This window comes from Helianthus annuus, chromosome 10 (genome assembly GCF_002127325.2).
Source record: "Helianthus annuus cultivar XRQ/B chromosome 10, HanXRQr2.0-SUNRISE, whole genome shotgun sequence".
Lineage (NCBI taxonomy): Eukaryota > Viridiplantae > Streptophyta > Magnoliopsida > Asterales > Asteraceae > Helianthus > Helianthus annuus.
Window position 1 is genome coordinate 180,143,541 of NC_035442.2, and position 65,830 is coordinate 180,209,370.

The 65,830-nt window shown below is 33.7% G+C and overlaps 3 protein-coding genes and 1 long non-coding RNA gene across 7 annotated transcripts; all 4 read left to right on the forward strand.

Moving 5' to 3' along the window:
* Positions 1-27,670: 27,670 nt before the first annotated feature.
* On the forward strand, positions 27,671-28,543 carry LOC110886951. Its single transcript, XM_022134839.2, has 2 exons — positions 27,671-28,206; positions 28,435-28,543. Exons 1-2 carry the CDS (start codon positions 27,706-27,708, stop codon positions 28,453-28,455), a joined length of 522 nt encoding a protein of 173 aa, XP_021990531.1. The 5' UTR covers positions 27,671-27,705; the 3' UTR covers positions 28,456-28,543.
* An 11,656-nt stretch (positions 28,544-40,199) lies between these two features.
* On the forward strand, positions 40,200-47,166 carry LOC110886952 (inactive protein kinase SELMODRAFT_444075). Its single transcript, XM_022134840.2, has 9 exons — positions 40,200-40,843; positions 42,353-42,465; positions 42,553-42,647; positions 43,533-44,443; positions 45,302-45,462; positions 45,558-45,634; positions 46,272-46,419; positions 46,787-46,936; positions 47,017-47,166. The coding sequence occupies exons 1-9, from the start codon at positions 40,690-40,692 to the stop codon at positions 47,053-47,055; spliced, it is 1,848 nt and encodes a 615-aa protein (XP_021990532.1). The 5' UTR covers positions 40,200-40,689; the 3' UTR covers positions 47,056-47,166.
* A 2,952-nt stretch (positions 47,167-50,118) lies between these two features.
* On the forward strand, positions 50,119-53,036 carry LOC110886954. 4 transcript variants are annotated; one of them, XR_004870075.1, is made up of 7 exons: positions 50,119-50,365; positions 50,632-51,038; positions 51,423-51,468; positions 51,646-51,749; positions 51,829-52,203; positions 52,303-52,419; positions 52,530-53,036. It is a non-coding gene; the product is annotated as an uncharacterized LOC110886954 (long non-coding RNA). The 4 variants fall into 4 exon arrangements; XR_002563068.2 differs by having other exon boundaries at positions 50,126-50,443; positions 52,151-52,203; XR_002563067.2 differs by having other exon boundaries at positions 50,130-50,365; positions 52,151-52,203.
* A 3,569-nt stretch (positions 53,037-56,605) lies between these two features.
* Positions 56,606-58,313, forward strand: LOC110886955 (transcription factor MYBS3). The gene is made up of 3 exons (XM_022134841.2): positions 56,606-57,188; positions 57,405-57,601; positions 57,785-58,313. Exons 1-3 carry the CDS (start codon positions 56,858-56,860, stop codon positions 58,100-58,102), a joined length of 846 nt encoding a protein of 281 aa, XP_021990533.1. The 5' UTR covers positions 56,606-56,857; the 3' UTR covers positions 58,103-58,313.
* The last annotated feature ends 7,517 nt before the right edge of the window (positions 58,314-65,830 follow it).

A 65,830-nucleotide genomic window follows, 5' to 3' on the forward strand; every position in this document is an offset into this window, starting at 1 on the left:
AGCACAAGTATATGTGTCAATAATAAATTTAGATTCCTTTATCAAGAATCTCTTACCTATATCGATATCAAACATTATTTTGTTTGATCATCTACCTCGTAACTCGAGCAACAATAATAAATGGAAACCCATTAAGTTGGGACACCATCAAAAATATAAGAATTACCAATGCGTTACCATAAATTATTAACGCCACAATTGTGAACTCAAATAAGAAGCATGTAAAATTTTGGTGCACAAGAAAAACACATGAAACTTAAAATTATACGTCCACAAAGGTCGAAGTTTATCACACACAACTTCCAAGGCAAGACCTTTGAAAAATATAAATTAGGCACGATGACACCAATATTAATTCCGTCGGTAAAAGTACTACTAATCAAAAAGCGGTATTTTGCCACATGATCTTACAAAACAATCAAAATCTCGCTGAGGTACGTTAGAACAAGATTTCAGAAATATCGGTGCATAGTCTAACCTGAGTCATAATTATTAGCACTACAAAAGAAGTCATATAGTTTTGCAAATTCCCTATTTCATTTCACTTCATTCGACATTCTCTGATAATGTCATTAAACAAATAAGTTATCACACGAAATTCCAGATAAAGCTCTTATATTTCTTTCGTTGCAATTCTGACTTCTGCCTATAAAGAATTGACTTTCGTGTTTTCCACTTCTTTTAATGGTAATCATATCATGAGGATTTCTTTCATAGCAGCAAATATTGATCCATTTCATTTCTTGGTAAATCCACACGTTACACATGCACTGTTTGTTGCGCATGTGGTTCATTTGAGTTATGAAAACCATAGGAGGGCAACATTCCAATTTGTTGTTTTATCAAAAGTTCAAATATCATTTCACTATACTTGATCTTTGCATTGTAAACCGCGTTTTTACAAAGCAATGACTCTCTAATATCGAAGCAATGAGTTTCTCGAAAAACTCGAGTTTCTTTTGAAAGGTATACATGGTTTTGTTGTGATCATGTCGAACTTTCTTATTCAAACTCGGTTTATTCAAAATCAGTTAACTTGCTCGCAATACATATTCCATTCAAAATCCCATATGATGAATTGCAACCATCATATTCAAAATAATCCCAACAAGCACTTCAATTTTCTTGAACTATAACATGCTTGTTGGTCTTCAACTTCATTGAATCATTTTCTTTAAATCACGATCACCTTGTGGTGACGTTTTCACAAAATCTGAAGCTTGCGCTAATCTCGGATTAATTATTATGTATTTACTTATTTTGAATCCGCTTTGTTGATTTATTCTATACAAACAATCTTAACACAATTATGTGCTAAGATAAGGATACCCCATTTCATGTCCTATTTCCGTATATCTCTTAAATAGTTCTTACAGCATCAATCGAGCCTTTCGTGATATTTATTATCATCATTGATCGAAAAACATTATATAAATTTAAAATATAAATTTTATTTATTTTATATGGAAACTTACATAAGTAATTACCTAATTTATAATATAGTATTACTATATTTAAAATTCTTATTAAAACCATTGAGGTGCAGAATTTATATTTTACATATAAAATTATGTTTGAGGTATACTCTCATTTTAGTTTTATTTAGTTATTTATTATTGGTAATTCATATTAATTTTATTATTAGTAATAATATTAATAGTGATAGTGTTAGTATTATTTTAAAATACTAGGGTTATTGTCAAAGACGGGTATTGGATAGCCTAGCCTTAGTTAGGCATGGACTGATCACCTATGCTTAAACAAGGCAGCACTAACCAATATCCAACCATGATAATAACTATTTACTATATATAAATTAAGTCATCATACTTAGTTAGTAAATTTCAATTACATGTAAAAATATTTTTATATTATATATAGAAATATATATACTTCGTACTGTAAAGAGAAAATATATTTTCATAAAAATAATTAAAGGGACGAACAAAATTATCTAAATAATTGTCTAAGCATTCATGAACAAAACATATTATAAATAAATGATCATCTTAATTAATATTTCACAACTATTAAATACTTATAGAAATATTCTTTTATAATATATACATATTAAAATATCAAATGTCATTTACGCAAGCCAATATTTAAGTATGCTCGATATTAAAATAAACATTTATTATTCTACTTTCATGATACCCTAATCTTATAGTAAACATACTTGATTTTAAAAATAATAATCATGAGTTCTACGATATTGGGTAAACCTATTTATAAAACATATATTATTATTATTACGGGTTTTGATATTTTAAACCTATCTATATTTATTTATTATTCTACTTTATGATAACATAAAAGGAAAAGGTATTTAGTAAACCAAAATATCACCTATCTTTAAATCAAACATTTTGATTAAAATCATCTGAATACAATTTTGTATTAAGACAAAAATACTCTAACTTTATTATCTTTTATTTTTACAAATCACCCATCGCAACACATTGATTTTCTCATATCATAATTCAATATTTGCCGAATCATTTTCATGTTTTCATTTCATTTTGAACCGGTCAATCTTAAGTCTTCCTTAGGTACCAATCAAGGTAAGTTTTCTTCTGACAAAGAATTTTACTAATTCCAAAAAGTTCTTCACATTCATTTTAAGAATCTATAGATCATATATCTTTTGACTTGAACCCAATCACCTTGAAAAACTATACCATTTCATCTCATTCGTTTGAACATTTCATCTTTTGAAATATCTAGATTCGCTTCCTTGAAACTCACAATTTCAAAAACGATGAATTTATTCGGTCATCATTATTGAATTCTTTCAATCATTACAAACACTTTGTAGCATCCGAATAGAGCTGTAACCTGTGTTAAACCTTATTCATGAGTCATTCGTTTGATTTGTCATATTCTTGGTACAATTATGTACTCAGATTACAATACACTAAATCCTGTTGTCCAGTACCATTTAAGTAAACGATATTGATTTTCGGATAATCATTAACAAATCATTTTCCATACTTCCATTCACAAATAAAGATCTATCCATTCAGAATCTCCCTCAATTGATCAAAGTAAGTTCATTTCGAATATTGAATCCAATTGTTTCTATAAATCATTTTTAATTTTAAATTTTCATACCCCTCAAAATATCTTTTGATTCCATTCCACGCTACGTTATTCCTCTTAATTAAAAGAAGAGACATAACCCCAAGAAAATATCATAGTTCAAATCTCGAGGACGAGATTTTTATTAAGGTGGGGAGGATGTAACAACTCTCACCAAAACTATTATTTCTTATTATATTTTGTCCAATAGGAAACCCTAATTGAGACCCCCAAGTGATACTACATAACCCCTAAAATTTCCAGAACAATCGGAATCAGGATCAGGGCCCCTAAAACTCAGGGGGGGTATTTCCTAGTTAGTATTATCCAAACTGTTTTCGATAGAAATTGAATTTTAACGAACCGTCGACTCACCCAAGCTACTGAGACGCGTGGCTACCTCATATTAAAAGTGACCTCTCGCGCCACGCGCCAGGACCAGGTTTCCCTGTCGTGACACGCGAGCGCGCCGTTTTTCCAGTATAAATAGAGGAGTTTGGCACTTGATTTCCTGCGTTGGTCCGACGGTAAAATTCAATTCGTACACCCAGATATCGTCGAAATACTACAAAAACCCACCTAATCTCGAAATTCTGCCACAATAACAGGGTAATAACTCGATCGCTATTATGATTCATTTTCCGAGCAATCAATATATCCAAAGAATGTCTAAGTGCCGCCCACATTGGGTTATGCTTTGTCGTTTGTCGATAATTCGATAAATGAGTTGAAGCATTATACTTTGTCGTTTGTCGATAATTCGATAAATGAGTTGAAGTATTATACTTTGTCGTTTGTCGTTAATACGATAAATGAGTTGAAGTATTGCACTTTGTCATTTATTGGGAGAATTTGATCTCGTGAGTTATCATAAAAGCTGTATTGATCATTAACCCGGTTTTTGTGAAATTCGTTAAGGTTCGAATCTCATGACTACCGTTAAGGTTTGATTTGGATTTTACACCAATACGTATTCTATTCTGTTAAACCACCAAAAACACTCCCAACTACACCCTTACAATCAAACAAACTATTAAATCATCAGAAGATCCAGAATAATAAAGTACATGCTTAATTATCGGGAAAAGTAGAAACAAGAAGTTTGTTAACTCAATCCTGCATGATGATTAGTGAGTTATTCTTCTTTTATAAACTCTTTTCTCACCGTTTGTGAGCTGTTAAATGTTTTACAATACTCCAAACCATTTTTCAAAGTTATAATTACAGTGATTAAGTTTATGTAATCACCAAATTACAGCCGGTATGTGGGGTATTGTGCACAGTATTGTTATTATTGTTTCCTTCACATTAGGTGGGCGAGCCTAATTGTGACATACGTCACTCATTGGGACAGCCAATTGTGATATGACCACAGTCACAGAGCTGGTCTGTGACAAATACCTATTCTTGAATGTTGGTTGATAATAAACATATGTAAAAACTCTTAATACTGTGAATTATAACAAATGTGTCGTTTTCAGTAAAATGAATAATTCACTCAGTATTTCCCGCTGACAAAATCTTTTTAAAACGCATTTCAGGTAATTACAATAGATTGGAGTAAGGATTGGATCCGACACTGAAAGGACTTCAAAAAGTGGCTTATTTTCAAATTAAGAAATATTATTTTTATTAAAAGCTACCTTGTAAAACATGGAATTTATTCCATCTTTTTAAATAAAATCCGGTGTTTCTAAACTCTGATATTTTTCCTAACTCACGGTCCTGATGAAATTTCCGCTGCAATGTTTTTAAAATAATCACCGGTACCACTGGACTGCTCGCGGCACCGATTCCGGTTAGATGGGGTTGGGGGTCGTGACATTAAGGTGTTTTCCCGCTAAGACAATGGTATTGTATTTGAATTTTAAAACTTAATGGATGATCTTGCATGTTTTAATTCATATAGCTTTGTTATGATTAAGCTATGGTATTAAGAAGTCACACCAAATTAACCACGCTTCCGCAAAGCCAGGGTGTGACACTTTTTATGGGAAATTAAGGTCTCTAATCATGTCTTCTTCGGTTACAACCTGCTAGAAACGAACATGGGAGTATATTAGAGGGACTTGGAGTCAAGAAAACATATCTTTTGAACTATCTTTCACTTAATCTCTATCTAGTTGTGTTGGTGAATCTTGTGAACAATAATTTCCTTCCATTTTTGCTACAATGTTTGTTCAAGCCATGAGTGGCTAAGTTCTTTATGGTCATCTTAGGGTGAAGGTTTGTATGAAACAATTGTGTTTTTATTCCATATTTCTAGAATGATGAACTTTATCTATGTCTTGTTCATCATGGTGTGTGATTGCTTAATTGTAAGTTGTTAATTCTTATGATACTCTAGTTTGAAACCATACGTTCTTGGTGCTGTTGGCAATCGAGATATCATGGGTAGAATTAGGGTTGGGTAAGGATTGATTGGTCATCGGGTAACAACCTCACGTTCTAGGAATCTGAATACTTAGTTCCCTTTTATCACAATAAGTAATTATGCATGAACTATGTCTATGTAGTTCTTTCTAGTGGATGATATCACAATTGTTGAAGCAAACTGGAACCCTAGGCTGGTCATTCGTTTCTAAATTGTTTACAACCAACACTTTCATTTTGCAATTAGAATAGTAATTTAGTTTTTTAAAACTCAATCAATCAAACCAACTCTTGAACTTTATTTTATTGCAATTAGCTTAATTTAGTTAAGTTAGATAAACAATTGAAATAACACATATTCCACAAACTCCCTGTGTTCGATACCCACTTGCCACTATCTATTTAGTAGTAATTGGATTAAATTTGATTGTGACCACGACATCACGCCAATCATTCCATCCGGGTGTCTAATCCTTGGCGAAACTTCAATAATGTACCTGCATTACATTTCATTCTCGAGGCACATTGTTAATAACGTCAATACTTAAATGTATTGAAACCACATATACAATACATACATAACTAGGTACATACATACATACCTTTACTTGCATACATACGCATCAACTTACATACATACATGATTACGTCTTCACATACGTACTTACATACATACATAACTACATACATACATACCTACTCACATACATATATACATAACTATGTATATACATACAAGTCACGTTCACTTATTTGTTAGTTGAGCCTTAACTACAAACATATCAACACAAATCAATGCAATTATAAACAAACATAACCGACTAACTTCCAACAAAAATGATGAACATTCAGCAACATAATGAACATCCCATTAACACGATGAACATTCAGCAACATAATGAACATTCCATTAACACGATCAACATTCAGCAACATAATGAACATTCCATTAACACGATGAACATTCAGCAACATAATGCACATTCCATTAACACGATGATCATTCAGCAACAAAATGCACATTCCCTTATCACGATGAACATTCAGCAACATAATGAACATTCCATTAACACGATGAACATTCAGCAACATAATGCACATTCCATTAACACGATGAACATTCAGCAACATAATGAACATTCCATTAACACAATAAACATTCAGCAACAAAATGCACATTCCCTTAACACGATGAACATTCAGCAACATAATGAACATTCCATTAACACAATGAACATTCAGCAACAAAATGCACATTCCCTTAACACGATGAACATTCAGCAACATAATGCACATTCCATTAACACAATGAACATTCAGCAACATAATGAACATTCCATTAACACAATGAACATTCAGCAACAAAATGCACATTCCATTAACATGATGAACATTCAGCAACATAATGCACATTCCATTAACTCGATGAACATTCAGCAACATAATGAACATTCCATTAACACAATGAACATTCAACAACAAAATGCACATTCCCTTAACACGATGAACATTCAGCAACATAATGCACATTCCATTAACACAATGAACATTCAGCAACATAATGCACATTCCATTAACACAATGAAACTATCATCTTAATTTACATTAAGGATAGACGAAGTTCATATGAACTTACCTTGGTACTTACCCTTACCCGTAAATTCTTACTTGGTTTCCCTATATACAACATACCAAACTTCATTTATAAATAAGAAGTGATTTCGGAAATCACTTACCTTATGCGTTCGTGTTCGTATCCGCTTCTTTGTCTCCTCTTGACCCGTTAGCATGATCTTCCAACTTCACCGCTTCATGTTGTCATGCCCATAATAATGTTAGTATTCATGCTCATTCATATTAACATACATTTTCCAACTCTTATCTACATTGACTTTCACTAACACGCATCCGACATGAATTGTCAACCACATTGTTCAATATCTTCGAAATTCAAATTTATAATCATACATAACACATAATTGGTCTAACACATATCCCATGATCTCTCAATTCTAACATTTGTGTCAAAATGCCTAACCATGCTATTAATACTTGGTTGACTTTCAGAAAGTCAACCTTCTAGCATATAATTTCCCATTTTTGAATACGTATTCATGTTGATATGGTAGACCATAATAATGACATCATATTCATTTCATACATAATGTTGTATGACATATACAATTACATGATCGCCTAGTTACATACACAATATACACATAATCAATTTACACATACTTATGCTTTCATGATTCTACATTTGATAACCACATTCTATGTTAGTCAACTTAACATAATCATAACATCATCCTTTACTACTAAAGTCATATGCTATACATTTAGTACACATTCACTTCTTAATCGCAATTAAGTGATTAATAGAACACATGGCAAGCAGCAATCGTTCAAGCACAATGTACAAGTCCCTAATGCATAGTCTTGACCAACACATACATTCAACCCGAATTCTTGTATGAGTTCCATCTAAAGCACATTCCTCAAGTTAGTATACTACTAATTACATCATTATCATGTTTCATTCATATATGTCAAGCCATTTCATACAATCTCACATCCTAACTTCACCTAGACATTTCATCAAACACTTGGCGTGCGTACTACTATCTATGCACAATGTACAACTAATTTACGCATGATCTTCCAAGTTCATACATAATTCATCAAATGAAACTATAATAAACTAAATTACATACCATACTCAACCTATCTAGCAATAGTCCATTACATACAACATACACATTGATGAATCAAGCAAGGATTTGACATGGGTGAAACACCTATGTCATCATCTTCACCATAGAAGTGGGTTTCACTTCTAATCATCAAATTACTCAAAATCCTTCACAACACAAGTTCTATTTGGTGATTCTAATACACAATCATGCTTAATTTCATATCAATTCACGGATTAATCATAACCCACTTCATACAACTTCACCAAATTACAAATTTCAACATACCTTATGTAAAGAACTCTTAGATGATTAAGAATTTCATCACATGCATAAGAATCTTGTCCTATTTCATCCTCAATTTGCTGAGTTTCTACATGTAGTTGAAGAGGTGGGTTTTGTTTTTTTCTTTCCTGCTTGAACTCGACACACACACATAAATGCCCACCATTTGCTAAAAGTTTGTGTTTTATTATTTTCATAGCCATATTTCACTTTCAGCCCCTCATGTTTTCATAACATGTCATTTACATATCTAACCATTAACCAAGTTACTTTCCTCTTAATTAGTTTTATTCATTCTAAATAATTAGACTTACTAGAAAAATTAACCGACTATTATTATTGTAATAGTCTAAAATTACCATCTACCCTTACGACATTATACATATAGTTTATATTAAAACATATGAAATTTGGGGCGTTACAGAATGACGCGGGAGGGGGGGGTGAAAAGTATATACTCAAAAATTTCTATACGAAAACTACATATATAATACTACTAACGATGTATTTACTCTAAGAAGTCAATCACTTGTTACTTCAGTGACACATAATTTTAACATTAACGACTATGACTGATTCGTATTTGCTTTTATAAAAGTTCATATAACAAGCTAAAACAATAAAAGATTATAAATAAGTTAATAGTCAAAATCTTGTAAAGTTGACGAAAAATCGAAATCTTAAATATAAATATAAAACAGTCAAACTTTTATAGAAGCTTAAAAAGTAGATAACATTTGTTAAATATAACAGACTTGTAACCCTTTAAAAATGTACTTACAAAATTTTAAAGAAATGTCTCTTTTCAATATATACAGTTGTTTTATACATTTATTTTCTCATGTACATAACTTAAATACTTGATTAAAATGAGGGTCACGGCTCACCTGATGGCCACCACTTTAAAAGATTCTATAAGGGGTGGTTATAATACTATCATCTATCATACATTCTAATCTAATCTTTGACACCTTATTTCATCATATTTTACTAATTACACTTGCAATGGCCATCACATTCCATTATTAAACTTTTTTATTTTTTAATTAAAATAAAATATGAAAGACAAATAAATAAAAATTGCATTAAACTTAAAAAATACAATAAATGTAATGCTTCATAACCTAAAAAAATGTCTCAAAAATAAATAAATAAAGGGTTATTGGATTTTAATAATCCTAAGTTTCACCATTTGGCCAATAATAATCCCAAGTTTAAAAATTCTTTTCAATAATCCCAACTTATAAAAGTTTGGCCATCATTGATCCTTTTCAAACATATAAGAATTTGGTCTTCTCAATAGATTCAATTACACCTAGAGACTTCTTAATTGATTTAAGTGCACCTAGGTTAGAAAAGGATCAATGGCGGCCAAACTTTTACAAGTTGGGATTATTATAGAGAATTTTTAAAGTTGGGATTAGAATCGGCCAACTGGTAAAACTTAGGATTATTAAGATACAATAACCCATAAATAAATGAACTTCCGAATTTAAGGAAATAAAAAACAACCTAAAAGTTACATGGTCAATTCCACTTCGCACAAATTTCCAGTTTTTATGTGAAAATCTACCGATACGATTCTTCGGCGTTTTCGTGTGTTGGCCTAAACGTTCATATCTTTATTCTTCTTGATATCAATCAAGTGTTTCATGTGTTCTTCTCTTTTTAACTTTGTATCCGCCAACAACTTGCGTCGTTATCTGTTCTTCTCCATGTCCAACATTTTTGCCGACTTGAATTTGCTTATGGAATCCATCCAAGCTTCTTTCCTTTTGCTATATGACTCGAAACTTTTCCTTTGTTACGGCCTTGTTGGGTGTTGTGTCGTCATTTAAATTAATGTCGGGAATGTTGCTTGATAACCCATCCGTTGAGGTTGTGTAATTTCCCGCCATAGACATTTTTAATCTTTTTTGAGAACGCCCTCCACGAATACCCGTTGGGCCCTTAAGATCAACCAATGGAACCGGTACCTGTTTATCATGATTCCTCACAATTTCCCAAGCCTTCAAACGAATAAATCCAGTTTTCTTCTAATAGAGTATTTGGTACTCGCTTGGGCTCCTTAGATTAAATTAGCGTCATTCGTTCCACTTGGTTGGTTGCGAAGCTAAAATACATTAAAAAATATACAATTAATAATAAGGTAAAAAAATAATGTTATAAATTTTACATTTTATAAATAAAATGCAACAAAATAATACACCTTTTGCATGTAGCATACATTGAATCGACTAAATTTTTATTATTTATATCCGTCTATTTGCCGTCATTTGATCCATGCCCTGAGTAGTTTGATCATGTAGTTTTCTAAAGCGATATCTCATCTCCAAAATACGTCCTTTTGTTGTTGATTCCAACCCTTTTGTCACTGGAAATATGTAAGTCTTCACCAAGGCAACTTCTTCCTCTTCCGTCTAAGGTACCTTTTTGTTGATGATTCCCGACTCTTTGCCCTGTCCTTCACGAGTAGCTTTCACTTGTAATTCTTCCTCTTCTTGTTTTTCATCTTCCTCATATTCTTCTTCGCAGTCTTTGTTCGAATCGGGATCACGGACCGGGTTACAAAATAGATTGTTTTGGTAGTGGGAGGTAGGCTCGCGACACACGAAACAGTCCACCATTTTATCATGTATGGGGTTTTGGTCGGGTGATAAAGTTTACATATTCGCTTGTGACTTGGGTTGGTATGTTGGGGTTGGAGAAGTGTTGTGGATAAAGTGGATACGGTTGGGTGGGAAACGATTGTGGGAAACAATTAGGTGGGAAATGGTCGTGTGGGTATTAGTTCGTATTGTAAATGAAACCTATCCGGTTTGCCTAGATTAGCACGATCCATGGCCTAGTTTTTTTTCTTTGTAATGGACGTTAATTTCTTTTTTGCTTGAGCCCGCCATCGAGTTTTTTGGTTGAAAATTGGGTGCTATAATGCTATAATGTGTATTTTTCAGATATGAAACATGTATAAAATGGGTAAAGGTTGGATGTATATATAAGGTGAGAATATATACATATATATATATATATTAAAAAAGTTACCCCTCCCAAACGGATATATATTCGTTCTGGAGGATCGTTGTTGAACCCGAAACGAGTCGATCAGAGGTGTTCTACTCAACATGAAAGGCGGAAACAGACATGATGAGTTGATTTCAGCTAGATATACACTTTAACTGTAGTTTATATTAATCTGAAACAGTTTTACAGCAAGACAACACTTCGACAGAGCTTCGCCGTCGGAAAATCTCTAAGTAAATTCGTTACAAATGACACGAAATCACTACTATTTATAGGCTACATAATTCCGCATGAAACATGCTTCACACGGAATCAGACACAAACGAAATTACATGCTCACACGGAATTACCTTGTAATTCCGTGCGGAATTACATTGACATCTTCAAGCGAAATTAGGCTGTTCATGCAGAATTAACTTTCTTATCATTTTCTTGAACTCTGTGCCATGAACAATGCAAGAATCGATACAAGACGAAGTCGACAGACATATGCACCAACAGACTCCCCCTCGGATGTTGACGAGTCTTAAGTGTCGAGTCTTCAACGTCTTCAGTCTTTATCAGTCTGTCTGCTCTCATTTCCTTCATCACCAACACACTCTCCTCGAACAAATCTTTTTCTCGGATGTCTTCAGACTCCCCCTTTCGATTTGCTGGGATCGAGCCTGGCTTTCATAGGATCAAAATCGAGACCTGGCTCCTGCATATCCTCTACCACACAATAAATTTCACAAATTTAACAATTTAAAATACAGACTCCCCTTTAAAATTAACCAGAATTTCTGATGAACCATTTTAAAAACTTCTGATCACCACTAGTAAGCAAAAATATACAAACTCCCCCTCAAAATGATCATCATGTTTAGCACTTGGAATTTTGAAAATCAGCTCTTCAACACCAGTTGTCGAAAATCTTTTTGAATTTTTCAAAAGTTTATGCTAAAACACACTGAAAATCTTTTTGGATTTTTGTATTTAAAGAAATGCAGTAAAGAAATGTTTACAGACAATCTTTTTGTGAGTTTGTGTAAGAGGATCATATCAGTTTATGAGACAAATCACCAACACCGTTAAGCTTTAGACATTTTAAGTTCTAAACTATTCACCTAGATTGTTAGTATGCTGGTCCACTTAAATTTTCACACAAAGTTCAACGGTTTCGAGATACGAGATTAATGATTTAAGCACTTAAACTTATTCGTGTGTCCCACCACTTGAATATACTCCCGTATCCAGATTGCTATATTCAGTCTTACAGGTGAATGTACATTAGTAATATCTGTAAATGGGTAAATGCGAAACCGTGAGAGCTCAGGTCGGAACTTCCGTTCAGCAGAGAGATGACGGTTCGACTTTCAGTGTGTCCCGTTTGGGGATCTTTTCTTCAACTGCCATTGATACATATCTTTCGATAATTCTCAATTTTTTAGCAGAGGGTTGGCTTTAAGATTAAAGCTTTTGCAAAGTATTATACGAGGACTAGGCTATTGCTCCCGCAAAATCAGAAGTCCTGGTATAATACCCCAGATATTACCACGCACAAAGACCTAGTATGTCAGAAACAGAAAATCTTTCAAACAAGATTTCGGGGGTTACCCATATATCCAAGAAATGTTCCCCACAAAATAAGTAAGTTTGAAATTTAGATTTATATCCCAAACACAATCTACTAAATGTGTAAAAACCTACTGACACATCATCAGTGAGATCATTTATAACTTTTAAAACATTTCATATCTTTAGCGTGTTGTGATAGTCCACTGATGTACTATCATTTCCTCTTTTCACAACAAAACTCGTTTTTGATTTTATCATGTTTTTGGATTTTTCAAATTTGATTTTTCAAATTTTCTAATGTTTTTGGATTTTCTGAAATTTCTTACTCCCCCTAAAATTCAAAAACATTTAAAGAAACTTGACAACAAACTGTACAATAAAGTGACAACTGTTGTGAATTGCTTCAATTCTCAATCCTCTTTGCATCAACAATCAGAACTCCCCCTCTCAACAAACTATTTTCTCATTATGATTTCAAAACACTTAAGTTTGTTTTAATCAAAATGATTTTTCCGGAAAATAAGTTTTGTTGATTTTATAAACCATATGTAGGAAAGGGGTTTATCATATTGTTCTTTTTTAACCACTTGTAAGAATAACCATCACCCACTTGTATGAAAGATAAATCAAGTACAATTTAATGTCCCTGATTAATCTTGAAGATTAAGTACCAATTGTAAGAAAAATTTCACGAATGTGAATTTCTCAAGAAAAATGCTAATACCTACTCCTCACTTACCAACCTGGGAGTTCCGGCAATTCCACAACCAGTAAAACACTTTAACAATTTTAAGATTCTTTCACAAATTTTTTTTATCAAGAATGATGCCGATTCCTGCTCCACGATTACAAACTTGGGAGCTCCGGCAAGTCAGGTTTTTCAAACAAAAAATATGGACACCCAAGCCTGACCTTCCTTGGCTGTAACCAACTCATCTGCAGTTGGGTTGTAAGTTGCTTTCTTTGTTTCATAGAATTCTTTTACCCCTTTTGCCTTTCCCTCGACCATCTTTCCAAAAATCTTTTTTCACATTTCCATTAAACACTTTCTCAACATCAAATTCTTTATTCTCAGAATAGAATTGATTTGAGATTTCAACCTTCCCAACTCTTGACTTAAAATTCTTAGCCTTCAATGGTGGAAAATGAACATCATCCACTGGAGGTACTGAGTTTTCTTCTTTAACCTCAACTTGTGGCTCATCTGACTTTGTGGAATCAGATTCATCGCCGAATTTCTCAGAAAACTTTTTAACAGTCCACATTTGGTTGTCTTTTGCTCTCTTTTTGTAAAAAAATTTCTTTGAACATTCACCAACTTCATAAGTTGAATTTTCAAAAATTTTGAATTTTTCAGTTGGTGGTTCATTTTTCTCAACAACTTTTTCTTTGAGCTTTTTAGAGACTTCCTGTTTTGTCTTTGTAGCTTGAGAGCAGTTCCATGCAATGTGACCAACTTCATTGCATTTGTAACAAGTTCTTGTCTCCTTTCTATGAAAAACTCCAGTCCCCATTCTCTCTTGCTTCTGGATAATGAATTCTCTGTTTGATTGTTTCCAGAATGAGCTTTTTGATTCCTCTTCCGAGTTTGTTCCTGCAACAAATTTTGTTTTTGGTTTATAAATTTCTTCATGTTTATAATTTTCAGGTGGAATAAAATCTAAACCTTTCTTTTTGAAATTGCCGTTATGGTTTGGTTTCTTTTGAGAACCAGAACCAGAACTGTAACCTTTTTTCTTGTTTAACCGTTGTTGAACTCTTGAAGTGTACTTTTTAGGTTTTACAGTAAGATTTACATCTTTTATTTCAGAAATATTGGTTTCTATTAGTTTGAAAACCTTTTTTATCTTTTCAACTTGAACACTTCTTATTGGAAACTCTTTATCAGAATACAATTTTTCAGAATCATTCAAAGTACATGCAACTTAAAATGTTTCCTCATTCAAATTAGATTTTGATAGCAAAAACTCTTTACTATAAACCCGTTTAACCGACGATTTTGGACTGTTGACTGATGATGATTCCGGACTTTCAGACTCAGACTTTGACTCCAACTCCTCATCTGTATCCAACACCTGATCGACCACCTTTTTTATTAACTCGGACTCATGATCAGTGTCAGATGATGTGAAAGTGACGTCAATGTTTTCTGGTAACTCATCAGTTGTTTCGGATTTTAACTTTATATTGACTGCCTTATTGACTTGCACCTCATTCGGTTTTCTAGGAGAATAACCTTCCCAAATTGGTGGCGGACACTTATTATAACTAATGCTCTGTTTCTTACCAGTATCCTTCTTCTTTGGCTTCTCTTCATTTTGAAATGCTTCAAAACCGGCAACAGTTGGATAAATTCGGTCAATGAGATAATCAGAACTAGAATAACTTTGCAACAGTCTTCTAATTCTTTCATTTTCAATTTTCTCAGTCTCCAACTCTTGTTTCAGCTTGGCACATTCCTCAATGTAATGATTTATGGCCTTTTGCTTCGACATCATCGCAGCATTCATCATGGTCAATGCATCTTCTCTTTCAGAATTTGTCTTTTAAAGACCAGTTACTGTTCTATTTAGCACATCATATGACTCTTTCATATAATTGAGATTGAACACTAATTGTTCTTTCATCTTCTCAAACTCAGCCAACTTTTCATCTTTTGCTGCACATTCCTTGCAAGATTCTAAACACTTTAAGCAAGGCTTGATGACTTCCACAATCTTTTCTACTTCAATGATCTTCTCAGCTTCAACCACTTTTTCAGATTCAATCACCTTTTCTGTTTCAACAATCTCCTCAGCAACAATTTTAACCTCTTCATTTTGAACAGTCTCTTCTTTCTGAGCAACACTTTCAGACTTCTTTTTCTTTTGTTCTTTTGCTGCTCGTCTCTCCTTTAGTTTCTCCAAGCGATATGCAAAATAAAATTGAAAACTTTCAGGAGATAAATGAGTTTTTGCAACAATGATATGCCTTTCTTCCTCATCATCACCACTGTCATCAGTTGGTGATTGATCAAAATCTATTGTCTTTTCAGAACTATCATCTGAAGATCCAGAATCAGATGGTGTTTGATCAAAAACAGTTGCTCTTTCTGAACTTTCATCTGATGAAACAGACTCTTCTTCTTCGCTCGACATATTAACACCAACCACTTTCATCCATTATGTAAACAAATCTGGTTCTTTTACGATTTTAGCAATGAAAGCTTTAAACTCCCCATTCTCATCCACAAACCTATCCCAGCTAAATCCTTCTGGTAACTTTTCATCATCTTGATTGATTAGGCATGCTTTGTTGTCGGTTGAAATGTATTTATCCCAGCTGAAATTTTCTTGATTCACCAAACATGCTCTCTTTGAAGAATCTTCTATTACTTTTCTACCATGAGCCACTTGTGGTTCTTGTTTTTGTTGACCGACTTGTTGATATATGGCTTTCCGATAGTAATCATCTTTTCCGAATGGATTCTTTGCTTCATTTGCTTCTCGATTTTTGCATTCCCTCTTGAAATGACTTTCTCCCTGCATCGAAAACAAGTAACTTTAGATTTATCAAAACCTAAAGTAGAAACATATGCATCCAGAAAATCATTTCTTCCTGTAATCATTTTAAATTTTTCAGCTTTTCTCAAGACACTAGCTAGACACCATTTGACGTCCATGAGCTCCATTTCTTCAGCATCTATCTGATCGTAATCCTCTTTTGTTAGCATAGGATTCCCGATCCTCCCTGCAACCAAACCTTCATAGGATTGTAGCACAGTCGCAAGTAATGACATGTGATCTTTTGCAATTTCTTCATAAAAACTTTGACCCTCTGGAAGATTCAAAGCAATGTTGCACTGTATCACACAACCATTTCCACTTTTTGAAGTATGAGAATGAAAACTTGAAGTTGAACTCTTTGGATTAACACTCGGATATGAAGAAAATCCACTGCTGTTGTTTGGACTTTGATCAACATTTCCTAATGAGTTTCCAGCACTAAAAGCAGTTTGAATTTTTGGACTCATTTCAGCCTCTTGAACACTGCCTTTGTAATACATTTTCACATCTTGTTGACCACTCGGATTATTCATCCTTGCAATCTTTTGTTGTTCAAGATCTTGACCCTCAATCTTTTCGATGAACCGAGAAATCGTCAAACCATCATATTCTCCGGTGTTCTTTAAAATCATCAAAAATGTACCCCATTCTTTCTGAGGCAAAGCGTCAGCTAGTTTGTCGACCCATTCCTCTCGTTCTTTGGTTATGCTTAACAAAGATATAGAACACACTAAATGGCAATATCTTTCAATCAATTTCTTTGTATCTTCCCCTGGCAAACTTGTGAAAAGATCAAATTCTTTCTTGAGCAGTGCCTTTTTACTCTTTATCATCTTCTCACTTCCCTCAAATTTGATTTTAAGAGCATCCCAAATTGATTTTGAAGTTTTATCATGTTGAAGCAATACAAAGATGTCTTCTTTAATAGCTTGTTGAAGTAGACTGATCATCATCTTTTCAGCTTTGTACATTTCTCGTTCTTTGTCATTGAATTCAGAGATTGTTTTTTCAACTTGCAGTTCACTACGTGGTAGAACATACTTTTTCAAAATACACTCCCAAGATCTCAAATGATTAGCTTGAACCCAGTTTTCAAACCGATCTTTCCAACCGTAATACTCCTCAATGCTCATTAGCTTTGGGGGTTTTTGCGTAGTTCCAGTCTCATTTTCCAAATTCATGTTTTGAGCAATGGTAGCCGGAGTAGTCGGGGATGTGGAAAATGCGTTGTAAAATTCTTCACTCATGATTTTGGTAACACGTTTATCAAGACAAAAACTTTTCAAGCGAAATCAGTGCCTCAAACGGAATTACTCCAAGCGAGATTAGCCAATCAAACGGAATTAACCTGCACACAACTTCAAACGAGATTAAGGTTTAAGCGAAATTAGACTATTCAAACGAAATTACCTAATCTCGTTTGAATTGAACAGAGTTTCAAACGGAATTACTAATTCCATGCGGAATTAGTTTCAGTTTCAAGCGAAATTAATTTCACACCTTAATTCCGTGCGGAATTAAGTAGCATTCACAAACGAAAGTAGTTTCTGATTGTAATTTCAAGCGGAATTAAGGTTCAATTTCAAGCGGAATTAAGATGATGTCAGCAAATTTGAAACGGAATTACTTGTTTTATCAGTTTTCAATTGAATTAAGGTCCAAGTTTCTCAAGGCTTTGTTAAAACATAATTCCAATTACGATGTGTGAAATTCAAATCATTTTGACCGTTAGAACTTGTTCAATTGAGAAAAGAAGGTGTAGAAGTAAGAAATCAATGTGACAACTCGAATTTTCACGATTTCTATCTTCGCACTTATTACACGTTAATTGGTCGGATTGATTATTTGTTTGGATTGTAATTTATAATCATTGAAGTGCAATATAAGTGTTATGATTATATTTATTTCTAGTGTGCATATATGTGTGTATGATAATAACATATGTGTGGATGTTAATAAAATAATTGTTTAGTGTTTTGGCATGTTTGAATCAAGATGCTAGAACCCTTCGAAAACCCTCACCAACGAAATCCCTCACTCATGAAAACACTTTGAGTGTTTTCGTTCAGCATGGACTCAGTGAAATCAGCATGGGCTTCGGCCCAGTATCAATCAAATGCGGGACTTGTTTTATTTAGTATACGAATTCGGTAACGAAAAACCCTAAGTCACGTTATCTCTCTCTTTCTCTCGCTACCCTTGGAACCCGACGGCAAGTTTAAGATCTCGAAACCTCTTGTATCGAATCGACTAGTTATTCATCTTGCTGGTTAGTAATCAACTGTGACTAGAATCTGTTCGGTTTCATCATGTTTATGTGCATCGTTATTTGATTAAATGTGTTAACTGTGGTTGCTTTATGAACGAAAGGAATCATGATTGATATATATGTTGTTACGTTACTGTGTGGCATGTTGGATGAGTTGGTAAACAGTGTGTGTCTGTTAATGTAAGATGTACGGATTGAATTGTGATCTTGGCTTAATAATGAATTGCTAGATTATGTATTACATATCAGGAATTTATTATATGGATCCATCGATAGGTAATCATGCGACTGTAAGTGATATTTAGGGTTCCTGGGAAAACTTGTAACTGTTAGGAATGATGACCTGATAACCGACGGAAACCAAACCCCCACGAAATCCCTGATTCTCAACGAAAACACAAAAGGGTTTTCGGCCCAATGTTGTTTCCGGTCAAGTAATGTTTTCGGCCCAATGTGGTTTTCGGCTGTAAGAGTATTCGGCCCAGCAAGTGTTTTCGCCCAAAAGAGTTTTCGACCCAAAACTGATTTCGGCCCAAGTGTTTTCAACTATAAATGTTTTCGGCCTAGATGTGTTTTCGGACCAATGTTGGTTTTCGGCCCAAGGTGATTTCATCACCCAAGGGTTTTCGGCTATTGAACTGTAACTCATATGTAATCTGTTATTTTATTAACTCGGTTAGTCAAAAATTTGTTAAGTATTAACTTTGTTATGTCAGCGAACTCAGTTAGTTATTGGTTCTGTTAGTTGTCAACATTGTTAAGTAGGTACACCCCCATTAAGCTGTGAAGTGGTTAACTTTATTTGTTTGATAACAGTGTTACTTAACTAGCACAGATAGGTTATTATTCACGTATGTATGATAATACTGTTAAGTGGTTAACCTTCTCATGTATATTAATGAATACACATGTTAGATCAAACTTGAGAAACATTTATGTAAAGCTGGAAATTGCATGAACTTGATTAACCGCTTATGTGACATAAGATGTGAACTGCCGAACACACTCTGTGATACTGATTGAACGTGAAACTTTACGAACATGTACTGACTGAACATACGTGCATAATATAGGACTTGACTGATAAATTGTGAGCACTTAACTTTAGCATACCGAGCAAACCAAGGTGAGTTCACACTCTTACCAAGGCATGGGATTCCCGGGGTGTTGGGAATGGGATTGAAAGGTTGATTAGATACACTATTGACACTATGACTAGACTACCACATTACTATCCTCGGATGTGAAGGATACTTATACTGATCACTATCCTCGGATGTGAAGGATACTTATACTGATCACTATCCTCGGTTGTGAAGGATACCTATAGTTACGAGTAGTCTAGTGGTTATACAACGTGGAACACCACCACCAATAACGTGGAACACCACCACCAATAACGTGGAACACCACCACCAATAACGTGGAACACCACCACCAATAGAACATACAAACGGCCCAGTAGAGCCACCTGTTACAAACGAACTTACTATTACGCATTTACTTTCTGTGAACTCGCTCAACTAGTTTGTTGATCATTCTGTTACATGCCTTGCAGATCGTTAGGTACTTGGAGCTTGTACTGGAGAAGCGGGTCGTTGTGGACAAGGATCGTGGCTTTTCTGTTGAACTATTATGACACTTAAAATTGTTAACTACTACTGGATTATTTACTATGCTTCCGCTACATTTTGAAACTATGGTTTTGTCTGAACACCTTTCGTGTTGAATGGATGGTTTACTTTTATTTTACTTGATATTAATTGCATGTTCAATATGATTGGTGGCTTGATCCTGGTCAGTCACGCTCCCAAGCGGTGATACTCCGCGTGTGGATTTTGGGGGTGTGACAGATTGGTATCAGAGCCACCAATCATATTGAACATGCAATTAATATCAAGTAAAATAAAAGTAAACCATCCATTCAACACGAAAGGTGTTCAGACAAAACCATAGTTTCAAAATGTAGCGGAAGCATAGTAAATAATCCAGTAGTAGTTAACAATTTTAAGTGTCATAATAGTTCAACAGAAAAGCCACGATCCTTGTCCACAACGACCCGCTTCTCCAGTACAAGCTCCAAGTACCTAACGATCTGCAAGGCATGTAACAGAATGCAAGACTCGATACAAGACGAAGTCGACAGACGTATGCACCAACACGTTCAACGACTTTATTCTTAAAACAAAACCCACCATCACAACGAAACTTTCACCCTTTCCATTCCCATCATGCGTGATACACCCCTTGCAGCTGTGTATCACACCATCACACACCACTATCACGTACCACCCCGTGTACACTGAAAATGGAAGTTGTTTGCATACTTCACGTGTAAATATAATAAAACCCATTTGTAGATATTCATATGGGTGTAAACTGGACGAGTTGAGTTATGTGGGTTGAGTTCATGTTCAACCCATTTAACTCAAGAGAGTTTGACCTCGACTCGTTTCGAGTTTTAGCTTTGAGGCTAAAGGTTGATTCGTTTGTAGTTTTTCAAGCTTGAGTTTAACTCGACTCTTTCATTACTTATTAACTATTAAATTATTTTATTTATATGCATATATATTATATACACCATAATATATGTGTTTAATTAATTTTATCAACATTTTTGCATAATAGCTATTATGTAAATAAATCTATATCTATACTATATAACAAAAGAAATCATTTGGGGGAGACTTGTCATCATATTAGGCCATGTCTTATAGATAATTATTATTTTAGTTTAATCTATTTTAATTAATTATAGATAATCCTCCTACTAAATATTATTTAGTTTAATATCTTATGGATAATTATTATTTAATTTAATCTCCTTCTCATTTATAATATTATTTATTTGAATTAATTATTACTTTTATATTTATCTATTTACTTTAAATTCAAACCTGGTTATCCAATTTGATCTTAACTATATATTTGAACGTTTTGTTTAGTTTGGTATCAAAAAGATTTTACGAAAGTTAAAATAAAATAAACTAATATTATTTATCATTTATACATTTACGGAGTTTTAAATAAAGGGTTAAATTTATTGAGACTTCGTTAACAAATTTTGCTACAATAGAGGTCTAATTCTATATAATAAATGAATTTTATTAATTTTCTCGCCTCACTTCCAAACCTATCTTATACTAATTAAATAAATAAATGAATAATGAGCTAATATTAAATTTTATCCTACTTTAAATTTCGAATACCATTCTTCTATTTTTCTAATAAAATACTATCCAAAATTTTAAATTGTTAATTTAAAATATTTTTAAATAAAACAAATTTTTTATCACGAAAACCAAACTTTGTATTAATATATTAAATATTTTTATTTTCACTATACAAAATTACATTTACTAACTTTTTTTTATTATTTGGTATATAAAATTACATTTATTCAACCCGTGTAATAAATAAAGTTTTTTAAAGATGTATTATTTTATTATTTGGTAAACAATATTACATTTATTCAACCCATGTAATACATGTGGTTTTAAATATATAACTTTTTTATTTGGTATATAAAATTACATTGATTCAACCTGTGCAATATGGTTCTTATAGATATAGCTTTTTATTATTTAATATATAAAATGATATTCAACCCGTGCAATAAACGAGATTTTTAAAGGTATATTGTTTTATTATTTAGTATATAAAATTTATTTATTCAACCCGTGTAATACACGAGGTTATAACTTAGTACAAATATATATCTCTTAATTAATATAACGTCTATTTATTTTTTTATTTTCATATTTTTATTAAATTTCTTATTTAAAATAAAATCTACTTGTTACACCAGTATTTTTTTAAATAGATTTTTTAAATAAAATCTACTAGCTATATACTTTTATACATAACTTCCGTTTTACCCTCTGTGGTTTGGTCACTTTAACGGTTTTGCCCCAAACTTTTAAAAATAGTCATTTTCCTCCAATAGTTTGCTATGATTTTTCCATTTTGCTCCCCGCGAGGAGCAAAATGGAAAAACAGACAATTTGGATGGAGTTAGAGCCGGGAGCAAAATGGAAAAACCATAGCAAACTATTGGAGGAAAATAACTATTTTTAAAGGTTTGGGGCAAAACCGTTAAAGTGACCAAACCACAGGGAACAAAATGGAAGTTTACTCTATATTTAAATAATCAAATGATTAGATAATCACCCATATTTTCTTTAAATATATTTACTAAAATTACTATAATATATAACTAGGTTAGAACCTCGCGTATTACATGGGTTGAATAAATGTAATTTTATATATTAAATAATAAAAACTTATATCTTTATGAACTTTGTATATTGTACGGGTTAAATAAATGTAATTTTATATATCAAATAATAAAAAAGTTATATCTTTAAAAACCATGTGTATTAGACAGATTAAATAAATGTAATTTTGTATACTAAATACTAAAAACGTCGTATCTTTAAAAAAAACCCGTGTATAATCGGGTTGAATAAATCTACCAAATAATAAAAAATTACATCCTTAAAAACCTCGTATATTACACGTGTTGAATAGTTATAAAAAAGAGTTATATCTTTATAACCATGTGTATTACACAAATTAAATACATGTATTTTTGTATATTAAATACTAAAAACGCCGTATCTTTAAAAAACTCGTGTATAGTCGGGTTGAAAAATCTATCGAATAATAAAAAATTATATCCTAAATAAATGTAATTTTGTATATTAAATACTAAAAACGTCGTATCTTTAGAAAAAAATCCGTGTATAGTCGGGTTGAAAAATCTACCAAATATTAAAAAATTATATCCTTAAAAACCTCGTGTTTTACTCGAGTTGAATAAACATAATTTTGTATACCAAATAATAAAAAAAAAGTTATGTTTTTAAATAATTAGGATAACATTTAATATTAATTTATTATTTATATATTTAATATAAGATAAGTAGATAAGAGGGGTATTTGTTTTAAAAATATATTAAATTAACAATTTAGATTTGAGGATAATATTTTATTAAAGTATGATAAGATTTAATATTAATTTATTATTTATTTATTTAGATAAATATAAATTTGAGGATAACTTCAATGAATGACACGTGTTCAAAAGTTGGTTTTCTTTTATTATAGTAGTTAGATTATATTAGATTAGATGTTTAGATAATTAATATGTGTAAACAAGTAATACTAAAATAAAAGTGAACTGGAGATTTTTAAAAATTATAAATAGAAACAATATTATCAACAGATTTCCCCACCTCAGATGTGCTCCATTGCATCTCACAACTTGGATAACACCTTTTTGGGCTCTGATTGTGTGAAAAAGTCTCCACATTTTCTTGTTTTTCCAACATTAGAAAGCGAAACTCTCGATAATTTTTTAACAAATTTGTAAATTGGCTAATTGGGTGTCTTTAATTTGGGTAAAGTTTGCTGCTTTTTGTCTTGGTTTCTTGAAATATGATGAACAAAGTGGAGTTTGTTTGTGGGTATTTTTTGTTCAAAGATCTGATCATATAGGCATATTGGGGGGCTTTCATTTTGGGTAAATCTTAATTTGAAAACTGTTGTTTCAGCTTAAGGTTAAACGTGCCGGGACAAAAATACTCGTTAAATACATTTAGAAGATAAATTAATAAAAGTTTAAAATTATATATTTTTTGTATTGTTTAATTAAAAGTGAGTTGCACATAAACTCGAATTGCACATAACCAAGTTTTGTTTGTTTAATTAAAATACTAAAAAAATATATAAAATATCTATCTCTCATCGAGTTGCATAGTAATCAAACATTCAAACCCTTCATCTTTAACCATTTGTGAAGGTGGAGATCACCACTGGCAATTCCGTTGCAAAACCTGCCGCTAATGTTTTCGGCGATTAAATACAACAAAACAATGGATGAAAACAGGAGGTTTACCGTCGAAAACCAGAGCTGTGCAAGAAAAAAATCAAACAAGATCGAACCGGATCTGCGCAAGAACCACAAACTAGGATAATAAACTATTTATTTGTTTAACAGCAATGACTATTAGGGGTGTAAACAAGCCCAGAGGCTCGAGAGCTACTCGTGATCGGTTCGGTTAATAGCTCGAACGAGCCGAGACTTAACGAGCCCGAGCTCGAGCCTGAAATAGAGCTCGTTTTGTTATCGGGCCCGAGCTCGAGTCTGAAATACAAAGCTTGTTTAGGCTCGCGAGCCTAAACGAGCCCATACAAAGTTTTAATTTTTTTTATATATATTATATTAATAATGATGATAACAATGATGAGCCAAGCTATAGCCGAGCTTTGGCTCATTTAAGTGATGTTGAAGTGAGCGCGAGCCGAGCTTTTATCTCGTTTAAGGTTGTTCGCAAAATAGTTTGATCCGAGTCGAGCCGAGCTTTGGGTTTTATTCGCGAGCCGAGCTCGAGCTCGAGCTTCATATAAACCTAACGAGCCGAGCTCGAGCCTGGTCGAGCTCGGGCTCGGCCCGGCTCGTTTACACCCCTAATGACTATGTTATTAATCAAACAATTAATTAAACTCTTGTTCCTAGGAAAATAAATGCATGTGCCCAATTATTATTTTTTTTTTAATTAGAAAAATAAATTAATACTAATGGGGTGATGGTCCATTAATAAAGACAAAAAAATTTTAAACACATTAGGAAAGGGAGGTCTTGGGTTCAAGTCCCACAAACGAAATAAAATAAATTTAACGTTAAAAAAATAGATTAATTATGAACCCCATATATACCTAAACCCTCCACTCCCCGTCGTCTTCTACCCTTTCGTGTTCCACGTGTAATTTTTTTCTTCAGTTTTAATGGAACCATACTTGTGGTCTTTCAAGGAAAATAAAAGCATGTACCAAGTTATTATTTTTTAATTAAAAAATAATTATTTATTTATGAAAAGATTCCAGGGTTTTAACTAGGGCTGGTATATCGAGTCAACCTGATCTGTTAAGACACGAACACGAAATATGTAAACACGAACACGGCACGAAATCTTATCGTGTCAAATTTTCCAAACATGAACACGAACCTGTTAATAAACAGGTTACATGAAATGACTTGTTAAGATATTATATGACCTGTTTAAGCCCCAAACACGACCTATTAATACACGAACACGGCCTGTTAAGACACGACACAGCATGTTATTCCATATTTGAAATTAACGATTAAGGAACATGCTTAGTGAAAATTTAGTCGCCAAAGGTTCACAAAAGTCATAAAACATGCATAAACACATAATGTCTTAACAAGCTTAAAACGAAATCCATAAAAGTCTAATCATAACATCCAAATAGTTTCTAACATTCAAGTTCCAATGTGTCTTTCTTTCTCAAGATCTTCAATTCCAAACAATCAAACCTATACACAAATAATTATAGTCGTATTAGGCATGGACAATTTGACATAAACTCATTCATATAGGTTTATCAAGCAACATTTATAGAAACATTTGAAGTGGGTACCTTAGAATGTTCTCTGATTGTTAACATGCAACACTACTTGAAGCATTTGGAGTGGATACCTTAGGATTGTTCACATAATTTGAAGCATCTGATTCACGGCTAATGTCAAGCGACATTATATCTTCTGTGAGCTCATCTACACTAACTTGGTTTGAACCTACAAAGTACAAACAAATATACATAATAACATTTATAGAAAACTATGCAAAAAGACATAGTAAAATCAAGAGAAAAGACATTTACAGTAATCTCCAAATAACCAATCTTTTGTGCATATGAGAGCCTCAACGGTATCTTTGCTAAATGAACTTCGATGTTCATTAAGTACTCTTCCACTTGCACTGAATGTAGACTCCGATGCGACAGTAGATACCAGAATGGTCAAAAAGTCTCTTGCCATTCTCGCAAGTGCGAGATATCTAAACTCATTGGCTTTCCAAGAAGCCAACACATCAAGTTCGAAGCTTCTGTCAACCCTTGACTCCTCCAAACACATTTGCAATTCTGATTTTTTGTTAATTGTAAAATCTTTACTTTGAAATTGATCAAAATCCTAAAAAAAACATTAGGAAATTAGTTAGTCAATAATTAAACACAATATATATATATATATATATATATATCACCTCAAGTCTTGCTCTCATTCCATAGGCATGTGTAGAATTATCCATTGTATCCTCAACCTCTTTGCTTGCATTTGAAGCACGTGTTGGATCATCCCTTCTATCATCACCGGCCACATTTAACATGTTGACATCTTCATTAAATGTAGAATTCAAAAATTGATCAACATTTGAATATTCGAGGCTCGCCTCTCCATATATTTGTGAATAACTCCAGTCAATAAAATGCAACTTGAATCTATGATCCAACACTACAACTATGGCTAAGGTAAGACTAAAATTTTACCAATATTTTTGAAACTTGGTCATCATCAGTTCTGCCATTTTCTTGATTTACTCATCATTTGAACTCATACCCTCAAACAACGCAAGATAAGCCCAAAAGACGTGTGGATAGTACAAATTTGCAGTCGGATATCCGGTACCCGAAAAAACGTTGGTCACATCATAATATACTCGTAGTAGTTACATATATAATAAGCAATAGATAAGTTAACAATTTTCTATTGTTTATTACGTATGTAACTACTACTACGAGTATATTAATATTAATATCACATATTGGTTAAAAATTCTAGTTTATTTAAAGCATATATTAGAGAACAAAACATATATTAAAAAACGTGATTGTAAATTTATAATACTTATTAAAATTGATTTTTGAAATGGATAAAAAACGTGACTATAAATTTATAATACTTATTAAATTGATTTTTGAAATGGATGGGTGGCTTTTGTTGCCTATATATACTACACTCTCATTTTATCAAGTCCTCACAACTTAACTTAAGAAGCAATATATATATTTAAGCATGGCAACTGCTAATTCTCACATGTCTCTCCTCCTCCTCCTCGCCCTTGTTGCACTCACACCTTCCACCTCAGCCGCATCCCTAAACTTAGACTTAGACTTACACCTACTTCTCCAACTACAAGGATTCCCCCCCGGCCTTATACCTGAACCCGTTGAAGATTACGATATATCCATCGCGAGCATTTTGCCACCCACCTTCAGCTTCACCGTCTACTTTAAGGAACCATGTTACGTAACGTACGTATACCCCAATTACTTCGCCCCGGTGTTTACCGGAAAGATCACCTTAGGTAAAATTTCTGGGATGAGAGGCCATAAGGATAAACTCCCGTCTACGGGCGTATGGACAGATATGTACGGCGTCACAATGGTTGGCACTAAGCTCGTGTTCAAATTTGCGACTGAAACTATAGCGTACGATAGAGCGCTGTTTGAAGAGGTTAAGAATTGCACATATGGTCCTCTTATTCCTGACCAATCTAACGAACTCGTCTCTCAGGTATTACTGTTTGTAGGTTAGAAACTCGTGTATTATTATATATAATAAAGATGATATATAATTCATAAATCTCTAAAGACATCCAAATTACGTATTAAATATAATAATAATAATAATAATAATAATGAAAAATGCAAAGTTAAAGTTAATTAAAATTCAACTATACATGTAAATCCGTTGTTTCAATTATTGTTTTGAAATGGTAGTCTAACTGTATCTTCTCTGCAGCTTCCAATCAGTGCAGAGTAAGTTGGTGATCATGAGATCAACATGGATGTTTTGAGACTTTTGAAGTTGGGAAGTCTGGGGACAATATATTGCTTCTTCAAATGTGTTGTGTATATGAATAAAGTTCAGGTTATGAACCTGTTTCATTTTAAGATTTCGGTTGTGTGTTGTATGAATATAGTAAGTTGTTTGTTTATACTTATCTAAAAGAATTATATAATTACGTCAATGTATTTTAATATGGTAAACGAATTAAATAATACGTATTAGGTTACAAATGACTATACATTTGACCTACAAGCATTACTAAATCAACCAAAATAGCACATTATATTAGAAATCAATCAGTATATAATATTTAATCATAGGAAGGTTTTGTCCATCTACGGTCCCAACAAACAACTATATATGCAATCTAATAAATTTGCATGTGAAAAATGCTATAAAGTTTGTTTATGTCGTTTTTCTTAAATTTTGTCTAAACAGATAACCACTCGTATAACCTTTAAATGCATTATTTATTTTTACACAACAAAACAAAATGATCATTAGGTCCTTTTTTTTTAAATTAATGACATGTCCAAATCTTATAAACCATTCAAGCTTTAACTTTCATTATATCATTATATGTAATGATTTAAGCATCTAATAACTTACTTCAATTGTTTAATTTTCTTCTTATATTAGCTCCTACAAACATCTAGACATATGCGTAAGAAGGGATTTTTCCGTCAATTCTTTAATTTATTGGTTACAATTAAGGTCAAGACAACATTATAGATAATAGAAAGTTCTAAAAGATTGAAAAGGCAAAAAATAATCACATCCAAATGGAAAATACACCACCAACCCCCCAACCCGGTCCCCTTATTTAGTTCCATCAATAGTAAAAAAAAAAATTAAAAATTTTATTATCTTTAGTTTGAGTATGACGTTGTTTTATATTTAAAAAAAACATTTCGTTAAACAAGGACTCCTTGTAATTATACCTAACACAATAATACACTTATCTTTAGTTTAAGTATTAACGTTGTTTTATATTTTTTTAAAAACATTTCATTGATTGACTCCTAGTACAATAATAACTAAACAAGGACTCCTTGTAATTATCCCTAACACAACAAAAAACATATTTATCTATTATATTTGTGTCCAATAATTATCCCTATCTATTGTGCGGTCGGCAACGGTGGTGTTAAGGGGTGGCGGTGAGGGCGGTCGCTGGTGAAGAAAGTGGTCGGTTGCGGCAGTTGTTGACCCGTGGGATTCAGATTCCAATTCCATTGAATTCTTATGAATTTGTGCCAACCACAAGGTTTATATCTTATCTATCTATCCTCACCTATTGGAAGAATTCTTTTGACCAATCCTGACCCTTAAACAAATGTAAGTTGTATCTAAACAATCCATCATTACCTCCTTGAATAATTTTCTTGACCCATCTTGACCCATTTCATTTTAAAATTTACCCATATTGACCCAAAGTAAATAACATGGGCTTGTTTTACCACCCCTATTTGGGAAGTGGCTGCCATCGTTAATTGGTTTGTAAGCGTGAGGACTTTGGAGATTGTATACGTAGGCTACAAAGCCACCCAATGATCCATTTAATTTAATTAATTATAAACACTAATGTAATATTTTGAATATGTGTACACAAGTATTTAACGAAACTCATGCAATGTTGTATCCAACATACAAGACATAAGCACACAATGTGACATTTGAGATAAAATATATAATTGCCTCTAAAATTAATAATCGAGTAACAGTTAGCATAACATGGCATAATATACATCCATAATAATGATTCATGCAATAAAGTAACAAACTTGACAATTGAATCCTAAGACATAATTTAAAACGACATTTAAAGCTAAAATAAATGATAAACATTGGATTTAACAAATAATTTCTAAAACCCTAGCTAACATGCATAATAATTATCAAGTTCACAACTTTAAGGTTAATTAGCATATTATAAACATATTTCATGTTTACAAGTTTAACGAACGAAGCATCTAAGACTATCTTTTTAAACAAACTACGCATATGTGTTGATTAAATGACATGTGTTAACCAACTCAGGGTGAGCAGAAAACCGAATTAACCAATAAAACCGAACCGAATTAACCAAACCGAACGAGAAAATGAAAATAACCGAAACCGGTATTTTCGGTTCAATAATGGTTATTCATTTTTCAATAACCGAACCGAACAAACAAGCCCAATGTTTATTATTTTTTTATATGTGTCACACCCTCAAATCCCACGTGCGGAGGAGTATCACCGCGAGGCGTGTGACTGCCCAGGATCAAGCCACCAATTACATCAAACATTTAATATAAGTAAAATAAAAACCATCGGCGACATAATTTGTGACATAGCATTCCAGTCTAAAACATAACTAGGTTTAAAGAAGTTCGTCGTGTTGCGGCGAATTTCTTTTGTTATTTAGTCTGTGTTTACATGTGGTTTGAAATAACTACGAGCGTGTTGCGAACAGAACTGCTGACAAGAATAAAAAGAAAATGTAGAAAAAAACACTAAAAGATAACCGAAAGAAAATCAACCAAAAAAGTTGTATGGTAACGATGTTGTTCGTATGAAACACGTGGTCAGAGATGAGCAAATTGTTTTGGGTACCGGTACCAAATTTGCCGAACCAAAAGATCTTAAGTACCAATTCGGTACCGACTTTTGGCGTTCCTGGTACCGGTTCACACCCGTTTTTTACCTTCATATACCGGTACCGCAACCGGTGTTCTGTATCGGTTGGCACCGAGTTCATCCCTACCCCTGAAACTAAAATAAGAAAAAAAAATAAAAGTTGAAGAAAATCAACAAAAAAAAAGTTGTACGATACCGTTGTTCGTATGGTAACCGTGATCAAGGATGAGCAAATGGTACCGGGTAGCAGCACTAAATTTCCCGAACCAAAAGATTTCCAATATCAATTCGGCACCAACTTTTGGCGTTTTCTGTATTAGTGCCGTTTTTTACCTTCACGTACTGATACCGAACAGGACCGTCCCGGTATTTTCGATACCAGTACTGGTTCGATACCGGTTGACACCAAGCTTATCCCAACCCCTGATATCAAAAAAAGGATTAAAGTTTAAAAGTAAAGAAAAAAGCTATTATTATAATAGAGTTAATTACTGTTTTCGACCCTGTGGTTTGTCAAAAATCACTATTTCAGTCCATTAGTTTAAAAATTGCAATTTCAGTCCCTATGGTTTCACTTTCGTAACCATTTCAGTCCACCTTGTAACCATTTCAGTCCCTTTACTAACAGAATAAGTGGATTGAAATGGTTACGAAAGTGAAACCACATAGACTGAAATAGTTTACGAAAGTGAAACCACGGGGACTAAAATCGCAATTTTTAAACTAATGGATTGAAATAGTAATTTTTGACAAACCACAAGGACGAAAACAATAATTAACTCATTATAATATTAAAGTAATAAAAGTATTAAAAAAAACTATAAATTATTATAATATTAAAATCACTATTCATTTCAATTCGTTTAGTAATATATAGTAATATATAGTAATAGTAATAATAATAATATATAGTAATATATAGTAATAATATATAGTAATATATAGTAATAAGTCTTTAAAATAAAGTTCCAAACATAGTTAATAGATAAAGTTCAAGGGTTTAGCGGAAGCATGAAAACATAAATAGTAGACGACCACCACAACGCTCTAAGCGGACTCCAGCACAGCATCTACGGACCTGCAAGCATGCAGTAGTGTGTCAACATAAAGTTGGCGAGTTCACGGTTTTCAAAAAGGTTTTCACGTTATCCAAAAACATTTGTTTTATGAGTTACCATGTTATCAGAACATGTTGTGGGAATTCCATCCCATAACGAGCTACTAAACTGTGTAGTACCGAAACTTTGACGTAGTTGTTGTTTGCCCTCTTAGGTCGAAATACAATTGTGCGGCCATTATTTGAAAGCATATGAACAAGTGGTGTGCGACTGTCTAGAAAACATGGGCTTCCCATGTGCGGTCCAGGTGGTTACATATACATATATACAGCCCATGAGGCCCAAAAAAAGGACTAGTGTGCGATTGGATTTATGTGTGCGACCGACCAAAACTTTGTACGAGTAAAAGTGGGGCCAGACCTTCAATTGTGCGACTACGTGGTTGTACGGACATAACACAATTCTTTATCCCTTTTTTTTAGATCAATCCGAATGAGACAATTATCACCCAATACTTATGTGGGTTGTACCATACGAAAAGTTACTTGTACGTTTCATGAAGAAAGACCCATATCAAAGCTTTAACAGTCATCATATAACACATTCGTAGCTAATCTTTAATCATCGAATGCAAATTAATTCCGTTTTAATATCAAACCAGCAGATAGATATACTCATTAAGATCGAATAGCCTATTATTCATGTTTTATTCTTAACCAGGTGGGTTTATTGGGCTGGCATTGGGTTTGGATCAAGGATATGCGACTCATGTAGAGAGGATTCAAAAATAGCAGCCCAATATCTAGATGAGAGGGTAGTAGGGTAGTAGTGTGCGGTTTCGACAAACCATTATAATTTGGAAAATTGGTTTTTAATAAACCAACCTTTGTCCCGTTGTTAAATAATAATCTTACCTACGTAACTGGTATACAATAATCCTACCTATCAATATGTTGGTACTCAATAAACTTCCGTTAATTTTTTTTAGCTGAAGTTAATTTTTAAGTTTTATTTATTACACAAAAAGTCCCTCTAGTTGTAATTTACTAGTTTTAACTATTTTATAAAACAAAAAAACCTCAAGGGACTGTAATTTACTAGTTTTAAAATGGTTAGAACTAGTAAATTACAACTACAGAAACTGTTTATGTAATAAATAAAACTTAAAAACTAACTTCAGTTAAAAAAAATTAACGAAAGTTCATTGAGTACCAACATGTTGATAGGTAGGATTATTGTATACCAATTACGTAGGTAAGATTATTATTTACCAACGGGACAAAGGTTGGTTTATTAAAAACCAATTTTCCTATATATTATAATATAATGAATCAGTTAATAATTAGCGAAATTTCGTTTTTCGCTGACACATTTAATATTTCAAGCATAAATATCATTTGTCAAAGAGAAAACTGCTATTTTGGTTCCTGTGGTTTGGGCATTTTTGTCCTTTTAATCCAAATCTTAAACCTTTTAAATCTGGATCCCTGTGGTTTCACTTTGATTGCGCCATTTTAGTCCAAAATTCAAAAAACCCCTTATTTGAGTGTTGAAAACTAGCTATTTTGTATTTTTGTGCAGGGGCAATTTTGTCCATCTTAATTTATTATAACATATTAATAAACTAAATTAATTATACATAATTCATTTAATCCCTATATAAACAACAGATTATATTTCTCTCCCATTTAATCATCATCTTCCCAAAAAAAAAAAAAACTACCCTCAAAATCGCCACACATCATCTTCCAAAAAAAAACCCTAATACCACAACAATCTTCCCCTGCAACTGTCCAAAACTGAACTTCTCTCTAATAACAACTCCATCAGGACCATCACCATACTTAAAACAAACATCCACCATGAACTTACCGGTATACGAAATTTTCGCCTGTCTACGCTGTATTTCAATTCAAAAACACACATAATCAATAACTTCATATACTCCTGTTATCACTAAACCACCAACTTAATTATCCATTGGCACACACACTTTACCTCAAATGGATATAAAGCCTCACGAAACTGCTTCGAATTCCGTTCCTTTTGCGGATGATACAGCTCAGGTTTCTCAAACCAGAGTACAAATCAAGTAAAGAATTAAACAAAAACATGTAATAATTTCATTACAACTTAAAAATTAATAAAGCAAACACAAGTACTAATACAATTATAGTATCGGAACGAGATAAAAGGATATTTCTCAGCTTCAAATCGGTTGTAGGATCAACGACCTCAACAAGCTTGATGCTCATGTGGAGCCTGAACGACAATGGTGGTTTGCACATGTCATTGTAGGGGAAGATTGTTGTGGGATTAGGGTTTTTTTTGGGAAGATGATGTGTGGTAATGAGGGAGAAATATAATCTGCTGTTTATATAGGGGTTAAATAAATTATGTATAATTAATTAGTTTATTAATATGTTATAATAAATTAAGATGGATAAAATTGACCCTGCACAAAAAGACAAAATAGATAGTTTTCAACAGTCAAATAAGAGGTTTTTTGAATTTTGGACTAAAATGGCAATAAAAATGAAACCACAGGGACCCAGATTTAAAAGGTTTGAGATTTGGACTAAAATAGCAAAAGTGCCCAAACCACAGGGACCAAAATGACAGTTTACTCTTTGTCAAAAGTAAAATTATATAGCCTAAAGGAACGGTACGGATTCGAAACATGCAGATTGCCACAATATGTAAGCCCATAATTTTATCTTAATTCGTGATTATTTGTATATTATGTGACTGTGTATACATATATACAACAATAAATGTTTAATATTTTTGTGAATGACAAATTTATCCTAAGATTCTAATAAAATATTTTCTCATACATTCACATTTTTTATGGGGATTTATTTTTTTAGCACAAATTTGGTTTTAGTTATTAATCGAAATTAACCGAACCGTTTAACCAAAAACCAAAAATCTAACCAAATAAACCAAACCGATTAACCAAAAACATATTGGTTAATAAAAAAGATTAACCGATGACTTCGGTTTCGGTTAATGCCAATAACCGAACCGAACCGTGCATGCCCTAATAACCAACTAATCATACAAGACTTTAAACATGTAAACCTAAGCATGGATTCTATGATACATTAACAACTAATCAAATATAGATTCATGGTCACAACCCATTGACAATTAACAACCTGTAACTCAAGAACATGCATAATGACCAATTTGACCCATAACTACATATTCAAATTTAATTCGTATAAAATCATGCATACAAGTTTATGACAAATTGAAAACTCAAACATGCTTAGAATCACTTAAATCACATACTACAAACTTCAATTTAAGTGTTAGTTTGTTAAATCCTAAAAACCCAATTAGCTTAGACTTAGATTTGCACCCAAATGGGTCGACTTACAAAACCTCTCTGTTTTGTAAAATTGACAGGGGGTTTTGTAGACCTCGAAAAACCATATGAAAAACATATAACCTGTACCTGATTTAGTTAAGAATTGATGACAAATTCGGATGAACAAGAAACGAGCCCTATATGTGTTCTTCATTAGTTGCAGAGATTGAGCTCGAATTGGAAGTTGGTAGAGGTTGGGAATGATTAGGAAACGAATAATGGCCCTAGATTAACAACCAATTTGAATATATAATTTTTGACATTATATCAGTTGGTGTAACATATTAGAACATGTTAGATCATGTTCAACCCATCATTTCCTGCTTATAGCTCGATTTGCAACCGAAAGTCAAGCAGTTTGAGTTCTGCTTTGACTTTCGATTCTGACCCGTTTAAGCTAAGTTAGCTACTGATTTGAAGTTGTATTATGATCATATTAATGTATGGAATAACCCTCTAAGGTTATACCATTTGATCATAATCAGTTGTCGGGTTTTATACAAGTTCTTATAATGTGCCTTAAAAATGCCGATTTTTCCCTTTTGCGTATAAAATTATTTTAAATCATGATGAACACATAAATTGAAATACCTACTGATGTGGTGATATATTAAACATGTTTTGGCATAGTGAACTTGACATTGACTCATCCGATCATCCGATGCCGCCTATGCGTGTACGGTTGACATACATAGCTTAGTTTATATAAGTTAACTGAATTAGGTCAAATTCCTTCAAATTGATTTATAATCAGAATATATTATTGTTTGACCCATATTATACAAGTCATGGTACTTGTGAGGGTACAAACCATATTCTATTTGGTCTCCGATTAATCTAGCGAACTGTATCGATTTATTTATTAGTTAACTGGTCCAAGTCATATGACTTGAATAAGACCCGTTAATATTCTAATGGATCATTACTCCATTCATTCCAGACTAAGGGCATCCAGTAAATTGCAACCTTATTGGTTGTTTTATTTAAACGAATGTGTAATGGAACTAGACTTCAAGTAACCTTTCTTGGTAAACGAGTTATTGAAGCTGAAGTAATATCAGGCGAAAATATGAGCACCAGAGTTTTTATTCCAAGGATTAGTATGATTCCTTCAGACAAGAAGATACCTTTTCAATTTCAAAGAAGGCAATTTCCGTTATCAGTTTGTTTTGCTATGACGATTAACAAAAGTCAAGGGCAATCGTTATCCATAGTTTGTCTCTATTTAAAAGATCCTGTTTTTACTTATGGTCAATTGTATGTCGCTTTATCAAGAGTCAAGACGAGATAAGGTGTCAAAATTTTAGTATTTGATACTGATGGTAAACCGACAACGCAGACATCTAACGTGGTTATAACAACCCTCCTGAATTTTTCTGACGCCCTAATATATTAAAATATTCCTATATGTCCTAAAATACAACCCGTATGTGAAAACCGAGCCCAATATACGATATATCATTAAAAATTAATTAAAAACAAAGTTTTAATGTCGCTCGCGGGTCGCGTAGACCCCTTAGGGATCTTACGCGGGGCGTGACAGCTCCAAACTCAGACGAAACCCTAGCGTGCCACGTGTCATCATCGTGTCAACCCTAACTCGACGAATTAGCAAGCCTACGCCCTATTACTCTATGTCGCGGGCCGCGTAAGCCTTAGCTTAATCTTACGTGGGCCGCGAGGGAAGTTGAAGGGACGCATATATATAGAGGTCCTCAGCCTTCAGTTTCCGTTGCTCAATTCCTTCGATTCTCTCTCAAATTCTGAATAGTAGGCATAATTATCGGGTATAATACCCCCTAATTAATGAAGTTATGCTCCGTTGTAAGTATTATAACCCCGGTTACGTATTAGATACGTTGCCCGATTGATCCAAGGTTCCGTAACGGCTGTCGAGGTTCTGCCCGGCGTAGTCATTGGAATGCCGTCTCGGGGAGGGTATTACTAATGTAAATATAAAGGGTTATTATACTAACGCGTGTGCATTGTGTAAATTATAGATAATCACCAGGAAATCTTATAAGAAATCTAAGACAACAATGTGAGTAATCCTTCTTTTGTGTAAATCTTTTTGTGAGTAATCTCCTTTTTGTAAATTGTTTTTACAAAACCTTAAATGTTTTACAATGTGATTAAGCAGTGATTGAGTCTTTGTAGTTCTTCAATTACTGCCGGTATGTTGGGGGTTTTGTATACAAAATGTGGAACACGTTACCATTGGACAACGAGTTAGCCAATGTGTAATATGACCCACCAGTCAGGATTGACAATACTGAATGAGTAATTGTGTAGAAATAAACAATGTGATAGCTCTCAATACTGTTAAAGGATAAAACTCTTCTTGATTAAACTGGGATTCACTCACCAGTATTTCCCACTGACAAAATGTTTTTAAAACGCGTTTCAGGTAACAAAATGTGAAAGCCAACTAGAAGCCAGCTGGACAACACTGAAGGCTTGGAAAAGTGGCTATAAAAGTTACTTAAATAAAAGAAGATGTTTTATTCAATAAAATAGGGATTTTCCCTATGAAAATGTTTGTAATGAAAACTTGGGTTTTATCCACATATGTTTAATACTATAAAAGTGTGGTATTTACTCTGATAAACATTTTCTAACTACGGTCCTGATGAAATTTCCGCTGCCAAAATGATAAACAAATGATACCACCAAAACTGGTCTCGCGGCCGCCCGTTCCCGGACAGATAGGGGGCGAGGGTTGCCACAGTGGTTTACAAGGAGATATTTGGTAACTTATGATATAATTTTCACTTCCAATTTGATTTATTTGAAGTTTTCCTTTAAGTTATTTTGATTTGAAATAAATTTTCCTAAATTGTATTGACTACTTTATTGTGTCTTATATTGACTACTTTATTATGTTGAAGTTGGTATTCTAAGTAAGTATTCCAGCTGCTCAATAGCCACATGTTATTTATTTTAAAATCAAAGATTATATCCTCACACAGTAAACCAATAATCTTGTCTCATAATTTATATAGAATTATCGGTGAATGTCCTCACAAATTTTAAAAATATAAGTCGTTATACTTAAAAAATATAGATGATTAATAACTAATAAAATAAAACAACCCGTAGGCACAACGGGTGATAATCTAGTATAGTTATAAAGATAAATACCAATATATATAAGTAAAAAAATATAAATATAAATAACAAACTCCTTTGAGCCCGCATGCCTTTTTAAGCTCGATACATAAAATTTAGACTTAAACTTGCTTAGTAAATAGGCATTAACTAGTCATAAGCCTCCCACGTTGCAAGGAGGGGTCCAAAACCGTGTTACCAGTATTGCAGTGTCGGGAGTAACCGTGCTAAATAGCAATCGAACCACAACTAAAACCGGGAAAAATGTAAAACCAAAACATGAATTTTAAACACCAAGTGACTCACATAACATAAAAACTACCAAACATCGTACTAAATAGCAATCGAACAAAAAAAAAACTAAGATACCAAACATGACAATCAAACACTATGCTAAGTAGCAATCAAACGACGAATAAATCCAGATGTAATGAATTATAAAAACAAAAATAAACTTCTAAAACAAAAAATGAAAAAATACCCTAAAGTTATCACCAAAAAAAAAAACAAAAACCACAAAAAGACAAAAATAACTTACTATTCATCAAGATGTGATGAATTAATAGATATATATCAATATAAGTTCATGATCGTTTAAGCTCAATTTAATTTAATTTTTAGCAAGAATTTACATATTCCAAAGAACATATCCCTTTGTTTTTTCTTTCAAAATCTAAAAATATTGATAAAAAGTAAACAATTCTAGTGTCCAAGATTCAAAGCAGGGCTGTTCAAATCGCTCGCTCGTCGATCGCTCGGAAAACACTTGGAATATGCTCGCACGGTTTGGTTCGGTTTGCAAACGAGCCAAGCATGAGCAAAGGTCCGCTTGGCTCGGTTCGGCTCGAATTAATTTTTATTAATTTATTACATACATATATATATATATACACAAATTACATGTATATTCATATTTTAGCCATAAGTCCATAACACTCTATTAGATTTGGACCACTATATTATATTTGTCCATACTAACTTAATCAAACCAATAAAAAATTTTGACATCTTTCTCTCATCAATCTTCAGTCGACAATCGTCTCTCGCTCTCATCATACGCCACAATGCGACAATTGTTCTTTGTTGTATATTCATCGTCTCACCTGCCTCAACCCGAGCCTCATCCTCGGACGATCCGATCTCAATCTTAGTGTCATTCTCGGACAATTGGACCTTATTCGTGACCTGATAGCGGAGACGTCGAAGGAAACATGCTAAATCTATGGTTGTCCAAATTACCCGTTGCTCGCTTCTCGCTCGCCGCTCGCTCGAAAATTACACGCTCGAATATGCTCGTTCGAATTTTACTCGACTGTAAACGAACCAAACACGAGCAAAGATCCGCTCGATTCGGGTCGTGAAAAACCCTAATTCAAAGCAACCTCTAACTCTAAAAGCTCATTAATTTTAGTACAATGATTATTCTAGGGAATGAGGCCCATTAAATGTGTCTTTAAACGACTTTTCACAAAAATGTAACAATCAAAAATAGTAAAATAAAGAGAGGGCTCCAATCCTATCTACCATTGACTCAATAATATTAGTATCATACAAAGATGTGGGTCACCCTTTCATTACTTTAAACACCAATGTTTTGTTTTGTTTCGATCTTTCTGAATTCTGATACCCTTTTGGCTCTTCTTTTTTGTTGTTTTCACACAGAACCCTGTTGTGCAAATAATGTGATCCGATTGCCTTTGCAGGCTTTCTTTGTTTTCTTTCCATCATGCATTTGTTGTGAAATCTTGACTAAAAGACACCTTTTTCGGCTCTGATTTTGTGAAAAAGTCTCCACATTTTCTTGTTTTTCCAACATTAGAAAGCGAAACTTTCGATGATTTTTTAACAAATTGGCTAATTGGGTGTCTTTAATTTGGGTAAAGTTTGCTGCTTTTTGTCTTGGTTTCTTGAAATATGATGAATAAATTGGAGTTTGTTTGTGGGTATTTATTGTTCAAAGATCTGATCATATAGGCATAGTGGGGGGCTCTCATTTTGGGTAAATCTTGTTGTTTGGGACCCACATTGTGGGTTTCTTGAAAAATGATGAAGAGGCAAAAGAGTGGTAGAGTTGTGCTTATTGCAGTGAAAGCATCAAGAGAAATATCAAGAAATGCTTTGATTTGGGCTTTGACCCATGTTGTTCAGCCTGGTGATTGTGCTAAATTGCTGGTGGTCATCCCTACTCACACTTCAAGTAATCCATCTTAACCTCATTAATCCGTTGTTTAAGTTTTTGTTTAGATTTAGGGTTCATAAGCTCTCTTTGATCTTGTGTAAGTTTGTTTGTTTGACTCTTGATTTTTGACATTTTAGGGCTTGAGTATTTTCACATCTATCAGTTTATGATATTCTGACACTATGCAGTTAATATCGGTGATATATTGGTTATATCGGTGATATCGGTCACTTAGTAAAATATCGGTGTCAAATATCGGTACTATCGGCGATATTGACCGATATTTGACCGATATAACCGATATATCACCGATATTTGACCGATATAACCGATATTTGACCGATATCACCGATATATCGCTGATATATCACTGAATTATTGGTGTTAAATTGCTAAATATATATATTCTGCATTGTATTAAAATTACCGATATCCCTCCGATATCTCATCGAGATAACCTATATTTTACCGAATTAACTGCATAGTTCTGTCACTCGTTTATAAACTGTTTAAACCGGTCAGACCATACAATCTAAAATAAGTCTGGCAGGTTTGAGACTTATTCGGTTCGATTTTGATGGTTTAACCATCCCACCCTATGGTTTGGAACTTGAAACCGTCCGTTTAACCTTTCGATTTATTTGTTTATTTATGAAACATGCATCAACCATCCATCATTCCAAATTCGATACAATCAAACGATTTTGGGAAAAGTATATATAAAAAAAAAAGTCGGTTCAATCCGTTAACCAGCCAAACCGTAAAAATGGGCTATCAGCTGACCCATCCAAACTGGTGTTTTGTCATTTTCCAAAACTGTAGTTAGCAGTCCGACCAAAAGTTTCGTCAAAACCGGATGAACCGAACCGTGAACACACCAACAGTAGTGTGGATAAGCTATGTCCGGGGGGCGCCCGACCCCCCGAACTTTTCGATGCGTAGTGTTATGAATAGTACTTTCGTATAGGTATATGCGTTGCCGCCCCCCGGTTTCGCGAAAATTGGGGGGGGGGGGCGTGGCAAATCACATTCTTGATTTCTTATTGACATGGTCTTTTTTGGAATTTAAGTCCATTGTCAAGTTTGATTCTAAATTTCAAACATAGTTGTCAATAGCGATCGCTACGGTCACTATAGCGAATATCATGGTGTATAGGTCCATGCTCGCTATATGGTCTGTAGCGATAGATAGCGGCCTTTAATGTTTTTTTTTTGTTTTTTTCAATATTAATAGCAATTAAATATGGCTATAAAATAGCTGGATTTTAGGTTTTTGTTAGATATACATGTAAAATAGCGTATATACCAGGGTATTTTGATATAATATACATATAATGTTTTCTTCTATTGTATCGCTATTTATAAAATAGCGCCCGCTATTTATCGCTATTTTCTATGTAGCATATAGGTACCTTATCACTATTTGTTGCTATCCGCCATTAACAACTATGATTTCAAATGTTCAAGACTATATATGTTGTTCTTGACCAAATTCTATGCACTAAATGCTAATGTTGACTTTTTTAGGTCATAAGTTATGGAAATCTCTTCAGGGTGATGTTCGGGACCAGAAGGAAGATATCACCGAATCATGCTCCCAAATGATGCTACAGTTACATAGTATATACGATCCCGACAAAGTGAGTAGTTTCTTTTTCTTGCTGGCCTTTGAAATTTATGTTTGATGTTCAACTAAATTTGTATAATAATTTGATGGTTTCTGATAGATAAAGATGAAGATCAAGGTCATTTCCGGCACCCCTCATGGAATAGTGGCTGCTGAAGCAAAGAAAACCGAAACACAGTGGGTTGTTTTGGATACGTAAGTACATATACTACATTATAGCAAAATGATGGATCCGCACATGTTTTAAAGAGAATACGTATATAGGCCTGTAAATGAACCGAACGAACACGTACAAAGGCATGTTCGTGTTCGTTCGTTTAACTTTAACCGAACACAAACATGAACATATAATCGAACACATTTTTTTTGTTCGTGTTCGTTTATTAAGAAAATGGTCATGTTTGTGTTCGTTTATGTTTGTTCGTTTAAACCTAAACGGACAGTTCATGAACGTAAACAAACATAAACAAACAAACTTAAACGAACATGAACATATAATCGAATACATTTTTTTGTTCATGTTCGTTTATTAAGAAAATGGTCTTGTTTGTGTTCGTTTATGTTCGTTCGTTTAAAACCTAAACGGACAGTTCATGAACGTAAACGAACATAAACAAACTTAAACGAACATAATTTAACAAACAATAAACAACCCAAATGAACATTATTGATTAAACATAAACAAACTTAAAGTAATTTTTTATATATAGATTATTAGTGATTAATTACGATAAGTTTCATTGGAAAACCGATTTCTATTACTAGAAAGCTCAATTACCAATTAGTTATATTTATATAAGTAGTAGAAAGTTCCTTTTATGTTTAATATTTACATAAATATAACTACGTATGTATTTCGATTGAAACGAACAAATGTAAATGAACGAACAAAACGTGTGTTCATGTTTGTTCGTTAATTGAAATGGACAAAAAGTTATGTTCATGTTCGTTCATTTATTAAATAAACGAACTTCCCGCCGAACAAGTTCACAAACCGTTCATGAACGTGCGGTTCATTTACAGGCCTAGATATATTCAATTGTTATAAATATAAATTGTAAAAATGATTTCGGGTCGCAGGAACTTGAAAAAAGAGGCAAGAGCATGCATAGAGGATCTAGAATGCAACGTTGCCGTGATAAAAAAATCCGGTCCAAAAGTACTTCGCCTGAATTTGATCGGATCACCAACAAAACAAGTCGAGAATTCGGATTCTTGTTTACAAACACCAACGAATTGTTTCAAAGAAAATGAACTCATTTGTGATACTACCAAAGTCCCAAACGTAACACCTGTAAGCAGCCCCGAACATTCGTCTTTCACCACTACTGATCGCAACACTTCTTCGTTATCAAGTTTAGATCTAGACTTTTCTCCGTTTTTGGTTGCGGATCATGATTGGGACACAAAGAAACACACGACTCTTCACGAATCTGATCCCGATTCCGATTCTGATCGTGAAAACACGAGTTCCTCGCCTTCAACAAGCTTTTGTTCACCATGGTTGGACGATGTCAATCCAATTACCGACGCATTACGTGTAAAATTCTCGGAGCTTGACCACAGACCCGAAAAGTCAACCAAATGTGCGAGGGAGATGGTTCCAGTAACGAGATACCTGCAGCATAAATCTCCGTCGCTCTGTTCGATCTGTCAAGATAAAGCACCGGTGTTCGGAGCACCACCAAAATGGTTCGGTTTTAACGAGCTTGAATACGCTACGAATGGGTTTTCGGAAGCTAACTTCTTGGCAGAAGGTGGATTTGGATCTGTACATCGAGGGGTTCTGAAAGATGGTCGAATGGTTGCGGTCAAACAGCATAAACTCGCTAGTTTTCAAGGGGACAACGAGTTTTTCTCCGAAGTTGAGGTTTTAAGCTGTGCACAGCATCGTAACGTTGTCATGCTGATCGGATTTTGTGTAGAGGATGGTCGACGGTTGCTTGTTTATGAATATATTTGCAATGGTTCACTAGATACTCACCTCTATGGTACATGTTTCTCCTTTAAGATATATACAATTAGACGTAGGGCTGCAGACTTACAAGACCCTGTTCGTGTTCGTTTGTTAAGAAATATAGGTGTTCACGAACTGTTCATGAACACTTACCGAACGAGATTTTATGTTCATGTTCGTTTGTTAAGGAAATGAACTTGTTCGTGTTCGTTTGTGTTTGTTTGTTAATTTTAGGCAACCAACGAAAACGAATGTTGACGAACACAAATGAGCACAAACTAATGTTCATGAACACAAATGGAAATAAACGAACACAAACAAGCTTTCATGAACATAATACATAGTACATTGACACTTATTAATTATTTTATTTGTCGGAATTTTAAAGTATTTAAATAAAATATAAAAATTAAAAACACTAATGAACTATCGAACACAAACGAACACGCTACCGAACGTTCACGAACATAAAAGAACGACTAAACGAATGAAATTTATTGTTCGTGTCCGTTTGTTTAATAAACGAACGAACTTCCTGCCGCACGATTCACGAACCGTTCGCTGAACGTTTGGTTCGTTTGCAGCCAGTGGCGAAGCTTGAGATTTTCGACCGGGGGTCGAAAACGTATGTACCAAAAAATTTCTATAAAACTCTGTGTGTGTGTGTGGGGGGGGGGGGGGGGGGAGTAAAAACGTATATAGCCAAAAGTTTCTATACAAAAACTACATACTCTCCACTACTGAGCGAAAAGTTCGGGGGGTCGGCCGCCCCCTCCCGCCCCAACTAAGCTACGCCAATGTTTGCAGCCCTAATTAGACATGTCAAGTTTGGTGATATTCAACATTCAAGTGAACAAAAACCAATAGAAAAAGGTGAACGTTTTGTTTGCAGGGCAGAATCACGGGCTATTGGAATGGTCTGCGCGACAAAAGATTGCGATTGGAGCTGCTCGAGGGTTAAGATACCTTCATGAAGAATGCAGAGTGGGCTGCATTGTTCATCGCGATATGCGTCCAAATAATATTCTCCTTACTCATGATTTCGAAGTATTGGTATGTATAATGTTACTATGTTTTCACTTTACAAAAAACATTTTGACTTTTAAAGTCAACCCTGATCAAGATCTCGTTTTGAAAATTGTATACAGGTTGGAGATTTTGGACTTGCAAGGTGGCAACCCGATGGCGAAACCTGTGAGGAAACTAGGATAATTGGAACATTTGGGTAATCACACAATTTATAGTTAATTAGTTAGTTATACACATTAATAGTTGTAGGCAGATGTGACAAAATGGGTGGGTTGGGTAACCGGTTAAATTTGGGGTCAATTTTATGTGTTCGCTAGGGGTGTTCAAAAGTATCCGTATCCGAATATCCGATCCGAACTATCTGATCTGAATCCGAGCTATCCGAAAATTCGGATTTCGGATTCAAATAATGATTTTAAAAATTTTGGATATCCGAAAATTTATAAATTTAATTTCGGAAATATATTTATAAATTTGATTTCGAATTTATAAATTTATTTTTCGGAAATATAGTTCAGAGATCCGTAATTCTGAAAATATCCAAAAATATTTTTTCGGATATCAGAAAATTTATATTCGGATATCCGAAATATCCGGTTTAAAATAGATATAAAAAATATAAAATAAAAAATAAAATAAATAATTGGATATCTGGATATCCGATTACCTGGTATCCGAAAATTTCGGATATCCGGTTTTGAACACCCCTGTTTGCCATGGGGTGGCGGGTCGGGTTGGGTTTTTGTGAACCCCAAACACTTTTTGTGTATCTAAATTTAATTTTTATTATAAATTTTGATGTATGATTTGTTTACCAACGTGTTGTTTTTTAGGTACTTGGCTCCAGAATACGCTCAAAGTGGTGAAATCACTGAAAAGGCGGATGTGTATTCGTTCGGGGTTGTGTTAGTTGAGCTCATTACCGGACGAAAAGCGGTTGATATAAACCGGCCAAAGGGCCAGCAATATCTTACTGAATGGGTATGCTTTTGAAAACCCACGTAAAATATCGGTACCGATATTATCGGCGATATTGACCGATATTTGTCTGATATCTGACCGATATATCACCGATTTTCCCGATATCAGTACCTTTCTTCTAATTATTAATGGTAGGAGAGTATACGAAATTGTTAGTGTTAAATTGCGACATACATAAATTCTACATGATATTAAAATTACCGATATCCCACCGTGATAACCTATACCTCAAAAATAGGTCCTTGACCGATATCCGATTGTTTACCGCATTAACTGCTTAGTTTATGACCCGTGTGACCCGAATATGTTTTGGGCCGTTACCCACCCTGCCATTACGCCTCTAATTATTGTATATTTTGGTTAACAGGCCCGGCCATTGCTCGAGGAGGCTGCCATTGCTGAGTTGATTGATCCACGGCTTGGAGACAATTACTCGGAGCGAGAGGTTCGATGCATGTCACATTGTGCACGGTTGTGCGTTGCACGGGACCCACATTCGAGACCTCGAATGTCTCAGGTATGCACACCGAACCCGCTTTTCTTTTTATTTTGTATGATTGTTGTATCGACTGACCGTTTCATGTTTTTGGGAAACAGGTTCTTTGGATGTTGGAGAATAATGATATTATCAAGTGATCAATATGTACTATGGTGTGACATTAGCAACCATTTTATGGCATTTAGTGGAATACTTGTACATATACATTTATATACACAAGTAAAAAATATTTCATTTTACATGCATTATATAAGTGAATGAGTAAAATGCACGGATAGTCCCTGTGGTTTGGTGAAATTTCATCTTTAGTCCCCAACTTTTCAAAATTACACTCTTAGTCCCTGTGGTTTGATAAGTTGTTACTCGGATAGTCCCCAAAGAGGATGGAGGTTAGTTTTTCTGGTTAAGTGGGTGTGAAATGACAAGGACTAGCCGAGTAACAACTTGTTAAACCACAGGGACTATCCGAGTAACCTTCATCCGCTTTGGGGACTATCCGAGTAACAACTTGTCAAACCACAGGGACTAAGAGTGTAATTTTGAAAAGTTGGGGACTAAAGGTGAAATTTCACCAAACCACAGGGATTATCTGTGCATTTTACTCCAATTTAAATAAAAACTAATTTTAATCAATGTTTCACTTTGGTCCCTTCAACTTTACTACTAATTCAAGTGTAACCTTCACAACATGCATGTCTGATGTGGCATGGGTGTTCCATGCGAGATTGGGGGGGGGGGGACGTGTCTGGTCGTGTTTGGGGTTATCCTAAATTATAAGCATTGGGAATTGCGTATAACTAAAGTTTATTGTGACGAACCGCCTAAAATGTGGATCAATAGGGCTGTAAACGAGCCGAGTCGATCCGAGCTAAACCCAGCTCGAGCTCGGCTTGAGCTCGAATTTCAAATCGAGCTGGATTTGAGGCTCGAGCTCGACCAAAAGGTATATGATTTGTCGATGTATGCAGGTGATGATGTTTTTATCTGTTAATTCTGTTGATTTGGGATACTATTATAGAAGTGGAACTCATTTCACTGGCAAAAATAGGTCAGGAACCTGAGAGCTGCTTACAATGCTTCCTAATGTAAACCTTGAGGTATTGAAAACATATCAAATGGGTCAAATCAAAAGAACTAGCTAAAAATGAAAACATATCAAATGGGTCAAAAAGGTTGAAAGTCACCCAAAGTCTATTGTTGTTATTTCAAACAACCTCCCTAAACCATTATATTTGAAGATTAAGATTATTACTATAGTAATTGTTGATACAAGAATTGGCCAAAAAAAAAAAGAGTGTTGGTCAACGGTCAACCCAACCCGATGCGGCCATTTGAACATGTACTTGAAATTGGCCAGTTACCCAACCCGCCAATCTGATGTAGCGTGTGTTATGATAACGAAGAAAAAATCACTTTGATTCTGCGAATACCGTGATGATCTTTCCCAAACCCTCAAAATTCAACCCAAAGGGCAGAGAATTTGAAGTGAAAAGTGAGTAAATTCGAAATTGATTTCTGACCATTGGAATTATAAGAGCAATACATAAATAGAGACTGAAATTCGAAATGGGCCACAAAAAGGCCATGGGCCAAACATAAACCCAAAAAACAAAATGCATAAAACACCGAAAAAACATAAAAACTGTCCAAAAACTTCCATTAGAATGCGTTTTCTGGGGCGAAACTTAGACAAGGCCCCTCGTTTCAAGCTTCGATTTGACTGGTCGAATGCCTAAAACGGAGACCCGTAGCCAAAGTTATGCTCGTTTTCGTAAATCACCCTTGGAAGCTCGATCATGGGCCTCCAGAATGTCATGGCCCGATCCTCTATACTTGGGCCTGCATCACAATCTTTCCACCTCCAGATCTAGTTGGCTATGTGTATACTTATATTAGGTCATACATATAAATAAGTTCCATTAACATGATCCTCAAGTATCCTTCCATTCATTCTATGGGATCTGTAACAAGAATATTTTTCATTGCATTTTTTAGTGTCCATCTCACCATTATTGGTAGCCGTATCTCTAATGCACGTTGGGTTGGCCTGCAAATACTTCTTTTCCGTTTTCTTACAAGTTAATTGTGATTAGCAACATAATACTATTACTGTAAATAAAACGATTTAAGAGGTTGTAAGCATTCAAGTATACAAACACGCATTCACAAGAAAGGCTTTTGATTTAGGTGAGTTTTAACCATTTAACCTATTTCCTTTTTAACTAACTTTTTCCTTACCCCTTTGAGGTGGACATGCTTCTACACCCATCACTATTTCAAGTTGATGTATACAAATGAATAAAAATATCTTTCTTGTTAGGTAGCTTTTAACTTACATAGTTGTACCTTTTAGGTCTAGTTGTTCATGTTTGACACTAACTAATATGTGCCCTACACCTGCTATTTTAAACACCTTTCGTGTGTATTAAGTAATTAATAAACATATTTGGGTTGGTTGAATGGTTATGTAACTTTGTTTGTGTTCTTTCTTTTGTAACAATTACTAGATTAATACATGATGATAATATACCATAATGATGCATACAAGTACAAAGGGTTTTGTTTTGTTATGTTTTTTGTACTTCTTTGGTGCTTTTACTTAGATCAAAGTGCTTAGATCTGATCCTAGTAATCTAGTATAACTGTATTAGGGTATGTTTGGCATAGAGCTTTTAGGAGCTTCTAGCTTTAAATCTTTTAAGAAAAAACTCCTACTCAATAAAAAGTCTTGTTTGGTTGAAGGAGCTTTAAGCTTTTAGGTTAGGAGCTTGAAGCTTTTGGTTGAACGCTACTACTAGTAGCGTTTAGAAGGAGCTACAAGCTTTTAGGGAAAAATGACTATTTTAACCTCTAAAAATAAGGAACTTTTTAATGCACAAATTTTCTAAATTTTTAGTTATGTCCATTTTGGTCATTTTATACATTTTATTAAAAGCTCCAGCTACTCTACCAAACACTAAATATATCAAAAAAGCTACTAGCTACTAGCTACCAGCTACCAGCTTCCAGCCACCAGCTACCAGCTTTCAGCTTTCAGCTATCAGCCACCAGCTACTTTTGCCAAACATACCCTTAGTGCTTTTCCACAGCTGATATCATGAAAATAGATATTATTATTATTGTCTCAAAAGTTAATTATATATTCTTATGTTCCCATTAAAGTCAATGGGTACATTGTGCAATATGAGCCATTGGATGAAAATGAGATTAAATCCTAGCCGTTATAATTAGGAAAAACCTTCTAGAAGGAGAGGTTTTTTTTGGTTAATTTTGACCAAAGAAGGCCGTTTGCAGCAGTTAAGGGTTTCCTATCTTCCGGGGATTCAGTTCGCGTTGGTTTTAGACGACGCTCCCATGTTGTCCACTTCCCGTAATTTAGCTGCAGTTGAAGACGGTTTTTGGGTTTGTACAAGAATGCAGTTGTTAAAAGAGTGGGTATAAAACTAGGTATGAAACCTTTTCTTGCGTTCTTCTTCCTCTCTTCTCCCAGACTCCAGCATAAATACGATTCACTGGTTTAAATCGGTAATTTCTATGCTTCTGAAGAAAAATAGAAGGATGAGTATAAAGCGATGCCGGAGTTTCATACGGTTATCATTATCCCCAATTAACCATCCGCTATATATTCGAATCCTCTGTTAATAACGATTGTTTTCTTCCGGAATTCTTTGAAATAAGAGGAGTTAACTAGGTTTTCTTTTGGTTATTTGCAGATCGGTATGAACAACATCGAAAGTTTTTAGAGTTTTTTCATCAAAATCTACAGTAAAACGAGGAGATTCAAACAGGGTTGTGTTGTACTTGGCTGGTAGTAATACGACGAACTGGTGGTATGTTCGATGCCCTTTTCATCACTGACGACTTTGGTTTTTCGGTTGCCCCGCATCCCTCCCGGGTCTATTGAGCACAGATTCGTGTAAAAATCCTTTGGATGCTGTAATTGAAGGGCGAAATTGAAGCGTAACAGGTGATGAGTTTCTGGGTTTAAGTTTTTATGAACCGGGAAAAGCTTTATAGTCTGCAAACAGTTTCTGTTCTCGTGAATTTGAGAAAATAGGCCAAGAACTTCACTTCACGTATCAAGCAATTTGTTTTCAATTTGGAACATTAAGCCATTAAGGTATAATTCTATTTAAATTTTGTGATTCTTTTTCACTATTGATTTTAGTGTTGTTTCTTAATACCACTAACATTTGATTATTTGTAACTTATATTTTTATTGCATCTTTAATCAGTTTTATGCTTTACATTAACATGAGCACTTTTGGTTTAAAGGTATATGTTAATTAACGCGCACATCCGACATTTGATAATCTGAGTTGTGTAGCAACCAAACTGTTCTATTGTTCTTGAAAATCAACGATATATATATGTTTATTCTACTATTTTTTTTTTGTTTTATTTACTGGGTATCTATGGATTCTTCATTGTTGGGTGTTGTGTTGTTAATACTTATGTCTAAGACCTTCCATCTCGCTTATAATATGTGTTTTTGTGCCCTCAGGTTCTGTTCATCATATAAAGATAGACCACTATTCATCAATCTACAAGTACTCACTCATCTTTTAACCTTTAATTTCGCTTATAATCTGTGTTTGTTTCTACTGAACCACATAAACTTTTTTGGCTGAGAAAGTTATCTCCGTTACATGAGAAGTCTAAAAGAGAAAATGAAAATGATATATAGGCTACACCACAATATCGTTTAATGTTATTTACTTTAACAGATTTCGGACTAAAAGAACGAAGGTTGGAAGGAGAAGAATACATCTCCATAGTGGACGAATTGATGGAAGCCCTTCATACACGTTGTCCAAAAGCTCTTATCTAGGTTCGTTTTTTTATGAGTTTAAATTTTGTATATTTGTTTCGTATGAAATTTTTTTAAGTTGCCATGTTGAACCGGTTAGAAGATTTACAATCCAAGTGGGCTTTTGAGATTCTTCAAAGATACATAAAGAAGTACAAGTCCATTACTAAATTTTCACCAAGATTTGATCTTTTTTTGTTCTGCATGTTTTAATTTGCAATTGAAATAAAGGATTGCCATGTTTTAATATGTTTATTTAATAATTTTTGTATTTGATGTGATGTGTTCTAGGTGTCTGATGAAATGTTAGATATGTTCAAATGGAGCAATTGTTTAAATTCTCTTTGTTTTATTTTTTTATGTTTAATTGCCTCTTTTCTACTAATAACTTGTACGCTTGTACACAATTTGAGCATATGTAGAATGCATCAGCAGTAGAGTGTGTCTTTCGATAGTGTCTCGCCTGGCTATTAAGGTAACCCCCATATCTAATATTCATGAGTTTTAGTGTGACTGTCCCGCTAATAAGTGTGACTGAGTTTTAGTGTTATTTTGCATTCGATCTCACCCTTAGAATGCCTCACTGCCGCTCAATGGCAAATTGACTGGAATGGCTTTCGGTGTACCAATCGTGGATGTCTCATTTGTGGACTTAACCGTGAGAATTGAGAAGGCGGCTACTTATGAGCAGGTCAAGGCTGCCATCATATATATTAATTTGCTGTATATTATTAATTTTTTTTCTACCAACTCTGCCAATGTTCTAAATTAACTTTGGAGTGCATTTTTGTTGTAATTTAGGGAGTAATGAGAAGGCAAACTGAAGGGTATTTTGGGATATGTGTGGTGGACAGTATGCGTGTGGGTAAAGATCCCGGTCCCGGATGCATCTACTTTGGTCGACCAGATGATTAAGTATAGTCGTTTGAGTCTGGATATGGCAGGGAACGAAGGTGGGTCATACACGCAATCTTCCTTCTAATCCGATGGAGGATTTAGAACAGCCGCAATGAGAGGGTGTTCAACCGGAATTATAAAATGACCTCTGCAGTGGTGGATGAGATAAAAGAGTCCTGGTGGGCGACTAAAATGCTCAGAATCGGAAGTATCAGGTCGGGTCGACTAACTGGGCAGCTTCAGTGGACTCGATTTTGGCTAGGCTTTGTTGTCAGTTAGTTTTGGGGGCTTTCTGTTGTATTGTTTTTTTCTTTTTGCTTTGTCTCTTCAACTGTCATGAGTTCAAACTCGATAAGTGACAAATTGTTGTCTTTCTTAATAGAAAAATCAGCTGGTTCTGTTACTTCAACACGATCCCATTTGTCAACCGCAAGTCTCATTAACCCTTTGTACATGTCGATTTTTGAATTTCGCAAAATTATAGACTGCCCTCCATAGCTTCCACTGAGAAATTTGCATATTCTGTAAGTTTAATGGTAGAATAAATTCGTCTTTTTATACGGCTTTAATATATTTACATGAATTTGGATGGCAGTCTTTCAAATCATATCCAAGTAGTTGTAATAACTAAAAATGTATTTTTTATATTTCAAATCATTTCAAGTAGTAATAACTAAAGATGTATTTTGTATATATTTATAAACACGCAATAAACTGTTAAAAGTGTTGAAACAAGCTTTGGCAAGTTTTTTTTTTCTTCATACTTTTGGGATCGGAATACCAAAACTTTATTTATTTATGAGTATAAAACACTTACTTTTTCTTTGTTATTTAGACAAACGATTTTCGTTTTCATCCCAAAACAATTAATATAATTTTACGATGAGATGAATTAGGGGTATTTACATACATTTAACTTTTTTTCATCATGATCACTTGATCTAAATATGTTTAGAATAATAAAAAAAAAAACTTTTGTCATTATGATATCAAAATAAAATCCCGTCCACCGGACGGGTATAGAACTAGTTGGTTTTAGGTTATGATAAGATTAGTGCTTGAAGATATGTGGACCTTTTCATTTTTTAAACAACATATTAGGTTAAAGTGATTCTGATTCTAATAATCATACTAGATCAATCTAATTAGATTTGGTTAATCATATTTGAAGTTGAAACAAAAATAATTATTAAGTAAACAAGGTATGATGAGAGCAAAGATAGTCTGGTTTCTTTCAAAAAACCGAACATTATGTGTTTTCCTAAAACTGGGTTTGACTTGTTTGTCCCATGTCAAAAAAAAAAAAAAAAATTTAGAACCCGTTTTAATTTAAAATCCGACTTATATTTGGCCGTATGACATATCTTGAACTTATACTAGTGATATCTAATTCTTCACACCACGAGCAAAATTCCCACAGCCCATTTTCGTGGGAAATCCGTGGGTAAACGCAGTTACCCATGGATTTCCCACGGAAATTGACGTGGGAATAGCAGCAGTTTTCTAGTAGTGTCAAGCACGAAAATCACTTTCAAACATACATCCAAACACCCTTGTAATCCTAATATTGCTACAATTGTAGATTGATATTCTTTATATTTGAGTTTACACGTTTACAACAATCTTGGTTTTCAGAAGTAGACATACGGACATAAAGGTCATCTAGCTTGCTTTTAAGGGTTGTACATGTGCGCTTAGACTTTGCTTTTCTAGAAGGAACCAAAAGTTATAGTTATAAAAACTATAGTTGGCAAGTTGCCATACTATTTATATGTTGTTTTCATATGATGCCAACCTCACTCCAAATCTATAACCTTTTTTTTTTCTGAGTGGAGACTATCTTGTTTGGCCAATATGACTTTGGATGAGAATTATTATATAGTTTGATCAACACATGATATATTTATTAAAGATATCTCAACTTTATAATATTGAATATTTTGTCATGAAAAGGCATAGTCAATGGAGGTTTATTGGGCTGGTGTTAAAAGATTCCTTCTTATAGTAATGCCAATTGCCGAATGCTCATACATAGATCACCCAATGAAGTGATTTTGCTGTGTCTGAAATCATTTTATAAAATCCGATCCGACCTAATTGGTTGATTCGTCTAACCTAATTAGTCTAGACGAGTCTTAAAAAACTCGATTTAAAAAATTGTTTATAAAAAATTCAATAATTGAAGGAGCAATGTCATGTATACCTCTTGGCGTATATGTTGACGTATAAAGTGAGTAAAATCATATCAGGACTACATGGTTGATTGGTTTAACCTCTAATCTTAAAAAGCCAGTCTAGATTATCTTAATAAAACTCGGTTTAAATAATATTAAATAAAACTTAAGGGTTGAATAATAGAAGGGTCGATTTTATATACCCCTCCATGTATCCGTTGATGTATATAATGTAAAAGTCATCCATAACAATCGTTCTTGGTTGATCGAACAATCTAAAAGTATAAAGAGTTACAAGTTTACAACTAACTTGTGATTTTGCTGAGTAGCAACAGTTTCTTTATTGATCATGTCAACATATGCTTACAACCTCAATGATGTTCATGTCAAGATTATTTAAAATGTTGATTGAGGTTACCTACTATAATAATGGACGCCGGCTATTGTGAAATATCTTTCTAACAGTCCAAACTTCCTTTCAGTTTTTATTTTCTAGATAATATATAGTATATGATATTTCATCATCATCATTACTATTATTATCAAATATGTGACGTTAATCATGTTTATTAATACCAATGTTTAAAGGAGAATTACAGCAACTTAGGGGCTGTTTGGTAACATCTGAATGGTTAAGTGCTGAACCAGTAAGAGGTCTGAACCATTAAGAGCCTGTACCGTTTAGAGACAAATGTCTGACCAATTCAGATTAGAGGTCTTAACCATTTACACTCTGTATAAATCTTAACCATTCAGAGGCAAATGTCTGAATCATTCAGACATCTGCTCGTGAAACAAACAGTCGGAACCATTAAGTGCTGAACAAGCAAGAGTTCTGAACTAGGGGTGTGCTGAACCACTAAGAGCCTCGTTAAGAGGTAAACAAACAGCCCGTTAGACGAATCTTACATTTGAATTAGGCATGACGCTATTGGTGGCCAAACTAGCAACATGTCCATTTGAACTCCACAATTAAGCATTTCTTGGTGATGGTAATATCAAGAAAAACGACCTCTTAAGAAGTCTCTATTTTCTCAAAAAATTGACCTTAATTATTGTAATATATTGATCTCTAAACCTTATTGTGTGTACACAAAAATCACTAATATATAAGATCATATATGTCCTTAAGCGGGTAGGGATCTCGGCGAAAAAGGAAGCTCCGGTAAACTTCTTGACCGATCCATTAGAAGGGAGATCTACCCTACGGCCCGCTGACATTCTTGTTTTTGGATGGGAAGGAGGAAAACACGCGTGTGTTGATTTGACAGGTGTGCCCCCCCTCGTTGGGCTAAGGGACCACGGGTTTGTGGCGGGTCAAGCAATAACTAAGGCAGAGGCGGCCAAAGTAGCTAAGTATGAGAAGGCTTGCATCGAGAATCAGCACGTGTTCATCCCATTCGCTTTCGATACTTTTGGCGCTCTCGCCCCTGACGCGGTGCGGTTCCTCAAGCGGGTTCAGCAGGTGGTAAGCAGTAACACCGCGCATGTTAAGGGGCATAATTTTGTGTTTAGCTGGGTAGGGTTTGCTATTCAGAAGGGGGTAGCGGCGCAACTTGTTGCTCGTCTACCTGCTATTAGTCTGTAATCGTCGAAAATTTAGAACGACACGTTAAACGGAGAACTTATGAAAGATGAAAAGTATATAAGAGACTAATATTGAGAGGCTTCAGTTTTAAAATATATATATATATATATATATATATATATATTATATTGATAACCTTTAGAGATGCCAATTTAGTATATTCTGTAGTTATATATGTATAAATATAAATATATTGTGAAGATAAGTGATTCTATTCATAAAAATGTTATCCTTTTTATTGTAGGTATGCAAATTGTCCATCCAATCATTTATTCTTAGGTTTATATCCAATTTTGTTTGAAACCCCACCTCCCACCACACATATATCATCATCATCATCATTATTTCCCTTGGTGCCAAACCTAAGACTTCTTCTCTCTATCTTTCTCTCTTTATGTGTGCTTTTTAGGGGTTGAATGATTGTGGGTCATTCTTACTTCTTTGTTTTTGCAATACAAGTTTGAGCAAAAATGGGGAGAAAGTGCTCACACTGTGGAAACATAGGCCACAATTCAAGAACTTGCACTACTTACAATAGAGGCAATGCCAATAGCACAATAGGTGGTGGTGGAGGAGGTTTAAGGTTATTTGGAGTTCAACTTGACTCACCACACTCTATGGTTATGAAGAAATGCCTTAGCATGGATTGTTTGCCATCTAGTTCTCTATTACCGGCCTCAGTTTCACCTTCTTCGTCTTTATCTTCCTCGCGGGTCTCCATCAATGACCTTACCGACAAGAATATGTCGGTTGGTTATCTCTCAGACGGTCTCATTGCCCGAGCTCAAGAAAGAAAAAAGGGTACGCAAGATAGTTATATATCTATTAATAGTTACTTAAATCATGCATCTCTATTACAAAACTATGAAATATCTCTTCTTTTATGTTATGTTATGCTATGTTATGTTATATCACGTGCATTGTGATTGACATGCATGTGTTTGATTTCAAGATTCACATCTAGAGATAAAAGAATGTAGATTTCAATGGTAATATATAGGAGGGGTGGTTTTATAGGTCTCCCTTGGTCCGAAGACGAACATCGTCGCTTCCTAGCCGGACTTGAGAAGCTAGGAAAAGGTGATTGGAGAGGAATTTCAAGAAACTTTGTGACCACAAGGACACCTACACAAGTTGCAAGTCATGCTCAAAAGTACTTCCTTCGTCAGGCGAGTCTTGTCAAGAAGAAACGACGTTCCAGCCTCTTTGACTTGGTCAGTATTTTTGCATTTCAAGCTTCTACTTTGTACCTAAAGGCTTGTACAATATTAGTCTATTGAATGCCTTTCACCATTCAATGTATTCCAGTTGGCTTATGTGTTTTTTTTTTTTTTACTTTTCTTTGTAAGGAAATGAAAAATGTGCCTAAATTCTAGTTGATATCTTGGTGGTCACAGGTGAGGGACAAGAATGGGCTACAAAATCAAATAATGAAATGTAATATGAGTCGAACAAGCTCATTCGATGATGAATACGATGAGGATCATAACGACAATAATCTTTCTTTGATTGATTTCGGTTCTCTAAAACAAGAGAAGGGCAGCTACTTCAATCCAATGATCAAATCCTATGAAACATCGTCGTCACCAACATGTTATGCGTCTCCAAGCGCTACTCTTGATTTAGAACTTACTCTTGCTGCGCCCAACCCGATGGACCAGAACAAATCGTCTACCACCTCCCTCCAACTCGGTCCGATCATTAGTGTTGTTTAGGGATCAGTTTGATCTGACACTTTACGTATGTTAATTCATGTTGAAGAATCTAATTATGATCAAATGTTGTAGATATGTTCTTGAATTTTGAGACCTTTGACATGGGTCTTGTACTCCGGTTAGATAATATTTTTGTAACTACAAATATATATATGTATGTACTCTATTAAATTAGGAGTAAAAACAAGAGAATAATCTTTCTTTGAGCATATATCATCATAAATGTTTTAGAATATTTTAACATCACTCACTTTTCAGGAAGACAAACTAGATTTGCCAAAATAAAATAACAAACGAATAGTAGACATACGAAAAAAAGTAAAAACTTTGATGATAAGAAATATATACTTTTTTTTTTTCAAATATTATCTTGTGTTTTTTAAGCATAATAACAATAATCTTTCATGATGATATATATCCATATCATGGACCCATTATTAATTTATTTTATTGGAAAAAACAATCCCATCAATGTCAATACCTAATTACTCTCAAGCCATGAAACACGAAGTTTACTTTTAAATTCTAGGTGCTTAATTTTATATATGTTTCAGACACTAACGATGAAAGAATAATAATTAAAAAAACCTCAAATATCTATGAAGCAAAAATATTTATCTAAAATTAGTAACATATTTATCTAAAGGACTATGCAAAGATATGCAACCTTGTACAAGGTAAAAGTGTGACAAATGCATATAATATTTCGAGTTATATGATAATTAATCTCAATTTTGGTCCTGATTAATCTCAATTGCATATAAAAGGTTGTAAAAAATAAGACTATGAAAAGATCTTACAATGTAACAACTAACAAAGAGTTGTACCCTTTGTATCAGAATTTGTTCATTATCCTGCAACTAGAAGCTATTGAGATTAAGACCTAAGAATTGATATGTGGACCTTCTTAGAGGATGAAGACAAGATGGAAAGATTCAATCAATCTGAGAAAAGATTGTAGATGGGTCTAGAGCTTTATAATTCAAACATTTGTCTCCTTATTGTTCAATCCAACATGATGAACAAAATCAAAGAGAGATTTGGAGGTTTGAAAATGATAGATGCCTTTAACTTGGACAAATTTATTGATTTGGATTATCTAAATCATTTGAGCATAGCAAATCTTGTTAAGATCTCTTGGTTCATCTAACACGTTAAAAATATATCATCTATCAGTAGTAGTAACCTGTGAAAATCAATATGCTAGCAGGTTTTTGTGCTTGTTGAGAGTTGGTCTCTTGCTTGTAACTATGAGAACACGTTCGCGACCCACCACTACCATGTTAATCAATGAATCAAGTAAAAGGCAAATTACGTTAGGTGGCTGACCTTTAAGAGAGTTAAGGACAGAAAACCAGTAAAAACTAGATCCGAATTTGACACGACCTTTGCTAGATAGACTCAAACATTTACTACTACATCACTACTTTCAAGATTTTTCGTGTTTTTATATTATCTATAATACAATTATCAATTGCGTGAATAGCACCTTGACTTTTCGCTTTTTTTTTTGTCTTTTTTTTGTATTTTTGTCTTTTTAAAGAATTTATAATTGGCTTTTGCGTGTTTTTAGGTACGTGTCGTTATACATTCAAGTTGATTTACGTTTTGACATAATTTTTTCCCTGAAATGAGTTGGGTAAAATAAAATATGTTCTTATGCTTATTATTACATACCTTTTTGATTGGTCTACGTTTTGATATAAATTTTATTTTTTCCTGGAAATGAGTCGGGCCAAATACAATACGTTTTCGTGCTTATTTTTATGTACGTTTTCAAGTGGTCTACGTTTTGACGTAAATATTTTCCAGAAACCAGTCAGGTCAAATATAATACGTTTTCATAAGGTAAAATTTGATATATCTTACGTTTCAACGTCGCAGCAACGCACGTGACAACTTACTAGTTTCCATTTATCCATCAAAGTAAAATTATTCCGCAAATCAAGTCTTTTTGCTCAATAAAGCTAATCTTTTAAAAGAATTAACCATATCATATGTATTCAAAACCACAAACACTAACCCCATTTGACATATATATATTCCCATATGTGAAGTACCAACTTGGCTCATAGAAGTTGACCACTCTCATTAAATCTCTTGTTTTATTATCATATTCTTGAATATGCTCTTTTAAGAAACAGTGACTTATAAAAAGACAAAGACCTTTGTCTCCTATATTAACGTTTCTAGGATGTCTTCATCTTCTTTTTTTGTGTTTGTTTGTTCATCTTATGTATCATCATTTGTATTCACATGTTTTTGTGTGGAGGATACACCTTTGTCCCAACCATCAAAGTAAGGGTGTAAATGAATCCAACGTTTAAAGATTGTATTAATTAAACGAAATCAAATCAAGATCAATCATAAAATAAAGGTCTTTTAATAAACACACATAAGTTTCGTATATTAAGTCCTAGTACTTATGTATATGTATTAGATTTATATAGTATAAGTTGTTATATAACTTAATATGAAGTGTTATTTTATAGAGCATAATGTATTCTATAATTAAATACACTTGTATATATACCACATACACACATATTTATAGTTATGATGTAAAACTAAACAATATATTATGCTACACATATAATTATAAATATATATATGAAAAATAATTATACATAATATACAAAAAACGTAAATAATAAACGAGTCAAGCCTACTAAAGTTTTTAAAATCACTCACGAACTAGTCTCAAAGAATTTGAAACAAACGGAGCTCAAGTTTTAGACATGGAGTACAAAACAAACTGAACCATCTTAACTTAAAGGAGTAGACGCAGTCTACACATAGTGGACATATATAGAATCATGGACGAACCTTAGACCAAAGAAAAACCCGATGTTGTAAGTGTAAAATTATAGTTTTTCTATTAATATGTTATCGGCTTTTGAAACTTATTAGTAGACCCTCAAAAAGGTCCCGTCTTATTAGCTAGCGTTCAAATTTTCATTTGATTACGATTTAATGTAATTATTTGTTAATCAACCCATTTTAACGTGTACATGTTCAATTCTACCCATTTTAACGTGTACCTGTTCAATTCTATGTACTAATAAAAGTTTAATGATGAAAAGCCGGAGAATGCATGTATGTATTCTAACAAATGGTAAAACTTTCCTACTACTAGTATATACAAGAATATGTTGAAAACTTGAAATGTATCCATATATATAATATATATGTGTGTATGTATATGTGTGCACAGACATAGACATACACTTGGATAGAAAATGCTAAATTTGGCACTTGGCAGTGCACAAGTTTTGGGGAGAGATTAATCTATCTTATCGTTACAATGGATTATTGGATTTATATGTAAGTATACGCTGTCCAATGGTGTCACCATCAATCTCATCCAAGACTTATCCCACATTTTCTATTGATCTTGGTAAATTATTTACCTAATATTTATTTTGAAGTAGTTTGATAATATGCATTTGTTGTCTAAAAATTCCAGTTTTAGCGACCCTTAACCCAAAATTTCATCAACGATGACTAATAAACAATAAAAGTTTTTTAGTTACATAGTTTACATGGTAATGTCATACAAGACAAAAACATCTTGGTATAACATCTAGAGGTATAAATTGGGGGGGGGGGGGGGGTTACAATTTAATGTTATGGTACCTTTTCTGAAAGAAGAAATTGGTCCTCACAATATTAAGATGATATCTTTTTCTCACATTTATGGATAGATATTTTGACTTTTCTCATATATGAGTGGCGATTAGCACACATGTGGGGTTTTAGTTGCAACAACAATTAGGCCCACTTAATAAAAGATATATCTAGTTAACATATGACACTAAGAAAAAAACTAAATAAATATATAAATACGTTGTTAATATTGTAGGTTGATTATGGTCTAGATAATTCTTTTTATTATTGTTGTTGTTATTATATGGTCTCAAAGACGATAATAAAGTGTGATTTACAAATTTTCAAATGCGTTACTAGCTAGTGGGGATAGTTTTTTTCTACTTAACCATGTGGTTTATGGTTTATAAAGGGGTAAAAGAACATGGCACCCAATTTGAGTCGATGACTCACCGAGTCACCGGCCACAACCATAGGCAGAACCCAATCACCATGTGTTTATATATGGGTGGGTTACAAGTTGACACGTTTTTATGTTTTACACTCTTTGTAGTTGTACTATATTAGTATTAAATGTTTCACTTTCTTAAAGACTTGAATTGAATTTAATTTAATTATTCCCCTCATAAAAAACACTATCTTAACCGATGAAAATTAGATTTCTATATTCGACCCGTTTGAATATGACTCGTTATAAGGTTAAAACCAAATGATATCCGGAAATTCGCTAACACACTACGGATTATGTGTGAATTAAACTATAAGATTAAAAAGTTAAAACTTTGTGTTGTGATTACATTTATATTGTTAATAGCTGTAATCTTCGACACGATTTTCGTTTTCTAGATGAAATTCGCTAACACACTATGGATTTTGTATGACTTAAACTATAAGATTAAAAAGTAAAAACTTTGTGTTGTGATTACATTTATATTGTTAATAGCTGTAACCTTCAGCACAATTTTCGTTTTCTAGATTGAATGCATCATGAAGATGAAAAAGATAAACAGTATCACAATACGTTAGGTATGTAATTTTTAAGCAACATTAGTAAAAACTAAATATCCTAATTTAATGATGAGGAGAGTGATGAGAATTTTTTTCCTAAATATCTGTATCCCTACTTGTACCGTATCCGGTATTTTAACTTTCAGTAGATGTATCGGTTCCAAGCTTTATTGATTTCGGTATTCAGTATTTCGGTATCGATATGGGTACTGGGGGTTGCAAATGAGTTGAGCTTAAATGAGCTCGAGCTCGAGCCCGAGCCTAAAAACAAGCTCGTTTAGTAACCGAGCCCAAACTTTGCTTATTGAGCTAATATTGTTTAAAAATTTCTTTTAAGTTATTATAATTGTAAATTGTGTTCCACCTTTGAAAACACATTAATTATGGCAAATGATTAACATTATTATAAGTAGAAAAAAAAAACATTTACATTGTTTTAAAAGCAATGCAATTTCATTCAACAATAAAACCGATTCTCTAGAGCAAGATGCTGCTGAGGAACATATTGCATACACCAAACAAAAGCTAAAGAAATTGACTCCTCCAATCATTTAACGACACGTCCTTAAATTTTGATCTATGTCTTAACCATTCAAAAGAAGTTTGCTTTATTTCTTCCACCATCTTGTACATCGATGTATTCTTGCCTTTTAGTTAGATAGAAAACTTCAAAAAAAAAAAAAAAAAAAAAAAAAAAAAAAAAAAAAAAAAAAAAAAAAAAAAAACTAACTGTTGGACATTGTGTATACAAAGCCAAGGTTGTTTTAACATTCCCCCGCCATGTTCATTTTTTTTGTTTTATCTCCACCTTTAAACATAAAAGTGTTAGATCAATTCTATACATTAACATAATAGACACAACATGCAGGAATATGTGCATCCGTTAATCTTGAGATGGTAGAGATCGTTGTAACTATGATATGATCTAGTTGGGTTCCCCTTTAGGGTGTATGATGATTAGTGGAGTTTTTAGTATAGAGGGAGGGATGATTTGTGAGTGATGTTATGGAATGATTGTTACCAACCTTAGACTCTCTCCATTGAGTAAGGGTAAATACGTCCATCAAAATTCTTTTAGTAAGGATAAATACGTCCATCAAATATTTACCAATTAAGTGAATATAGGCAATAAGGTCAATGATCAACATATAATATACATGATAATAATGGCATATGAATAAATATATTAAATACATTCTTATATTCTCCTACTTGGCCGAGTTATCATTAGACTGATCAGGAGTTAATACTTATTTTAGCTTTAAACCAGAATCATAGCAGAGAAATACAATCATTGAATCGATATTCAATTCAAGACCCTCATTAATCATATTATAATTCCAATTTAAAACCTAAGTAGTTAGGTTCAATTGACAAGTAAACCCTTAATGTTTGATTTTTACAATTATTTGTCTATATGCTCATTAGGCTATCCGCTACGTATTTAGAGACAATAAAGCAAATAAGTGAGGAAATAATAATAATAATAATAATAATAATAATAATAATAATAATAATAATAATAATAATAATAATAATAATAATAAATGTAAATAAGTACAATATGTAATTAAACAAGGTCTTTAGTAAATCCCATCTAAAACAAGTTCTTCGAATAGCTTAGGTGGGAGATCTTTAGTCATCAGATCCGTAAACATATTTTTAGTGGTTATATACTCAATACAAAGATTATTTTCCTCAATTCACTCACGAACAAACAAGTATTTTGTATCGAGATATAAACCAGCGTCATTCGAACTGTTACTGTTCGAGAAGTTAACGTCAGCTGAATTATCACAGTAAAGCTTCAATGGTCTAGAAATGGAGTAAACTACTTTGAGTATAATGATCAGATTATTAAGCAACATTCCATGGCAGATTTCATTATAAACAACAATATATTCTGCCATCATGGTGGAAGCTGTGGTTAACTGTTATTTATGACTCTTCTAATGAGACATGTCCGCCTGCTAACATAAAGATGTACCTTGAAGTGGATTTCTTATCATCTTTGCATTTAGCAAAGTCTGAGTCGCAAAGTCTGAGTCAGAGTAACCTACCACTACTAAACACCTCTTCTATAGGTCAGTTTATAGTCTTTCGTCCCTTGTATATATCAAAATACTTTCTTAGCTGTTTTCTAGTGATCTAGGACAGGATTAGTCTGATAACGGCCTAGCATTCCTGTAATATAAGCGATATCTGGGCAAGTACAGACTTGAGCATACATAAGGCTCCCAACTACTGACGCATAAGGTATCATTCTCGTTTGCTCTTTTTTAACCTTTGTTTTGGGACATTGGAACAAGCCGAAAACATCTCCCTTAACTACTCGAGCTACCATGGGGTTGCATTGTTGCATGTTGTAGCGAGTAAGGATACGTTCAATATAGGCCTTTTGAGATGATCTCAAAATTCCTCTGTGTTTGTATTGGTGTATTTTGATGCCAATGACATAAGAGGCCTCTCCGACATCCTTCATGTCGAAATTTTGCGAAAGAAGTCGCTTCGACTTATGCAACATATCTACACTATTACTTTCCAGCAGAATGTCATCTATGTAAAGGACAAGGTTGCTCACACTCATCTTGAGGTAGATGCACTGATCTGCTTGATTCTTCATAAAACCTTGTTTTTTATGACTTCATCAAACTTTAGATACTATTGACGTGTGTTTAACATGAAGGAATATGTGTACCCGTTAATACCGGGATGGTAGAGATCGTTGTAGCCATAAGATGATCTAGTTGGGTTGCTCTTATGGGTGTATGATGATAGTAGAGAAAGAGTGATGGTTTATGAGTGATGTTATGGCTTATGAGCTCTCCATTAAGCTCTATTTATACACTCAGGGGGGGGGACCATATTCTTCTAGGAAGAGTAAATATGTCCATCAAATATTTACTAATTAAGTAAATAGGGACAATAAGGTCAATGATCATATGAATATAGTGAAGGGTTTAAATGAGAAGAAATTTTTTGTAAGATGAAAAAGAAGAAGTTTTAACCAATAAGAATGCTTCATTTTACCTCATTTAGTATTTACATTTAATTTTAATGTATTGGTATATTTGTAAACTTACATAGATCATTAATTTCTAGTTTTTCCTCTTT

Coding starts and splice junctions, on each gene's coding strand:
- LOC110886951 (XM_022134839.2), top strand. CDS start 27,706: ATGGCAACTGCTAATTCTCACATGTCTCTCCTCCTCCTCCTCGCCCTT. Junction 28,207..28,434: donor CTAACGAACTCGTCTCTCAG/GTATTACTGTTT, acceptor TCTTCTCTGCAG/CTTCCAATCAGTGCAGAGTA.
- LOC110886952 (XM_022134840.2), top strand. CDS start 40,690: ATGATGAAGAGGCAAAAGAGTGGTAGAGTTGTGCTTATTGCAGTGAAA. Junction 42,466..42,552: donor GTATATACGATCCCGACAAA/GTGAGTAGTTTC, acceptor GGTTTCTGATAG/ATAAAGATGAAGATCAAGGT. Junction 42,648..43,532: donor CAGTGGGTTGTTTTGGATAC/GTAAGTACATAT, acceptor TTCGGGTCGCAG/GAACTTGAAAAAAGAGGCAA.
- LOC110886955 (XM_022134841.2), top strand. CDS start 56,858: ATGGGGAGAAAGTGCTCACACTGTGGAAACATAGGCCACAATTCAAGA. Junction 57,189..57,404: donor AGCTCAAGAAAGAAAAAAGG/GTACGCAAGATA, acceptor GTGGTTTTATAG/GTCTCCCTTGGTCCGAAGAC. Junction 57,602..57,784: donor GTTCCAGCCTCTTTGACTTG/GTCAGTATTTTT, acceptor TGGTGGTCACAG/GTGAGGGACAAGAATGGGCT.